The 72,089-nt window shown below is 39.9% G+C and overlaps 1 protein-coding gene across 1 annotated transcript; it reads right to left on the minus strand.

Moving 5' to 3' along the window:
* Positions 1–16,578: 16,578 nt before the first annotated feature.
* Positions 16,579–17,555, minus strand: LOC127232065 (oocyte-expressed protein homolog). The gene is made up of 3 exons (XM_051198009.1): positions 17,309–17,555; positions 16,980–17,162; positions 16,579–16,676 (listed from the first exon to the last, which is right to left on the minus strand). Exons 1-3 carry the CDS (start codon positions 17,553–17,555, stop codon positions 16,579–16,581), a joined length of 528 nt encoding a protein of 175 aa, XP_051053966.1.
* Between the last annotated feature and the right edge of the window lie 54,534 nt (positions 17,556–72,089).

The following is a 72,089-nucleotide window of genomic DNA, read 5'->3' on the forward strand; positions in this document are numbered from 1 at the left end:
CCTGGACTGCTTCTGTGGAAGATGCTAAAGCACCCCAGGTGTAGGTATGGTTCCTTGCTCATTTGCAGTGAAAAGAAGTTCAGTATCAGCTGCTATCGCCTCCCATGGTAAGGGCTATTGGAAATATCCTACAGTAGTTATGGGCCCTGACCTGATTCTCCAGGGAGAGAAACATGGAAGGGATGTGGGGACAGAGAAGCAATCCCAAGGAAATAATACTTCAAAGGTAACATTTTTGTTTCCAGAAATATACCACACCACTGAGCCAAACTTTCACTAAATACTAGCAGCATGGCCTCTAAAAAGGAATAAAAGCAATTCTTATTTCATTTTCAGCTTGTGAAACTTCAGCGTAAACACCTTGGCATTGCCCATGCTGGGGTAGAACATTTTCCCCACCAAAAAAATGGTCTGAGAATGTGATTTACCATATAGGAGACCTCCATCAATCCTCTTCACCACAAAGAAAAAACTCAATGCTCTGATAGAAAATGACTCACATTACATTAATACTGACTCTTTTTCACCTTGTCACTTAACAAGTACGTAATTCAGATTCTTCTACACTATTCCCTTGCTGGCATGCTCTCCAAAGACAGGGTAGGTGTGAAAGATGCTGTGGTGACAGTTGCTGAAAGCTCTTACTCTGTGGTGTCCCCCCCCTCCCCCACTCTTAGAATCTTCCCTTCACTCCATGGACCAGACACTGCCTTCCATTACAGAATGATGTTTTTTTCTCACCTTTCCTCCTATTATGCACATTTTTCTAGAAAGTATGTCTTGCAGCATATGAACCTAGTGTCACCATAGCCCACACTCACTAATTAGAGAAAAACTCTGCCAGCTAGTCAATAGGGACAGTGCTTGCCTAGAAGAATTATAATGGCAGTGTTTAGTCCGCGGCACTGCATACAGAACTTATAACCCATTCATTTCTTAATGAAGGTATTTAACAAGTATATTATGTCTTATATCATTATATATTCACATTACATGGCACATAATTTAAAGAAAAAATATAAGCCATTTGTGAATTATCTAATGTATCTAAATTGAGAAATTATATAGAGGAAAAAGTAAACTCAGTTACATTTAGTCTTCCAAACTTAATGAAAGTAGTGGAATACAGTGATTTCTTTATAATCATGATCACCTTACTTGACACTGATGTATATAATAACATGTGGTATAAATACACTGTGCTTATTATAAAAATGAAAGAAAAATTCAATTTGTAACAAACCAACTTGTGGTTAGGTAATTAAAGGGGGCAGATACTGTGGACTAGTTTATAAATATTTTTATTTATACAAAGATACTACATGCATCAGTGGTTTGTTTTAGGAAAGAAACATGTTTCTGTTGTTATATTTTGAGATTGGAAATTTTCTCAGAAAACATATGTTAAATAATTCTGAAAATGATAGGTGGCAAATTTAAAGGGACAGAACAAGTATATCTGATTTTCTTATTTCCTTTCTTTGAAAGGCGAAAGGTTTTTTGACAATATGGAAGTACCTGAGAGGTATTAACTATTAATCTTACCTGTAGAGGGGGTGGACAGACTTCTTGAGTATTGATTTTAGCAGTGTAGGTGGTGTTACTGCACTGTGATAAATTATAAAAAGCAATATTTTAACAATCATATAAAACATTTACCAAATGCCTGAATTAATTTTTTCTTTCCTAACACATTACATTAGTGATTTCCAGGTACTTTTCAGTTTGTCCTTCAGTCGGTTGATTATGTTTGGTGACATTTTCCTTACAACATTATTTCTTATGGAAGAAAGGGAAGAATTTAGTCCACAAATATTAGCCCAACAAAAACATACACAGAAGCACACAGAGAGAACAAGGATAATACACACACCCCCCCTGCCCCACACACACACTCACCACACCTCACACACACACACACACACACACACACACACACAATACAGAAGACTATAGTTCCTCCCTAGCCATTTTTGTATGGTTGCAAAACATGAAGGTCTATATTAAAGGTTCAATGAAACTAGTATCCAGGTTCCAGTTGTGATGTTTCCTTAGAGCACCACAGCGTCTCTGTCATGATATTTGGTGGGTTTCTCACTGAATGTGATGTTATCTTTTAAAAACTTCCTTTGTGGACCAGAGAATAGATTCCTGTTTAGTAGCATCCTTTAAGATACCATAGGTTTGGGTACTTCAAAGCTATTCCTTAGCAGCCCATTCATGAGTGAATCTTGAAGCCACAATCTGCCTGATTCTATTCCAAACAATGATTTCTATGAACTTAACAAGGTGAAAGCATGAGTAAGCAACAGTAAAACTCAGTGCAGAATTCTAAGTTGAAGTAATGTGATTTCTTTAAGGTATGTTTTTGAATATTTGTAGCATATGGGAATTTTGAATCTACACTTTGGATATTAGCTGTGATTATTTTTGCATCTTTGAACTTGGAGCAAATAAGCTATTTACTAATGTGTATCAAATGTGTTATTGATGCATAGTCACACACAAGATTGCAGAGTTGTCCTCTATTATGGAAGTGATCAATCAAAATGAGCACAGAACTGTGAAAGTCACTATGGCTGACACAAAGCTCTGCATGCGGAGAAGGTGTCAAAGGAGGAAAGTAGGTTGTTGGTTTTTGTAATACTGTCTGACGACTCAGAATGATCCCTAATTCTGTAGGCTCTCAGAAGCATAGATGCAATGAAGGTCTATCTCACAAGGTGATTTCACAAGGTTTTGGAAAGCTGAGGAATGTCAGATGGACATCAATGTTGGGTAACATCAAGAGGCTCATTTTCTAAAACAGAGTAGACACTGTGGAAATGATGGCTGAGTAGAAACGTCATGTCCATATGCCCTAAACAGAACAACTTTTCAGTTTAAAATATATGTAGATAATACTGTAAGACAAAGCAAATATTAAATATATAAAAGAGTGGCTATCTGAGAGTCCACTTAAGAATTAGTTTGTTCTCTTTGAATTTCCATAGATTTAACATATTGTCAAACCTTACCTGCCAAAAGCAGTTGGGTCAGTACTGCGATGTCCTTATAAAAACATAAGCAAAATGCATTTTATTACAATTCTATAGATATACCATATAAAAATATGTAAAGAGATATTTTGTTCCATTTCTTTGAGACCAATTTACAGACTATTCTAGAGTAAATATTCACTTGTAGGGAATTTCTTCATGCAGAATTCATCCATGTTTTATATATTTCATATTAAAGGAAGACATAAACTTACCAAGCATAATTCCTAAAAATAAACACCCATACACTATTGTGATTATTTTAAATGAATTCTGTCAGACCGATGGAGAACAGCATCATTCCTAGAATAAGTGTCCCCAACTGATTGTGTCAGAAAACAGCTTCATGTGTTTTTCCTTTGATTTGTTGATAATGATATTTGAAAAAAAATTCTAGATTGTATGTGGCAGCACACAATTTTAATCTGGATCCCTATGATTTTCAAAATAGGTAGAACTATGTAACAGTGAGACTGTATCTCAAAACCAAGCCAAAGAAACAGCAGAGCCCAAATGGAAATGCATCCATGAGTATATACCAGTTTTTGTTGTTCATGAAAACAGAGGACATTGTTCAGATTTTTAGGAGAAGTTGCTCAGTATATGAGGCAAAATCCTACCACTGGGTCTAAAGGTACAGCTACTGTCCTTTGTATGAAACCAAGCAGCATGACAAAGAAGAGGGACAGAGAACTTTACTAAACAGCTCAAATTAGGACACCAAGTTTGCTTTCCTTGTCCCCATTGAGGGAAGAAGATCTTTAGATCCAGCTGTCTTCCCAGCCTTAGGTGTATATTAAAGGATGCTCATGAAACCATCTCTCATCATTCATGAGTAGAAAAATTGGAAAGATCCCCTTGGTAGTAATGCCCCCCCAGCACTACCTCAGGTGAAAAAGCAGCAGAGAAGCAGCCATGACACTGGAGAAGCAAGTTCCATGTGTCAGCTTCTGACATGGAATTATTGTACATGTTTACATACATAAGCTATGAACTCACTCCATCCTTCACTGCAGACATGCACTGTGTGCTTAGAAATGGAACAATAACTTTAGGTCCTGTTTAAAATAAGAGAAATTTAGTGCGCCTTCTTAGCATTCCCCATGACTCAGGAAGGACATCTGCACCACCTACTTGTAGGCTAGATTTATGGCTCAGTAGGGAAGGCTATGCTGAACATGTAGGATGCCTCAGGCAGTCCTCACCACCACAAATGCCAGGAACCACAAAATTAATAATGATGTGGTGGAAGAAAAGGTGCCTGCATTGCAACAGTAGCGATTCTCTTCACCTCACCACTTGAGGGACAGAGGTCATTTGGATTCACTCCCTAGTATGGTTTCCAATGTCATTAGCTATGAAAGACTATGTGAAAAATAATTCCACCCTTTTAAAATGGGAAATTACCAATGGAAACAGTTATAGAGTGTGCCAAATCTCTCTAATTGAGAAATCACTGAGCAATTGAAAAGGACACATGATTTTATTTACATTGTTAGGAAGAAATTAAGAAATGGAAGTGATTGGGTACGGTAGTTTTGTTTGAGACATAAATACCTTTGAGAGTCACTGAACTGTGAAAAATACATGCAGTACAAAATACAAGTCATTTGTCATAAAACTAAAGGAAAACCATATTTCTAACAATGCGACTATGGTGGATATGTGCTGCTTTAATTTTTCTCATTTATTCAAAGACAGTTGAGATATCTGCATGAAGTTCAAATAAGCAATGTTTTGACAATATATTGTCACAGTTAAATGTGCTTTGAATTCATTTCTGAATCAGTTTTCACTTTCCAGAATATTAGTACACCATAACTGTGTTTATAGCTGATATCCTTAACTCCTTTTGAGGAGCTAAAATCTTCAGTATTTCATATTTTCTTTAGGGAAGGTAAAACCAGTTAGAACAATGCACTATAAAATTCTTACCATTGTTGAGTCTTTCATGCTCTTTTTCTCTCTGTTCTAGGTCTTCTGTAGATGTTCCTATACTGTGACATTTATTTAAAGTAATTATTTTAATATGCATATAAAACAGCATGATTTCTAAATTCTTTTTTTGGAGTTCCTAATATATTTTAAATTAGATATTTAGAAATATTGTTTAAAACAGGATCTCCCTATGTAGCCCACCTGGCTTTAGACCCATCATTGGAACATGTTGGCCTTGAAATCACAGAGGTCTCTTGGCCTCCTGCCTCCCAAATTCTAGGATTAAAGGTTGGCCAAAGAGGCCTAGTCAAATATCTCTGAATTCAATCTTCAGTAGTTGGTTAGTATTATTGACTGCTGTCCTTTCCATCTTTTCTCATAGAGAAGAATCAGACATAATTTACCTTTTGATTATAACAGTCCTCTGCCGCCACACACACAAGAGAGCAGTGGTTTTTTTTTAACACAGGTGTTGTTTTGATGGCTCCAGAGCCTCTTTATTTTTGTGCTCAGGGAGTTAGTGCTCTTGTTCCACTCATGTGCTGACGTGACCATAAGGCTCCACAGCCATATACCTGGCATGATTCTTTGGAGGCATTTCATTGATTGCTATACTCTCTACATAAGGGGTGTTCAGTATGTCATGAAGTATTTTTTTTTTTTTTTGCTTGTATGTGTCCCTCTGCATGCATTCTTGAAAGCCATGACATTTGTGGTTCTTTCAAGATGGCTTCAATAGTTCATTTATGGTGAATGCTGAAACCTTAACCTAGTTGTTTCATTGTTCAGTTAGTTTTGTGTGTCATGCTGAGACCACCCCTGCTGACAATCTCCAGGAAATTGTAGGGATCCTTCAACTTTGACCATTATCTTCACTGTCTTTTCACAAATAATGATCCCCAGTCTTATTAAATCAGTGATGTAATGTTACTTTTTTTTTTTTGCTAAGCATCTGTTATACTACCAGGCTATGGCCCATACTCTATAAATTAAATTTTTATTAAATATAATATACATAGCATACATGTTCCATAATTGTATTATTATTACTATTTTATGTGTCGATCCCAGTTCCCTCTCCCTCCCTCTCTGCCTCCCTGCCTTCCTCTTACCCTCTTCTCCCCCCCACATGCATCCTGACTACCCTCCCCTCCCATCTAATGTTACTTTTTAATCTCCGTATTTAATGTGTGTTCCTGTTCACATGTGTATGTGTATCCTTGACTGCCAGTCCTTTTCTCCTTGGTTGTGAGGCAGATTCTCTTGTTGTTAACAACTGTATAAGCATGCTACCTAAGGTCTAAGTTTCCAGGCAGTCTGGTGGATCCTTAGGATTAAAGATGCACACTAGCATAGCAGGCCTTTTCTGAGTTCTGAGGAATTGAACTCTGAATTCTTTGCTTTATGTGTTAAGTATTTAATATCTGGGCCAGGTCCCCAATCTTGAAGTCTATGCTATATACAATGTCAAAGACACAAACATTTCCCTTGCATGCTTTAAAAGTGATAGTTGTACAATTTCTGTTTATCTTGTACTAAATGAGACATAAATACCTTAAATGGCCTTCATTAGTGAGAAATACAGTTAGGCCAACTAAGAGGATCAGAGGTCTAATTGAAAGTGTTCTGTACTTAGTAGCCTCAGCTCCATGATTAATAGCAATATGCTCATAATAACTACATTAATTTAGCTTCAAAGTCTACTTCTAAAACTTGTGGGTTCTAGGGTCCAAGAGATGGCTCAGCAGGTACACTTACTTGTCACACTAGTCTAGAATTTGAGTACCTGGAACTCAAGAAACAGCCAGACACTGCAATGTGTCTATAACCCCATTACTTTTATAGTGAATGGGAGGTTGAGATAGGAAAATTTGAAAGAGGCTCCCCAATGTGCTAGTCTGGAGAAGTGTACAAGTGCCAAAGAAAAGTAGAAACTTTGCTTTAAAACGTTGGAAGACAATATATATCATCACACACTGTTGTCATGAGACGTGGGTAGGAATATCAGAGTATACATGTCCTCTGACAGGAAAGCAAGTCCATGCAGATTAGCAATGGTAAAACTATGATCAGAATATATGGAATTTACAAAAGTTATTTTTAATAAAATTAAAGTGTACACACACAGAAACACACACACACACACAATTATTTCTTGTAAAAAAAAAAAGATTTTACTTTTTAGATCATCTGACTATAAACTGACATAATGGGCAAAAAGAAAAAAATACTTTCCATTTTAATGCTGAACTCATCGTGAACACCAAATGTCCTACTTAGAACTGTTACTACTGTGATGAAACGCCATGATCAAAATCAACTTGGGAATGAAAAGATTAATTTGGCATGTATGTACACATTATAGTCCCTCAGTGAAGGAAGTCAGCAAAAACTCTATCTGTTGACCATAGTATATTACAGAAACATATAAAAAACAGAATGAAAAATATACTTCACTAAAATTATTATAAATTTCACTATCAAAAATAAACTTAACAGTTTTCAAAGTAAACATGATTAATGCAAATTTGCTTTAAATGGAAAATCAGCAATAAAATCAGTTTGCGAATGGCAAACTGTTGTTTTTAAATGGGAAGCTCAGCCCTGGTACACACTGTTCTTTTGTTTTGGTTGGAACAATCCCTTTTCCTGCTCACACTCCCTGTGTGCTGGGCTCTCTCAATATGTGCTTCTGAGTTGAACCAGTCTTCCTCCTATCATGTTAGTAGCCCTTCTTAAGCAAATGTCACGCTCAGAAACAGCACTAAGATTGTAACAAAGAAGAAACAGTACCTCTTTGACTTAACCTCCGAATGTATATTAGCACCGTTCTGAATTAAAAATTCTGCCATCTCGTGTTGGTTTTCATATAATGCAAGCTTGTATGGTGTCAAGCCATACTGCAAAGAAAAAAAGAATTATTTTATAATTCTCAAATTTCTTTCTCAAAAGAAAAATTATCACAGGTTTTGTCAGCAACAGGATAGGTTTTCCTTCTCTCCTTGCTACAGTTTCACACACACATAGCCTCCCCCTTCCCTTTGACACACCTTTCCCCTGTTAAACATCGCCTATGAATACCAATCCTCTCCAGAGCTCTCCACAAACAATCCCTGGTTCCAAGCTTCTTAGCTCCATAGAGATGGGCCTCCATTGCCCCAAGCCTAAAACATGGAGTGTAGGTTTGCTGTGTCTCTGTTGAATGACAGAGCTCAAGTGGCATCTCTGGAGAGTTTCTCAATCTGTTTTTCAAAACTTTCTTCCCTATACCAAGAATTATTATCTCCCAAACTTAACATTTCCTATTGTAGTGGTCCAAGGATCTGTTGGAGAAAGCCCCCAGACTCAAATAGTATGTGCACACAAAGAACCTTTATTCTGCAGAAATGGACAGTGTGCAGGGGTCAATCAGTCATCTAAAATAGTGATGAGGATCCGGATAAGGCACACAGGCCTTCCTAAAGAGACTTGGGGAATTCTAAGCATCTTTGATTTAATTGGACAGTCAGGCAGGGAACAGGTATATTGGGCACATGTTGATGGGACAAAGCTAGCAACAGTTTCCTCCATTGTGTTCAATAGGAGCCAGATACTGCATCTCTGGGTATCCCAGCCTTATTAAGGACAGGTTGAGAACTGCTTTGAGTATTGGATAAACTTGACTCAGGGCCTTCATGGACTCAAGCTTATGCCATTTATTACAATGGAGTTGTTCCTTGTTTAAGATGGTGTCACATTTTGGACCTTTCACTATGTACCTAGAAAGTTTGGAACAGTTAAATAAAAACTATCCTCCTCAATGATCAAATTTGCAAATTTGCCTGAGTGCCTGTGACCTTTCTCGTTTTCCACTCTAGCCTCGCCTCTGAGAGACAAATCACATCACTATCTTATTTACAACAGATTTCTGTTCGTTCTACAGACATTTTCCTTACAATTAATTCATTTTTTTGTTTCTGTGTAGGTGAAGTGTGTATGGGCATGAATCCGTCATTTGCTTAATTTTAAAATGAAACCCAATTCTGAAACAAAATATGCAGTGACGTGTTCCTTTAAACTACCTACAAAACTATGAATAGTATTACGCGGAGAAAATGTTTTACACTGACAGATTTAGTGAGACCACTTGAGATTTGGAATGTGGAAAGTGGATCTGATTGTTATCGCTGGAAATACAATGGGAATGAAGTTGACTGATCTTTACCTCTGTTTTGCCTTCAATATCTACATTGTATTCAAGCAGTTTGCTGACAATTGTTGTGTTACCCCTGCAAACAGCATGGTGCAGGGCTGTATTCCCACTGAGATCATTCACATGGGGATCAGCTCCCTGTGTCAGTAATATAGAAACACACTCCACATTGTCTCTCTGGGTAGCCTGTGGGTATAGTATAAAAAAAAAAAACATGTTCAATTCAAGAAAGTCAGGATCAACATTCTTACAATTGCATTGAATAGTTCACCTTAGATCAGACAAAATGATTAGGTTATACATACTGTCCTACTCTTTTTGAGACTGGGTCTTCTTAAGAAACCCAAGCTTGCCTAAATTCATATCACCATCAAACTTTGAAAATGGTAGAAGTTCAGGGTTATGCCACTACACCTAGACATTAAACAATTTCACCAGCAGTGGTTGGTTGTTGTTGTAGTGGATTAGGTTGTTCACTTGTTTTGATAACTTGACTCAGACTGAAGATACCTGGAAAATTGGATTCTCACTTGAATAATTGGCTCTATCAAACTGGACTCTGGGGAGGTCTGTGGAGCCTTCTCTTATTTGAGTTGACATGGGAGGGTACAGCTTCCTGGAGGTGCTGGCATGACTCGGCAGGCAAGTGGTCCAGAGTAGCATAGAAAATCCATGGAAAAGCAGCACCATGGTCTTGAGTTCTTGCCTCTGGTTCCTGATTTGAGCGCCTGCCTTGGTTTCCTTTCATGATGGACTGTTATGTGGAATTATAGGGCAAATAATCATTCTATTTCCTGAGTAGGTTTTGGTCAATATTTGACCACAGCCACAAAAACCAAACAAGGACCAGATCTAATCCATTTCATACCCGAACTGTTGACAGATACCTACCTTAATCAAGGGGGTACAGCCTTCATCATCACGGATGTTAATATTGGCTCTGTATGATAACAACAATCTTACGACATCTGGGTGATTGTGGGCACAGGCATAATGTAGGGACGTTCTGCAAATTAAGAGAACAATTTAGGAAATCATGGATTACTGTGCAAAGGCACATTTAAGTATAATTCTAGATAGCAAAGTTCTCTTGCTTCTGATGTAAGAGAAGTAACTTTAATTTTCTCAACTCAAGGGTTCATTTGCTCTGCTGGAGATATAGTGCATGGCTGCACAATTCAAAGCAGGTGCTCTGCCACAAGCTTCTTCCTTCCTCAGAACAGCCTGTCTAGAGAACAGAAGACCACCAGATAGATTGAACTCAGCTTCGATTGAAACCTATTCTAATCGCTGTTAATAGTTACTACCCAGGCTTCCTGTGAGCTCCATAATCAATTTCCCCATCCATAGAATGGGGATTCAACACTAGCTATCTTGCACACTGCTACTGTGATGCCTCAATTTGCATCTTAAAGAGCCTGTACACATGTTTCCATCACGTGAGAGTTCAGTGCTTGGTGGCTACAACAATCATTTGTCTTCCTGTTGATAACAAGCACACCAATTCTACCTACTGTTTGGATGCAAAATTGTTTTAGTAAAATCAGTATACAATATTTTAAAACTATACTCTCTAAGCTGGCCTTGAATTTGGTAATCCTCCCAGTATGTAGGATTACAAGCCAGTGCATCTGGCCTACCTTACACTTTACTTCACATTTTAGCATCACTGACATCTCTGCCATTTTATAATTCATGATATTTTATGACTACAATTCACAACATTTTTCAACTTTACTCAGATAAAAAATAAAAGGTTAACATGTAGTCCATTGTGCCTTTCATCAAATGAAAAATGACCCAATTCACAAACAAATGGCAATTCTTTAGGTCACTTGTATCTGTGTAAATTTTAGCCCTTAAGGTGAGGAAAGGTAAGCAGATGTAGAATAGCAATAACAAACAACAAATATCTAAATCCTCACTCATCAATAATTTGAAATTTTTTCAATTTTCAATTCCAAGAAGTAATGTTTGTATATTTTCTGCCCACAGGGACACAGCCTAGTCCTCAGTCAACAGACAGAGTGTACATTGTAATACAGACCCCAAATAGTAGCAAAGCAGACCATATTGCTTAGTCATATACTTCTCAATGTGTCCATGACCTCGTAGCATAATTGAACAAATCTCTGTATAGGTCAATAACCCATGGCATCTTAACTTTCTTGATTTTCAAAGAGAATTGACAGAATAAAATACCAGGGATTTAATGAGCATGGTTCCTTTTATTCAACATTAAATTTATAGAATGCAAGGAATGTTGACTGGAGAGACAAACAGAAAGGTTTTCAGAATGTGAGGATCTGGAGTAATAGTAGAATGTGTTCTGCTGTACAGTAGACAGCTCAGTCACATGTGGGGAATGAAAGTAGTGATAGAATGGATAAGCATAGTTGGAAAATTCAATGATGTCAAAGAATGTATTTGTTAAGCAAAGAATATATTGAAAGAAATTTACTGTTTTATTATTTCAGGAATCTCTAAATTAGAAGAATAAGTAATCCTCCCGAACTACAGAAATGACCAAGAAGCTTGTGGGTTATGGAAAATGTACTGTTGGCTGTCATTGTTTTCTCTTTATAACCTAGTGTGAAATCAGAAATGAGTGAGAAGAAAGGGGCTGGGGTCATAGGTAAAGCTCAGTTGCTTATAGACTTGGCCTGAATGCTGGGAACCTGAGTTCAGAGTACCCAGCACCTTAAAAGAGTTCTGCTGGGGAGGTGGATACAGGAGGATCCCCAAAGCTTGCTTGCCTGCAAGTCTAGATGATATAAGTACACCCCAAAACAAAAAATCAAACACAGTGAGAATTTCTTTGTGAGAATCTGTCTCAAAACCTGAGGTTAGGGACCACATGACGGTTCTACATGTGGAGGAACCTGCCCGAAGAGCAAATAACCTGAGATCAACCCCCCAGAACACACAATGTGGCAGAACACAACTGTCAATTCTAATTCTCTTTTGACCTTCACACATACCTGCACATGTGTGTGGCACATTGCACACATATATGACTTTGTAAAGGAGATGCAAAGCAACTGAAGAAAAGAATGTCAATCGCTAGCCTTCACATATGTTGCAATGCACACACAGCATGTATTCAAGGAGGACAGGGGCAAAGTCATAGTTACAGTGGAAATTTTCCTTATAGAAATTCCAAATAGAAATATAAGGTTTCTTTGAGACATTCTTTTGTGCCTTAACATTGACATAGTATATGAAAACATATTTCATGCCTTGGATATAACAGCCGGGCTATGTCTAACCCTGAGGTCTAACCCTAACCCGAACCCTGGGTCTAACCCTAATGCTAACCTTAAACCAAATCCTAACCCTAACACTGGGATCGAACCCTGAGTCTAACCCTCCTGGGCCTAAACCTAACCTAACCCCAATGCTAACCGTAATATTGAGGTCTATTCCTGGGTGTAACCTTAACTCTAACCCTAAAGCCAAGATGGCTTGGCATTTAGTATCTCTAGTTTTTCTTGTAAGAGACCAGGGTTTGATTTCCTGTACCCACGTGGCAGATCACAACTATCCATAGCTCCAGTTCCAGAAGATCCAACATCCTCTTCTGATGCTTGTGGTACATTCAAAATACATGCAGGCAAAACACTCACATACATGAATCTCAAAAATTGTAAGTATACACACAAAAAATATGTCTATAGTTTTATTAGCTAAATCACTTTAAAGCACCCAATAATGTGCCCTGAGAGACAATTGAAAAGTTGTAAACTAACTGAAATTCTTTGTTTTGCTGTTGTTGAAGAAGGCCAATGAGCTGCCACTCCAAGGTTGCTGCTGCCTGATGCCTAGGAGCTGAAAACAGGCACAAAATTTTCCACAGCTCCATGAAAGAAGAGCCTTAAGCATGACCTCTGCACTCCCTTAGACTGCAACCCTGAAAGGTGTGTTTCTCCCTGGTTGGCACTGAGTGTCCACAACAGTTCCTGCCCCACCTGCCCCTCACCCCTCCTCAGGCCCCATTACCTGTCCCTCCTGTCATATTCATTCACATGGCATCCATGGAAGTTGATGAATCTCTCCACTGAAGCCACATCACCCACGCTGGCCGCCCTTTGCAGTTGCCCCACAGGGTCGTACCCGATTAAGTAGAGGGGAAATGCCTGCCTTTTATTAGACAGGCATCCACGCCTCAGGCACGCTGGCAGCAGGCGGGTGTACCAGCGAGCCCGCTTAGGAGCTTCATAAGTATATGCATCGTAATCGAAATCCTCCTGCATGTTGATCCTCAGGACCCTCCCTGCCTTCCCTGCTCTCCCTGCCTTCTACTTTAGCCACCTGAAGCCTCCCAAACCACACACTAAATATTTGAAACTCGGTTTAGTCTCCCCACTGAGCCACAAGGGCGTCTCTTTAGGACAGGTCCTTGGTTCAGTGTGAGCTGAACTCTGTTTCTTCCTCAGCAACACAGTTGCCGTGGCCTTGTGACATGGTGTGAGCGAACAATGAGGCTCAACCGCTGTCTAACGTGCCTGGGATCTGTGCATGTCCATGTCTGACTCCAGTGTCGAGAGCCCACCATGCTTAGCACACGTTCAAAGCAATGTTAATTGGAATTTTAGAGTACACCTACCTTCATGAACTCAAAAACAGAACACAGAGGGGAGTTTGGAGATGGTTCTGGCCCTTACAGTCAGGAAGCCCTAGGAAAAGCTTCTTAAGCCTGGCTTGATGGTGTTAGGAAAACATTCGTCCTCAGTGAGTGAACCCAGACCCAAAGAGACAAATATTGTGTGTTTTCTCTTAGGAGGTTGCTAGTTCAAACATTCTGATATGAAACCATCAATTGGAATAAGTAGTGAGATATTCACTTTGTCTTCTTCCTTGGCACTGACCACGCCCATGGGGGTGGAGCCATGAGCGGAAGTAACTGGGAGAACTAGGTCTGAGGAGGAGTCCTGGAAGGCTCTCTTGCTGGCAAGAAAGGGAGGGGAGAGCATCCGTGGAACTTGCTGGTGTTCGCCTGTCTAGGTTGTAAGTTATTTCTCCCTGAATAAACATCTATTCTGCCTATTATTTTTTTTATCCTTAGGTTTTATCCACAGAGGTTTGGTACCTAATAAGGGGGACCAGGATGGAGGTGAGTATCTCTCAAGGTAGCAGAAATAGTCTATAATGTTATGAAGATATAAAGGAAATCTATGTTTATATATATGTGTGTGTGTGTGTGTGTGTGTGAAGTAAATGTATTTTTTAAATAATGATGTGTATTGAAATGTAAAATACTTATGTAACAAGTTCACTCTTTTAAAGTATGCAATCCATTAGGGAGCTTTTAGTATGTTCTTAACATTATGGAACCATTACCCTATTTATTTTTAAAATACTTTTGTTATTTGAGTAGAAATCTTTGATTCCTTAGTAAGCAGATGTAGAATAGCAATAACAACCAACAAAAATCTAAATCCTCACTCAACAATAAGTTGAATTTTATTCATTTCTCAATTCCAAGAAGTAATGTTTTTATATTTGCTGCCCACAGGGACACAGCCTAGTCCTCAGTCAACAGACAGAGTGTACATTGTAATACAGACCCCAAATAGTAGCAAAGCAGACTATATTGCTTAGTCTTATACTTCTCAATGTGTCCATGACCTCGTAGCATAATTGAACAAATCTCTGTATAGGTCAATAACCCATGGCATCTTAACTCTCTTGATTTTCAAAGAGATTTGAGGGAAAAAATACCATGGATTCAATGAGCATGGTTCCTTTTATTCAACATTAAATTTATAGAATGCAAGGAATGTTGACTGGAGAGACAAACAGAAAGGTTTTCAGAATGTGAGGATCTGGAGTAATAGTAGAATGTGTTCTGCTGTACAGTAGACAGCTCAGTCACATGTGGGGAATGAAAGTAGTGATAGAATGGATAAGCATAGTTGGAAAATTCAATGATGTCAAAGAATGTATTTGTTAGGCAAAGAATATATTGAAAGAAATTTACTGTTTTATTATTTCAGGAATCTCTAAATTAGAAGAATACGTAATCCTCCCGAACTACAGAAATGACCAAGAAGCTTGTGGGTTATGGAAAATGTACTGTTGGCTGTCATTGTTTTCTCTTTATAACCTAGTGTGAAATCAGAAATGAGTGAGAAGAAAGGGGCTGGGGTCATAGGTAAAGCTCAGTTGCTTATAGACTTGGCCTGAATGCTGGGAACCTGAGTTCAGAGTACCCAGCACCTTGAAAGAGTTCTGCTGGGGAGGTGGATACAGGAGGATCCCCAAAGCTTGCTTGCCTGCAAGTCTAGATGATATAAGTACACCCCAAAACAAAAAATCAAACACAGTGAGAATTTCTTTGTGAGAATCTGTCTCAAAACCTGCCCTTCTCTGAACAGAACTGAGGAGTGCATGCCAAGGGGGCAGGGAGAGGGAGGGACTTGGAGGCCAGGCAGGAGAGAAAATAGTCAGCAGGTTGTTAAAAAAACAACCAGGGAAAAAGTACAAAGGGGCCTGAAGCAGTGGTGGCAGAGGCCTTTAATCCCAGCACTCTGGAGACAGAGGCAGGCAGATCGGTGAGGCCAGCCTGGTCTATAGTCAGAGTTCCAGGACAGCCAGGACTGTTCACAGAGAATACTGTCTTGTGTGTGTGTGTGTGTGTGTGTGTGTGTGTGTGTGTGTGTGTGTGTGTGGCGGGGGGTGGGGGGCAGGCTTGAGGACTGAAGAGATAGCTCAGTTGTTAAGAGCACTCAGATGACCTGGGTTCAATTCCTAGCACCCACATGGCAGCTCACACCTGCGTATTACTCTGACACTCTCACACAGACATACCTACAGGTAAAATACCACTGCACATAATAAAAATGAAGTTTAAAAAATGTACAAAGGGGTGGCCAGACATGGAAGAACTTGGGAGGCAGAAGCAGACAGATCCGAGTTCAAGGCCAGCCTTGTCCAATAGCGAGTCAAGTCAGCCAGGTCTACACTCAATAACAACAAAGTACAAAGGAGTGAAGAGCTGACCTTGTAATGACGTCCTTTCCCCTAACTACTGTGGTATCTAAGGTAAAATAATTGCTTGAACACAGGAGTTAGGAGCCAGCCTGGGAAACATTACTCCCATGTCAAATACTTAAAGAACCACCTTTTAAGCTAACCGTGTCATCCTCGAGGGTCTGACTGAAGTTGTGTATTAGAATCTGTATCCATACCTCACTCAAATCAACTGATGGCTGATGCTTTCAAGTTTACTTTATTGTATATGATGAAAATAACAGACAAAAAGAATTCATTTTTGTACTGGAATAGTTCTACAAACTTATTTGCAAAGGAAAACAAACGTATCCACAGAGGCAGGAAAGAAAATGAGTTTAGAGACTCTTAAAAAGCTGTGTTCCTCTTCACCTGCAGGGGCTAAAGCCAGGCTGCCTGTCACTCAGCAAGTGCCTCCTGAACCGGCTCAGGCAGGTTGTTGTTTGAGTCGGAGGGAAGGGTCTTCAAGAATTCCTCAAGTTGTTTCAACTTCGTAGCTGAAAGAGGGTCAACACGAACAGTCAAGAGGGGAAATGGTATCTGCTCCCCCTGATTGGGAAGAGGCCTGGTTTTAAAGGGCCCTGGACTTAGAATCTGGGAAGAGTGGTGCCTAAGGTTGAGCTGGGGGTGGTGGGTCTGGGTGTGTCCAAGCCTGTGCTTTCATTCTCAAGGGTCTCCTCCCAAAGGGGTCCCCAGGGACACAGGGTTGCCTGGTGTTTGGAAACTGCAATAAGTTGTGAGAAAGTTTCTGGAAGCTGAGAATCGTCCCGTGGCTTCAAAGGGTCTTCAAAGGCCCTTACCTCTTTGGACATTGTGTTCTTTGTGCCAAACTGCCAGGTTTAAGAGAATGTTTTTCAATCGATTCTTTACGAAGGGTCGTCCACATATGGTGATTTCAGCTAGGTTCCCAGAGTCGACTGTGTCCACTCTCACCAAAGCCTGGCTTATCCACTCTATCTCTGAGATTAAAGCTTGGTTTGGACCTAAATCGGTAAAAGAGAGAGTCTAAGCAGTAAGAAGAATGTTTTCAGGTGGTAAGGGGAGGGCTCTGATGGACTTAATGGACAGATTGGGCTGGTGAATGAGGTACAGAGGGAGCTAACCCAGACCCCTGTGAAGAGAGGCTCACCAAAGATTATTTCTGCCAGCCAGGCCTCCATGTACAGCACGAGAGGATCACTGAGTTCCTGCACTGGAAACCACCATGGCCGCACGCGAATCCGCGGGGACATAGGGGGGACGCTGAGCAGCTTCTGTGAAGGACGGTCCCGCGTTGGACTTTTCCACTTGGTGTGATCTTCAGTAGTATGGGGTTCCATACTGGAACTCAAAGACTGCAAGCTCAGGATGCTGGGTGCCTGGAGTTCCAGCTGCATTTTTCAATGTGAGGTCTGGCCACACCCCTTGTGTGCCATGCCCCCAGCCAGAGCGAGTAACACAAAGAGGTGGGCTGGTGTGACTCTGTGTGTGTGTGTGTGTGTGTGTGTGTGTGTGTGTGTGTGTGTGTGTGTGTGTGTGACTGATTGCTAGAGGGACCCTCTCTGTCCTGAGCTCCACTCTGCTTCTGTCAGCAGTGCTGACAGGTCTACCTGACCACTGGAAACTTGGGGTCCCTATCGGGCATGAAGTAGAGATGTCATCGAAGCTCCCACAGCTCCATTCATTCCCTTGAGCTATTCTCCTGAGATGCTCCCAACTGAGCCTACTTCACAAACACACCAAGCCCATATCACCCATGCCTTTTCTCTGTGTTTTCAGACTCCAACAGGTAGCTGGAGCTAGCTACTGTGTTGTTTGTGGGCATCAGTTTTGTGACGATTGTGAGAAAAAGAAGAATCCTAGTCATCCTCAGCCAGATGGCACTTAACTTGTGATTTCCTTTTGTCTTGGAGGCAGATTTTTTTTGGAATCTTAGTTTCCCAAGTATTTATTACTGCATTTTACTCGCTGAGCCCATGTCAGCCTCCAAAGATTTAACATGCTACTGTTTAACAGTGCTGCTGAGTCAGGTGTGCCACTGTTTTACCTCTGCTTTCCCTGGTTTGATTGTGATTAAGAGGCAGGTGGAGGCCATTTTCCCTGTAATCTAAAGTATGCTCTTTGTACCCATCCCAAACTGAGCAAAACTACAACCAAGACCTCTCCAGCAGTTTCATTTTCCCGGTCATCCCTGGAAGGAACCAGTCTGAATGCATATTTCAGTTCAGGCAGCGGATTATATGAGAGATATATCATTCTATTTTCTCTAAATTTTACTCGTTCTGAGATAGGGTTTCTCTGTGTAGTCCAGCTGTCCTGGAACTTGCTCTCTAGACCAGTCTGGCCTCCAACTTAAGAGATCTGCCTGCCTCTGCCTCCTGAGTGCTAGGATTAAAGGCATACACCACCACACCTGGCTATTAATTGATATTTATTTTATTTTTTGTACAAACACTTAGCAGAGTGCAGAGAAGGTCACATGGTTTAGACCACAGCCTAAAAAACCCATGATAGTCAGATAGTTTCATAACCTTTGTGTTATGAAACTGAAGGGACTATGTCCTTTCAGGAGCCACATTGTGGCTACTTACAGCCATGATACTTTCTCTGAATGCTAGGGATATCAATTATACTCATCTTAGGAGGACCCCATGTCCCTCTAGAGCTACCATTAAATGTTTTTTGTTTGGTTGTTTGGTTATCCAAAGAGCAGTCATCATTTCAAAACAGAAAAGTGGAAAATGTTTCTCTGTGTACCTCTGGTTGCCCGGAACTCATTCTGTAGACATGGCTGGCTGGAACTCACAGAGATCTACCTGCCTCTGCCTCCCAAGCACTAGGATTAAATGCATGTACCACCACACCCAACCTGATTTTGTATTTACATTGAACAATGACTATATAATGCATGTATAAGATGACTGATAAAAATTGTACAGAGATATAATGATATTTACAGGTCTGCTAACTCCTAATTGTCTTGGTCATGTATTGTAGAATACTATTTTAAGGTGTGTTACATTTGTTTATGCTGTGGAATATCATTTGTTTTAATGATGCAATGATGTGTTGCATTTGTTTAACTCAGTGAAGCTGTGTTATGTTGCCTGTTTAACACACCTGAATGGTTTAATAAAGAACTGAACAGCCAGTAGTTAGTTAGTCTGGAGAACGGATAGGTGGGGCTGTCAGAGAGAATAAATAGGATGAAAAAAGAGGAGAGGAAGACTCCAGGGAACAGCCATGAAGCTACCTAGGAAGCCATGGAGAAAGGAGTAAAGAAAAGATATACAGAAAAATAATAATAATAAAAAAACCCCTAAGCGCACAGAGACAGCTGACCTAAGCTAGTGGTAGCTCATGGCCTGACAGCTGGGAACCTGCTTGTGACCAAATTAGAGACCCTGTGAATGTGGATAAGAGTTGTGGGACTTGATCTGTTGGCGTGTGTGTGAGTGTGTGTGTGTGTGTGTGTGTGTGTGTGTGCTGCCAAAGGCACCAGGACCTATCCCAGGGGCATGAACTGGCTTGTTGGAGCCCATTCCTTGTGGTGGGATACCTTGTTCAACCAGGGTAGAAGGGCTTGGTCCTGCCTCAACTTGGTATTCCCCAAGGAAGGCCTTACCCCTTTTGAGGAGTGGATGGGGAGGGGTAAGGAGAAGGGGAGGTGGGGATGGTGGAAGGGGTAGGAAGGGGGAACTGGGGTTGGTATGTAAAACGAAAATTAAAAAAAAAAGATGAAAGCCCAGAGCCAAAAGTAGAGGGGCTAATTTAAGAAAAGTTGGCTAAGCCAGGCATTGGTGGCACACACCTTTAATCCCAGCACTCAGGAAGCAGAGGCAGGTGGATCTCTGTGAGTTCGAGTTTTAGGCCAGCCTTTTCTACAGAGCTAGTTCCAGGACAGGCTGCAAAGCAATACAGTGAAACCCTGTATTGAAAAACCAAAAGAAAAAGAAAAAGTTGGCTAGAAACCAACTAAGCTAAGGCAGGGCATTCATAAGAAAGAATTAGCATCAGTGTATGTGTTTATTTGGAAGCTGGATGGCAGCCCCCCGCCAAATAAAAGTGACAAAACAGTAAAAGCAACCACTGGGTGTCAGTGATGCACACCTTTAATTCCAGCAGGTCTCTGTGAGTTGGAGGCCAGCCTGGTCTACATCGCAAGTTCCAGGACAGGCTCTGAAGATACACAGAGAAACCCTGTCTCAAAAACTAAAACAAAAATAAAAAAAAAAAAAAAAAAAAAAAAACAGTGAGAAAGCAAGAGAGAGAAAGAGAGCGAAAGAGAGAGAGAGAGAGAGAGAGAGAGAGTTATTATTGCATGCATTTTTATCCTTTACCACACAAAATTTCCCAAAGGGAAAGGCATTAATATTGAGAAGCTTTAAAAAGTAAAAAGGTGCAGGAGAAGTTGGTCTGCAATGTTGAAAAGTTTCAACTTTGTCAAGTGCCAATAGTCACAATGTGGTCCATACCAGTGGCCACTTGTATTTTCCACTCTTCACTAATTTACTATTGTGCACAGCGCAGGATGAGTGGATCCACATAGGTACATCTCATGCCCGATATTAGACCCATTTCCTCAGTAAAGCATAAATACAGGGTCCGGCTGTGTGAGTCAGTGAAGATGATACAGTGAAGACAAGAGAGGAGCAGAAGGAGTGTTCATTTTACAGGGTTTCAAAGTGAGCCCAGTGTTATTTACCATGTACAAGAACAGACCACAAGATACACAACAAAACCCACTCAAGAATTTTATTAGTAAAGAGTAGGGAATGGGGTGTGCACAAGCCTGTCTGGAAAACTTGGAGAGACAGGTGGTGGTCCGGGCATGTCTGCTTTTCAAGGCCGCTTGGGACATGCATATGGGGGCTTACACAGCCACACCGTACACACGTTACTTGGCCCCACTTCTCACACACATGAGGCCCTGGGATGACTATGCATTTTGCCAGAATGCTGATGGTGCATGTGCAGCCAACCACTGAAATGCTAACACCTAGGATGACGGGGCATTTTGCCTGAATGCTGATGGCCACGTGGGTGGCCATGGAACCCCGGAAATGACAATACTGGGGAGGGGGTGGGATTCTGCCATTTAACTATAATTCGCATTTTAGCTATATTTATGTATTCACTTATTTATTGAGACAGCCTTCATATATAATCTTGGCTGTCCTGGAGCTCACTATGTAGAACAGGCTCGGCTTGGATTAACATAGATCCACTTGCCTCTGCCTCTGGCATGCTGGGATCAAAGGTGTGCACCATCACACTCAGACCCAATTTAGATTTTTTTGTGGAGGAGTTACATTTTATTTTTATGCGTATGGTATCCTGCCTGTTTGTATATCTGTGGAGGACATTCGTGCCTGTTGCCTTCAGAGAGCAGAAGAGGTACTGTATCTCTTGGAACTGGAGTTATAAATGGTTGTTAGCCACTGTGTGGGTACTGGGGAATTGAACTTGGGACCTCTGGAACAGCAGACAGTCCTATTAACAGCTGAGCCATCCCTCTAGTCTCAGGTCTTCTTTTAAATTGCATTCACACATGCGTGTGTGTGCAAAAAATTACAGATGACTATAGAGGGCAGAAGAGGCACCGGATCCCCTGGAAAGGCAGGTAGGAGCAGTTGTTAGCTCCCCGATGTAGGTGTGGGATCTAAACTACTCTGGAAGAGCAGGAAGCATTCTTAGCCACGGAGCCATCTCCCCCGCCCCATAAGCTTCACTTCAGTGTCTACCCAGTCGAACGTGGATTCTTTCAAACTGCTTTAGGTTCCTGTTACATAGTAAGCCAAAACTTACATTCATTTCCCTTCAGATCATCACTCTTTCTTTTCTTTCTCTTCTTTCCCATGTTTTACCAGCAATGCAATCATGCTTGTACACCAAACTACATGAATTAACTCTCACCGTATAGACTAGCTCTGTATAACTTTGTTCATATCCAACCAGAAGCCCAGGGTAACTGACAAATGGTATTTTGAGCTGACAATTTTGTTCCCCTAGAGTCACCTCAGGAGGAGGAGGAGGTGACAGACTCAGGGGAGCAGCATCCAATGACAATGATGATAAAAGTAAGATGCCCGTTGCTCTTATAAGATAGGTTATTTTCATGATTCCAGTGTTTTAGGGGATAACACATTTGAATAGTAAAAGTCTTCATGCGCACCATATGCTGTTTATTTACAAAGAAGGGGGCATGGAATGCTACCAACCCATGCCTGATTCAAGAAAGTACAAAAAATGCCAGTGCTGGGGTGCACAGTGCATTAGGGAGGTTTTTCTTCTGTATTGCACTGGGTAATTTTCATTCAAAAGCGGACATTATCTACTGAATGTTTGTCTTCTTATGTAAGTGTCACCTCACCAATGATCTTTTTTTAATTTATTTTTTTATTTTTATTTCACATATCGATCAAAATTCCCTCTCCCTTCTTCCCTATTCCCCTCTCCTCCACCCTCCCATGCCCCCTGACTACCCTCCCCTCCACCCCCTCTCCACATGTAGGGTGCTGCCTTCCAGGAGGGGGTCATCTAAATCTGTCAAGTCATTTGGAGAAGGGACTAGAACTTCTCCCCTGTCTCTAGGTTAAGGGAGTATCCCTCCATGGGGGATGTGCCCCCAAAGTCCTTTTGTGCACTTGGAACACATCCTACTTTCACTGTTCAAAGTCCCTTAGACTGCTCAGGCCTTCTAGCTGAGACCCATGTTCAGGGGATCTGAGTCATTTCCATGCTGGATTCCCAGCTATCAGTCTGAGAGCCCATTAGCTCCTCCTTGTCCAGGTCAGCTATCTCTATGTGTTTCTGCACCCTGGTCTGGTCCTCCCTCTCTGCATTTGGATTATAGTTCAGCTCAGTGTTGAGTAATGGGTGTTTGCTTCTGTTTTCATTAGCTATTAGATGAGGGCTCCATGATGGTGGATAAGTTAGTCATCGATCTCATTATCAGGGAAGGACGTTTATGGTAGCCTTTCCCCTATTGCTCAAATTGGTACTTGGGGTCAGACTTGTAGGTCTCTAGACATTTCTCTAGGTTCAGTTTTCTCTTCAAACCTATAATGGCTCCCTCTTTCATGCTCTCTCTCTCTCTCTCTCTCTCTCTCTCTCTCTCTCTCTCTCTCTCTCTCCTCTTCTCTCATCTATTTCTCCCCTGACTCAATCTTCCTAGTCCCTCATGCTTTCCTCTCCTCCCCTTCTCTTTCTTCTAGTTCCCTCTCCACTCACTGCCTCCCCTCCCCATATGCCCTGGGGATCTTGTAAGCATCTTCAACAAATGGTGCTGCCACAACTGGATGATGGTGCATAGAAGACTGCAGATAGACCCATGTCTATCAACATGCACAAAACTCAAGTCTAAATGGATCAAAGACCTCAATATAAATCCAGCCACTCTGAACCTCTTAGAAGAGAAAGTGGGAGGTAGCCTTGAACAAATTGGTACAGGGGACCACTTCCTGAACATAACTCCAGCAGCATAGACACTGAGATCGACAATTAATAAATGGGACCTCCTCAAACTGAGAAGCTTCTGTAAGGCAAAGAACAAAATTGACAAGACCAAATGGCAGCTCACAGACTGGGAGCTCTTCACCAATCCTACATCTGAAAGAGGACTGATCTCTAAAATATACAAAAAAACTCAAGAAACTAGTCAACAAAACACCAGATAACCCTATTAAAAAATGGGGTACAGAACTGAATAGAGAACTCTCAATATAGGAAATCAAAAAAAGCTGAAAGACACTTAAGAAAGTGGTCAACATCTTTACCTATCAGGGAAATGCAAATCAAAACAACTCTGAGATACCATCTTACTCCTGTCAGAATAGCTAAAATTAGAAACACCAATGACAACTTATGCTGGAGATGAAGTGGAGAAAGGGGAACACTTCTATACTCCTTTACTCATACAGCCATTTTGGAGATCAGTATAGCGGTTCCTCAGGAAAATGGGAATCAGTCTACCACAGAACCCGGCAATTCCCCTTCTAGGCTCAATGATCCTTATACTCAAATGATCCACATCCATGCAACAAAAGCATGTTTGTAACAGCATTATTTGTAATAGCAAGAATCTGGAAGCAACCTAGGTGCCCCTAAACTGAAGAATGGATAAAGAAGATATGACACATTTACACAATGGAATACTACTCTGTGGAAAAAACAAAACAAAACAAAAAAAAATATGGAATCTTGAAATTCGCAGGCAAGTGGATGGAACTTGAAGAAACCATCCTAACTGAGGTAACCCAGTCACAAAAAGAGGAACATAGTATGTACTCGCTCATATATGGATTTTAGACCTAGAGCAAAGAATCAGCAGCCTATAATTCACACCTCTAGAGAAACTAAGATACAAGGAAGATTCTAAGAGATTCATATAAGGTTCCTCTCAGAAGGGGAAAAGGACAGCAATGATCTTATAGGGACTTCTATCCTTTAGGGAGTTTTAGCATGTTCTCCTCAAGTCAATGTAACAGAAGCTTCTCATGTTCAATATGATAGTATCGAGGAGCAGGGAACATTGAGAAATCAATCTCAGTGAAGATACTTGGGATATGGCAGCATCCCCTTAGAAGGGATTAATCTGGGGCTGGAGAGATGGTTCAGTGGTTAAGAGCATTGCCTGTTCTATCCAAGGTCCTGAGTTCAATTCCCAGCAACCACATGGTGGTTTACAACCATCTGTAATGAGATCTAGTGCCCTCTTCTGGCATGCATGTATACATGTAGGCAGAACACTGTACATAATAAATAAATCTTTGGGGGGGGGGGTTGAGACCGGGTTTCAATAAATAAATCTTAAACAAAAGAGAAGGGATTAATTTTCCAAGAGCAGGTTGTATGAAAATCCTCTGCCATGTTATGATATAAGTTATGTAACACTCACTGTAAGCCTGATAGATATGGTTGTCTGACCTGGCCATTGGATCAGAGAACATGTAGAACATAGATAATTTACCAAACACCTAGGGCTAGGTCTTTTGGGATAGCAAGACATAATACACTAATACTGAGTCTTTGACTTGACAAACATTTTTGTTTTTTAAGACAGGGTTTCACTATATGGTCTTGGCTTGAAACTTATTGTGTAGCCTAGGCTGGCCTCTTAACTCAGAGAGATGCCCCTGACTTAGCCTCACAAGTAGTGAGATTAAAACTATGCACCACGACACTTAGAAGCTTAGCCAGTCTTGCCCATCTGAGTGAGTGACCAAAGCAGAAGCCTATGCAAACAAACTAAATATGAGCTGGACCTCAAGTTGTTTCCTTTTCTCCAAATTGAAAGGTCCAATCAGGAAAAAGGAGATGTAGTATATATTCTGGAATTGCTTTCTAAAAACACTGATTATATAAACTTGTGTAAATACTAGTTATCATGATCTGGTTGTCTTATTATAATCTAAGCCCCTGCTGGGAATGAAGACTAGGATTTTTTAAAAAGCTAATTTTCTAAGTAGTTAATTATGCTCATCAGCCTACAGCTCCTGCACAGAGCTTCAATATCCTAAGCTGGTTCAGGATTTTATGTTTTGGGGTGTGTCTATATATCTGTATTTCTTCCAGTTAGATATCCTAGTGACGTAACCCAATGGCCAATAACAAATTTCTTTTCCTTCTTCCCTCCCTTTCTCCCTTCCTCTCTCCCTCTTTCCCTCCCTCCCTCTCTGTATAGTTCTGGCTGTCCTGGATCTTGCTTTGTATATCAGGCTGGCTCCAGCTCAAAGATCCTCCTGCCTCTGCCTTTTGCCTACTGGGATTAAAGGCATGTACTATCATCATCAGACAATGACAAATTTCTTTTTTTCATTATTAATTCATTATTTTTTATTTAATTTTATATACCAAAGTCCAATTAAATGAAAACAAACATTTATACACAATATTTGAGAATTTGGGCGTCGTTCTTTCCAAACTACTTCCTGCTGGTAAGGGGCGCTGTCTTGGGGGATTCGAAGAAGATTCAGATATCCTAACTGTAGTCTTTAGGGCTGTTTTGTCCAGCTGTTTTGAATGTAGGATCAGCTTGTACTCTGTTTCAGGCGGTCTGGCGTGATCAAACCACATTAATCTGGATGGAATCCACATCTTTTCATTTTCTGTGGAAACAAAAATAGAAATCCTTTTCCCCAGTAACTTGTTCTTCAAGTTAACTTTTGGAGTCAAAGCATTTTTTTTTTTAATTTATTATTTTACATGTCGATCCCAGTTCCCTCTGCCTCCCTCCCTCCCTCCCTCCCCCTCCAGCCCTCCTCCCTCCTTCCCTCCCTTTTACCCTCTCTGCCCTCTCACATGCACTCTAAACACCCTCCCCTCCCATCCCCCCACCACAATTCCATATGTAGGGGAATGCCATCCAGTTTGGGTCATGTAGATGTGACAGGTCCTGTGAAGTAGGGACTAGGGCTTCTCTCCTGTCTCTAGAATAAGGCAGTTATCCCTCCATGGGGGGGTATGTTTGCAAAGTCCTTTTGTGCACCAGGGATACATCCGGGCTCCACTGTCTGAGGTCTCTTAGACTGCTCAGACCTTCTGGCTGAGACCCATATTCAGGGGGGCCTGAGTCAGTCCCCTGCTGGCTTCCCAGCTATTAATCTAGTGGCCTTAGCTCCTCCTTGTTCAGGTAAGCTGTCTCTATGTGCTTCTACCGCATGGTCTTGTCCTCTCCATCTGTTTCTGGGTTCTAGTTCGACTCAGTGTTTATGTATGGGTGTTTGCTCCTATTTTCAACAGGCATTAGTTGAGGGCTCCATGGAGAAGTTAGTTGTTGATCTCACTCTCCGGGGAAGGGCATTTATGATAGCCGTTCCATGGAAGCTGAGATTGTTAGTTGGGAGCAGTCTTGTAGTTCTCTCGACCTTTCTTTGTGTTCAACTTTATCTTCAACCCAATATTGGCTCCCTCTTTTATGTTCTCTCTCTCTCTCTCTCTCTCTCTCTCTCTCTCTCTCTCTCTCTCTCTCTCTCTCTCTCTCTCTCTCTCTCTTCCTATCTTCCATTCCTAACCAGGCTCAATCCTCCTGGTCGCACATGCCTTCCTCTCCTCCCCCACATTTTCTCCTACTTCTCTCTCCATTCGCTGTCCTCCCCCACTTCACCTGAGCTCTGGGGGACTTGTCCCTTCCCAGTTCTGTGAGAGACTTTACATGAATCTCTTAGAATACACCTTGTATCCTAGTTCCTCTGGTGATGTGAATTATAGGCTGGTGATCATTTGATCTACTTCTAAAATCCATATATGAGTGAGTACATACTGTGTTCCTCTTTTTTGTGACTGGGTTACCTCATTCAGGATGATTTCTTCAAGTGCCATCCACTTGCCTGCGAATTTCAAGATATCATTATTTTTTTTCTGCAGAGTAGTATTCCATTGAGTAGATGTGCCACATCTTCATTAACCATTCTTCAATTGAGGGGCATCTAGGTTGCTTCCAGGTTCTTGCTATTACAAATAGTGCTGCTATGAACATAGTTGAACAGATGTCTTTGTTGCATGGATGTGAATCCTTTGGGTATATGCCTAAGAGGGGGGATTGCCGGGTCTGTGGTAAACTAATTCCCATTTTCCTGAGGAACCGCCATACTGATCTCCAAAATGGCTGTATGAGTTTGCACTCCCACCAGCAGTGGAGGAGTGTTCCACTTTCTCCACATCCTCTCCAAAATAAGTCATCACTGGTGTTTCTAATTTTAGCCATTCTGGCAGGGGTAAGATGGTATCTCAAAGTTGTTTTGATTTGCATTTCCCTGATAGCTAAGGAGGTGGAGCATTTTCTTAAGTGTCTTTCAGCCTTTTTGATTTCCTCCATTGAGAATTCTTTCTTCAGTTCTGTACCCCATTTTTAATAGGGTTATTTGGTGTTTTGTTGACTAGTTTCCCAATTCTTTGTGTATTTTGGAGATCAGCCCTTTGTCAGATATAGGATTAGGCCCTTACTGCCACAGTCCATGTGATGTATCAAGTGGAAACTGAATCCTTCATTTTCCTGAACTCCATTCTGAATTATAAAACTGCTTGAAAGGAGTCATGAGAGCAAATGTTTATCAGGACAATTGTCCGTTTCATTCTGTTTTCCTGCCACGAAGCTGCCCTGACTTTCTCTGTTGTGACTGTATTCTCAGTGTCTGCAGTATTGAGACATCTTTGCTGGAAGCGTGCCAAGTCCCAAGAGGACACCAGGGAAACTTTAGCAAAAAAGAGAAATCAAAAGTATACAAAACACCTATAGGCACCGTGCAAATCCAATGGTAAGGGTAAATTATGAGCAGCAGTTATAGATTATACTCTATGCTATGTGCATAGAGTATTCACATGGAACTATGTGCACATGGAACTATGGAGAGGTGTAGAAAAATTTTAAATTATTTTTGGCTCCCAATTCACAGTACACCAGTAGAAATTTAATGCCAGAATTTTACGATGAATTTAAAAGTAAAAATGTCTTGAATAAATGCTTCCTGTGTTATTATATATGCTTTGTTTAATTTCCAGAAGCCTAGAGTCCCTAAGATGTACTGCAGAGAGCAAAACTGGTGGCAGTCTATTTTCTCATGTGCAACAATATCACTCCATAAAACACAGTGATTTGTGTATTGCTGGACCATGGTTTGTGAGCAGGTAAACTTGAGAAATTGTTTCAGAGACTACATTGGATGAATTGTAATTCAAATCAGTTCTGGCTTTAGCTCATCATCTATTGGACATAAAGTGATCATTGTGAAAGATAAGGTACTGCTGACAGTTTGATGATAATTGTCAAGTGCTCAGTTCCTCCTTCCTTTCATGCTCCTCACTCCATCTCTCATTTTCCTGAGGAAACTCCATCAGTTACACAATCAAGGCTTTAGAGCACAGCCACACACAGCAGCCTGAGGCGTGAGCTAAGCAAGCACTGCTTTCTGAGATTATTGTGAGTCATGGCATCCATGATTCTCTCTTGCTCTGTGTCTTCCCAGGTACCCAGGAAAGCCATATTGTAAAAGAAATTTTTATTAGAGAGGAAGAGATTGTAGCCTATGAATAGGTGTGATCACCTTTCACTCTCTGAAGTAGAAATCCTGCTCTCTCTCTCTCTCTTTGCTATTTCTGGCTGTGTTTGACTATGTAAACATGACAACATTCATTATACATACGTGAGTCTGTTTTCTTGAACGGTGAAAGAATAAACCTGATGGGAGATGTCATTCTGTGAATATGTTTCTCTTATTTGTTAATAAAGCACTTTTGGCCAATAGGAAAGCAAGATAGGCGGGACTAGGAGACAAGGAGGAGAGAGGAAGTAGTAGGGAGGACTCAAGATGGAGAGATTGGAGGAAGCAGAACCGCCGGCCCCCATTCTCTGGTAAGATGAGACCACGTGGAAATACTTAGATTAATAAAAATGGGTTAATACTTTAAACAGAGGTAGCCGATAAGAAACAAGTAATTGGCCAACAGCGTTGTATCAAATAAATAGTCTCTGTATGTTAATTGATTCTGGCACTGTGGTGGTCAAGCAGGAAAAACCTTACTCGTAACACAGACCCTTAACAACTGGCACCTTAAGCACAAGGACATTTGCAAAGGGCTACACAGTATATGGTAGGCCTGCTCCTCCTTATAAACAACATCTCTTTCTAGGATTCAGCATTGTATATTTGTACAGCACTAAAAGTGTTAGAGATACATCTCACGAAAAGATCATGGGTTTTCCAGTGAAGTATCCTATCCTTGTTTCCTGAGCCCCTTCCATTGCCAGGGTTTCTTCTATCCAATGTTGAGGAAGAGAAACCAAATCATATCACTAACTTTGGTAACACAGTCCTTCTAATGTCTCTATTTCTGTAATTGCAGGAGCCCTGGGAAGAATATCAAAGTTGTGAGTATGCAAGAATTCCTTGTTGGGAAATATGTAGATACTAGGTGTGGCACCTTTATTCAATCTGAGAAAGGGACACTTACTTGTATGTTCCTAGAGGGGAAAGAATAGTCAATGTGTTAAAAAAACAAACAAAATTGATTCTCTAGGTAAAGTTGTATCGCAAAGTTCTCCAGTTGCTGGCAGGAATTACACTCACCTTGGGTTTATGAATGGTGTCCCCATATCAAAAGTAGTGTGAATATTGCCATGTCTACTTCCTCTGCAAACAGTGTGCTGGGCTGGGGCTCCTAGCTCACCAAAATATATGTAGAAGATCCTGTCAGCTTGACATGTATGAATGAAGTCAGATCTCAAATTCAGCATCTTCAGAAAAAGTGATACACAAAAACCCCTGCTGCACCTGAAATAACAGGATGTGCAGAACCAAGGTCCAAGAACAGACAGACAAACTGCTGAACACTGCTACACCGTTGTCTTCTAATGCTGACCAATCTATACCTGGCTACCCTGAGAACACATGTGTTACCATATATTGGCTTGAATTGTCTATTTTACCCATAGAATTTGAATATCAAATTGGAAACTCTTTAAATTGTGGCATCACACTGTGAGCAGTGTGTACACTGAGATGATTTGGAAATGAGAAGGTGCTGGCAATTTATATTTGTTTCAATATGTAGGGAGAATGGCAGAATGTCTTCCTGCAACAGGGTGTGGTTTGGGACATTTTGGCTCAATTATTTGTTTTGAGTAACACGTAGGCAGGCTGGCCTTCATCAAGGCCTGAGAATGGCCTTGACTCTGGCTCAACTGACTCCACCATCCAAGAGCAGGAATTACAGGCATGGATTCAGCTTGATGATTTTGTATTACTTTAAAGGCCTTTCACTGCAAGGCTACGGCTTTTATGGCCCATCTTCTTCCTCTTGCTCTCCTTTGCCATCTTTCATCTCTTCAGAGGTGTGGCACAACAGCCCAGTCCCACATCTTCATCCATTTACATCCGCATCAAGAAGCTCTCCCTGGAATTTAGATGTAGTAGTACCTGGCTTTAATCACTTGGGTGGCAGAAGTGGGCAGATCTCTGAGTTTGAGATGAGCGTGGTTTATAGAGCAAGTTCCTGGACAGGCAGGGCTGTCTCACAAAACAAACAAACAAAAGAAGGCTGCTTATTGGGTCATAAGCACAAGTTTCTACCATACTGACAGTTCCTCTGCTTCCTCCTAGATTTCTCAGGTGGCATTTCCTTGAAAGAATCTTCTAGTGTTAGTGTCTTTCTATGTCTTCTCAAGAAATATAGCTCTATTTTCGGCCAGAGTTTTAGTCTTTGAAAGGCAATTTCCTTGGTGAGTGAAAGTGAGTGGGAAACGACTACTGATGCATCCATGGCTGCTACTAAAATTCACAGCACCAAACCCACTATAAGCAAATCAGAGAAATATTTTTCTCAGTAATGCTTTTCTTTCTAATTCTGAAGATTGTGTCCTTATTAGTGTAAATGGCAGAGGTGCTTCCTCCATCCACTGGTATTCTCTGTGACAGCTTTGAGTGTGTATGTGACCAAAAAGTGAGATACAGTTCTGTTTGGTTTTCTTAAATCATCAAGACAAAGACCAGTGCTGTGATCAATGTGGCCTGATCCTCACAGTGTTTTCTTTAACTTTGCAGAAGAATGACAACCGGGGCCATTGTTAAGTATCTTCTCTTTCAGTCACGAGACCCTGACTCAGGATTCCTGTGTGGAAGGAGGATGGGAGATTCTGAGAGGAAAGGACTCTGCTTCAGAGGCTTAGCAGGAATTCTATGACCCAAGAAAAGCCGAGGTTGATTTTGGGTGAGCTTCAGCTAGTGTAGTTAGGAAGAGGTATGCCAGTTTCTTCTGACTTTCTTCTAGGCATCGCCCAAGTTGGTGATTGGGAAGTTACTAGCATAAAGACGAATGAGGAAGTTCCAGGTATGTAGAACATCCCCACTGTAGACATTGGCAGAGGATGCCAGGTACACTCAGGCCACACCCTCTACACTCTCCAGCCATTCTTCTCCTGATTACCTCTTACCCACCTGCTTCTCCACCCTGCCCCTTCTGCTCCTTGCTCTCTGTTGTCTCTGTGTCGTCTATGGAGGGAGGGGTTAGAGACCGTTCCCCCTGCTGCCTTGTTCCTGTTCCTGAATCATGGGTCAGGCTGTCCACAGAAGTTTACCTAATATGATTTCCCAGTCTCAATCCTGAGTGTTCTAGGGCTCTGTGTGTGCAGCAATTTTATGTACCGTCATGTGAGTTATCACCTTTCCCATGAAACACAGCCCCACTATCACAAAGCTTAGCACACAGACACAACACCAAGGATAATGACAATCAGTACAATTCTTACACTCAATGGACCCAGAAAATGGATACTTCAGCCTCCATAGGTTATGTGATTCAGTCCTTTTACTTGGGACACAGAGGTAAAAGGCTGCTGCTGACAAGCAGCTGAGAGGCAAGGAGAGATGAGCAGAGAGGAACCAAGTGATGTCCCCTCCCTGCAGTGAGACACAACATAGAAAGAACAAGCAACAACAATTAAATACCACTGAGAAAGCTTCCCAAACCTTGATGACAGCAAGGAGGAAGTGGGAAGGAGTCACTTACCTGTATAGTTAGCTTGGTCATGTCAAGAACCAGCCAACACTGTGACATATTTGAACCAGAATAACGTGACTCTCCCCCACTCTACCCCAGTTCTGAGTTCTATGCATGCGGCCCCTGATATAGAGCCATAGAGCATATGTGAAGAGAGCTGTAAGAAAAGGTGAGTGGAGATAGTGCCTTCCTTCCTACACAAGCTCATTTTACAGCGGTGAAACACCATGACCAAGGCAAATTATAGAAGAGTTTATTGAAGGCTCACCCATGTAGAGAGAGAGAGAGAGAGAGAGAGAGAGAGAGAGAGAGAGAGAGAGAGAGAGAGAGAGAGAGAGTCCATGTCCCATGACAGAAGCATGGCAGCAGGCAGGCAGACACCACACTACAACAGTAGCTGAGAACTCATATCTTGACCAGAAAATAGGAAGCAGAGAGAGCTAACTTGGAATGGACCAAGTCTTTTGGAACCCCAAAGCCTGCCCCAGTGATATACCTCCTCAAATAATGCCACACCCCCTAATCTTTTTCAAACAGTTCCACAAATGGAGACTGTTATGAGCACTTTCCGGCCAGCCTGTTCCACAGACCCTGCACAAATTTTGAAACTGTTAGCTATTGGCTAGGTTTCTTATTGGATAGCTCTGTCTTAAATATTAACTCATTTCTATCAATCTAAGTATTTCCACGTGGTCTTGGCTTACTGGGAATGCAGACCTGCATCTCCTTTGCCTGCAGAGAAGAGAGCGATATCCCGTTTGTCCCTGCTTATATTCTGATTGTGCCCAACTACTTCACTTCCTGCCTGTCTGTAGAAACCTCCAGACCTCTACGGTTAGCTAGTTGTAGTAACTGCCATGCTATGTCACTTCTCTGAGATCTTTCTTTAGCCTTCCTCATTTGTGCTCCTTAGGACTACTCATCTGTGAGGCCTCATCCACACTCATGGCCCTAGGACCAGTGACTCCCCAAGAGGGTCTAGTCCCAGTAGATGTATCAAGAAGAATTAAGTGGCTACATTGGCTTCAGCCCAGCACATAGCATGGTGAGTACTCTGTTTCTGGAAGGTTCCAGTCCCATCTTCACCTCTATGATGATTAGGAGTTCTTGTCATCATCTGTGACCCTAGTATCAGAGCTTTTATGGGAGGCTCCAGCCTCACCCTGTGCTCCAGCAGAGACTAAGTAACTACCAAAGCTCCTGCTTGGCCAAAAGTCTCAGGGAGGGCTTCACACACTGAGGTTAGATCATAGTCCCACAGTCTGTCCCACCAATGAGGTCAGCATGTCCAGGAAGCTTTCTTCCTGCCCAACGTACAGGCAAAGACTGCATACAATAATTAAAAACATAGAAAAAGAAACTTGATAGAAAGTACATATGTCAATACAATGAAGGCTATGTGTGACAGACCTATAGCCAACATTATATTCTATTGAGAAAACTCTTGAAAACCCCCACTGAAATCAGGAAAAGGCAAGTGTCCACTCATATTCAGTACAGTGTTGGAAGTTTTAGACCACTACCATGAAATACATGGGATGCATGTGGGATAAATGGGATGCAAGTGGGAAAGGATTCACAGTATCTTATTTTCCTTTTTAAAATGCATTTTATTTATGTTCTCTTTGTGGGCACACACACACACACACACGCACAAACACACACAAGTCTGGGTGGGTATGTGGAGGTCAGGGACAGACAAGTTTCACAAGTTAGTTCTCTATTCATCATACCATGTGGGTTCATGCTTGAAGTCAAGTCAGCCGGCTAGGGAGGTGGCAATCACCAGCTCAATGGCCTAAAACTTGACTTTTTTTTTAAAACAAGACCCAATAAAAGTGTGGTTTGGGGAACAATTCTAATATTCATCGTGTGAGAGACTGCAAGCACAATAAATTAAAAGGCACATGTTAAACCAAGCTTTCCTTTATACAAAGTATTAAAATACAGTCACATTTCTAAAATGAAACCATAGGAATACAGTTATAGCCGTGAATAAGCTAGGTCAACAGCTATAGATAGAAACATCAATGGAACAAATACGTGAATGAAGACACTCCTGAATTTCCACTCTTCACCGGGCATCAAAACCCACCAATCCTTTAGTTCTTTTCTTGTACATTATTCTGTATCTACCTTCTCTGCATCTGATTAAATTCCGGGACTTTATTTCATTTTCAGTGTGACACTCTCCACAAATATATATCATCAGTTGCTACTTTGGTGGTTGAATATCTTTCTGCATGTCCATTGTGTCTCGGTGCACGCAAAACCTTCCTCCCACAATATCTTATTCTCATATGATATTAGTCTATACATAAAGATACCTCTAAAGACCACCAGAAAGCAGTTAGTAAATTGTCAGGATACAAAATTATCATGCAAGAATCTGTAACCTGGACTAGTGAGATGTCTCAGTCTGTAAACATGGGTGCAGTTCAAACCATGAAACTTGAATTTTATCCATGGAAGTCAAATAAAACTGCAAGAGCCAGCTCTACTCACTTTTGGTATAAACCCAACGGATTCTTGCTCATCCATGTCCATTGCTGCTCTATTCATAATAGGGAAGATGTGGGATCACCCTAGATGTCCTTCAGCAGAGGAATGAATCATCAGAACATGTTGTATTTTTCCATGAATAATTTCCATGAAGAAAGAGAGAATTACAAATCACAGGCACATTGGTAGATTATAACATTATAGTAAGCGAGGTTACCCAAGCTCAGAAAGCTGATCATGCATGTTCTCACTCACCAGCAGATCTTAGCTTATAATCTGTGTGTGCATAAGTTATGTGAGAGTGAGAGACGAGAGATGGCAGGCTCAAGAGAAGGAACCAAACACAAGAAGAGGACGTTTTAAGGTAAAGCAGGGAGGGTCATAGAACCCGTGTGATAGGAAAGTAAAATGGGGGTGCTGGGGGTGAGGATAGCTATTCAAGGATAGGGCCCACATGTGAAAGAGGAGTGGGAGGATAACACAGGACATTTAGATAATGTCTGTCATAGGTAAGTTCCATGAAAAATAACAGACTTCTTTCATTGAGTTTTTTCTGTTCATGAGACAGCCTTGGAAATGCAAACGTGTTATACTGCCCTTGCCTCAGCCTTCCAAGTGCTGGGAATGTAGCTTTGCATAGATTTTTGTATTTATAGTAGCTCTGGAGGAACACATGGGCCAGTCATTGTGTAATTGGAAGGTAAACATACCTTTCCAAATAACTTCCCAAAGCTGTTACCCCAAAAGGACTTTTGTCACTAACCATGATATTGCACACCTGTAATCCCAGCACCGGGGAGGCTTAGGCAGGAGGAGTGATGAAATTCAAGGTCAGCCTAAACTGCAGATTAGATTAGCCAGGGCTACATAGCAGGGTTCTGTCTCAACAGCTAAGAGAGGTTGAGGGTGAGAGCAGTCAAGATAAGCATATACATGAAATTGCCAAAGAACAAATTTAATAAAAGATAAAAAATCTAAATGTATCCTCTTTAAATGTAAAGTGAAAGGACAATCTATAATCAGAAGAATGTATTTGATTGTCTAACAATAGGGAGATACTAAATGTATGAAAGTTAAGGTTATGCAACTCAAAACTAACACTTGAATCTCAGAAATGGGCCTAGCAATGTTTGAAGCAATGTATTTTTCTTGGGAGCAATTTTTGTGTGTGGGGAGTAAGATAGGGTTTTGTTTCTCTATGTGTAGCTCTGGCTGTCATGGAACTTGCTCTATAAACTAGACTGGCCTCCAACCCACAGACCCACAGAGATCCTCTGCCTCCCTGGTGCTGGGATTAAAGTTGGGCATCACCACCGCCCAGGCAGGAGGGATGTATTTATTTCTATGTTATTTTTATCTGTTTTCCACCTGTATGCAGTGAACACACTGATGTCTTAACCCTAAATCTGCTTGCCCTTATTCAGAGAAAGCAGCAGGCTTTCCTTGAACAGCAACTGTAGCTCAAGGCTGTGCAGTTCCTTTCCTCCTAAATATTCACAGAATTTACAGCAATGTGGTGCAGCAGAACTTCCTGTCCTCAGCATCACACCCACCTGGGCCCCAAGCACTACTTTTCTCCACGTCAGTCCCTGTACCCTGAAGGAAGGACTCACACTCACCTTACAAGAGGATTTGTCCTTGCTGTTGACTCTACCAGAGAGCCACAACTTCAGATTCTTTTTGGTTTGGTTTCTTGAGACAGGGTTTCTCTGTATAACAGTCCCGGCTGTCCTAGAACAAGATTTGTAGACCAGGATGGCCTCACACTCACAGGGGTCTGCCTGTCTCTGTCTCCTGGGTGTGGGGATTAAAGGCCTTGAACATGCCATCCTCCTGCTTCAGCTACCTCAATAGCTGAGACTTGTGGGAGTTTTGCAAGGATTAAATGAGAAGCTTGACAAGCCTCATGTACCCAAGAAAAGAATGTGGCAGTTCCTCTGTTCCAGGTGGTAAGAAGGGGGTGTGTGTGTGTGTGTGTGTGTGTGTGTGTGTGTGTGTGTGTGTGAGAGAGAGAGAGAGAGAGAGAGAGAGAGAGAGAGAGAGAATCAGAGGGTGCTCTGCTGCCCTCTGTGGGTAGGCACCACCTTGTCAGATGCCAGTGCAATACAGTCAACCCCACTGGGCTTCCAAGTCCAGTTCTTCTCTCCACTACAGCAACAGAGGAATAGTCAGCTCTTGCTATGGCTCAGAAGCCAGTCTGATGAAAATGGGATTCAAGTATGCAACTAAGCTGCCTATAAGCCTTGTCATCCTTGGGAGCCTTCCAGAGAAGCTGGTCTTTGAGCATCTCTGAAAGAAAGAAGCCAAAGGTAGGTGAGGCAGGAGATGAAAAGGAAACACTGGTGTGTGTGTGTGTGTGTGTGTGTGTGTGTGTGTGTGTGTGTGTGTGTGTTTCACTTCCACCTTCCATGCAGAGGCTGGAATCGCTACAGTTGACCCCTCTGGGAACTTCAGAGTAAAGTAGAAGTGGGTGCAAACTTTCCACCTGAAAAAGGAAAACTCCTTTGAAGGCTTGGTAGGTTAAATTGAGTATCTCACCCCCTTTTTAGTCTTCATCCTTTCCACTGTCTGGAGGGAGAAAGTAGAAGGCAGATCCCAAAAGCCTTTAGTCTGAAATATTCTGTTTGCTTAGAGAAAGCCCTCCCAAATCATGGATTGAATTGGTTCTAGGTGAGTCTTGTTCCCTACCCCCACCCCGCATGTGCCTCCAGAAAAAGGTTTAGTGGCACAAATCTGGGAGGAAAAGTACATTTGCTCTGTTTTGTGAAGAGTACAGAAAATCAGGAAGCACGCTGTCACCTGAAATTACTGTTTATTTCCTTGGTTTTCTTTCTCTCCTTTCTTCCCCTTTACTCCCTACTGGTAATCTTCAAGATTCACTATTTACTCAGCAGCTGAGCAGTGCATCGGTTACAGTGGGAGACACTGGACCAAGAGGTCATTGCTTGAAATCCAGTTTACAAAAGAGCTCAGGATCTTGGTGGGCAAGTCTGGCCTTCTCAAAGGAGGTAGCAAATATACTTTCTGCTTCTAGTTTCTGGAAGGCATCGTTACCCAAATACCAATACCAGATAAAGGTATTGCAAGAAAAAGGCTAAACAAAACCTCTCATGAGCACCCATGCATAACACATTATTAGTGTTAGCACATCAAACCCACCAAAGTCATTTCCAAAGGCTGCTAATCACCCACTTCAGATTAAGATCAGATAGTGTTGCTCTATTCCTTGGGTCTCCTTGCTCTTGGGTGTCCACATTTCATTCTGTGCTGTTTGAATTCATTTAGACCATGACATGTTTTGTGATTAGCTTATTTTAGTTTGGTATTGTTCAATGTTTTTGTGTAGGAATGGAGAGATGGCTCAAAGGTTAAGAGCATTGACTGCTCTGCCAGACAGAGGTCCTGAGTTCAATTGACAGTAATCACAAGAGAGCTCACAACCATCTGTAATGGGATCTGGTGCCAGAATGTTGTAAACAGAATAAACAATGTTTTTGTATAATTTCAAGGTGCTTATAGAGCTTCATTCACATTCCCCAGAGATGATTGTATCAAGAGATACTGTTGCTTATCTGGGTATGATGACAGTCATTTAATCCCAGCACTTGAGCCCCTGAACCAAGAGGATTAATGCTAGCTTCAGGGAACCTAATTGTTAATTATCTGTCATTTATTTCACCCAGGATGGACCCAATCCTACACATTTCCCTCAGTCCCTACAAGCACAGTGCTAAGATTCTAAGTTCCCTCTCTTTGATGGATGGTTGACCTGAGATCTGTTCAATTTGAGAATCCCAATCCCAGCAAGGACATTGTGGTTTAGCCCAGCCTTGCAAGGCCAGGTGTGCTTCAGCCTTGCTTCTATTCTTTTACTTAAAGTATGGGGAATTGTTTTTATTGAATTTGACCACATCCACTGATGAACATAAGCAGAAGGACAGTGGAAAGCGTATCACACTTGAGATTCTCACGGAGGACATCCCACAAGCTGGAATACTGTATGTACACAAAAGACCAATATTTTATTGCGTGCAACTGACTGAGGGAGTGAAAGGGCAAGGGAAGGGAAACAGGAGGAAATTTAAAGATAAAGTTGAAAACTGAGAACAGGATGACATCGAAGAAGGAGACTGAACATTTATGTAGTACTACCAGAAAAATATTTTCATGCATACAAATTTGTCTTTGCCTATATAAACCAGTTCCAGTTACTATCAAGCAGGACTGATCCATATTAGCTAAAGTACACCATGCTTAACAAGGTTTTGCATGGTGACTCAAACTGACAGAAGTGTAGCAATAAAAGACCCTTGCAGATATTTCTCATTGTAATTACAAGTTTATATCACTTGTCATAGCTTCCATAGGTACCAATTATATGTTCCTTCCATCTTTTAAATGATATTTACTTTTTAATTTATGTGAGCATAGTTATTTGCATATATAGAAGTGTAAAAACAAGAATGGCATGTACTCCGTTACTAATCTCTTAATACTCGTGTGTGTGTCTGTGCACGTGCATGTGTGTGTGATATGTTAAGTGCATAGTGGCTTTCTTATCTTACTTGCTTATTCATTTTTCAAGCATAAGAAAATATATTTTATAAATAAGTTTCATCTGCAAACTTAAAAATAACATTTGATTGTGTGTTGGGAAATTTTTTGTGTGCCTGTACATTTGTGTGTGAAGTGTGTGAGCAGTGTTAAAAATCAACACAGGTGTTCACATATGATAGACGGTCACCCATCTATAGAGGTATACCTCTATTATGCAATTCAATTTCCCACTCAAATTCCATTTGCCATCCATTACACCAGCACTATTGTATTTCCAAAGAAGAGTCCACTGGTGGGTCAGGTTTTACACTCATCTGTTCTGCAAGATTCAGTAATATGGAAGTCATTGTTTCTCTGAGACCATCAGTAGCTATTGAGTTGAGAGGTATGGTTACTATAAAAAGTGGTCTGTTCTTGATTTTTGTATACAAATACATTGAATTGAGGTTGTAAAATTTTAAAGTGTGATGATGTAACTATTATATTCATGGTGAACAAAATATGGAAAACACTCTATGCACTTACTTCAATACAATCTCTCTAAACTAGACAACATAGCAATAAAGGAGACAAATGGGAAAATTAAAGTGTATCCTGTCCAAACCTGAGTTTGTAACAGAAAGCTGGGAAAGCCAGGGTGAGCAGACAATCCTGAAGAAAAACACTTTCCTACCTGCTTGATTTCAATTGTGGCAAATTCTTTTATGCTTATCATTTGTGTGTGTGTGTATATGTGTGTGTGTAGAAAATAACCTGTGGCAAATTCTTTTATGCTTATCATTTATGTGTGTGTGTGTGTGTGTGTGTGTGTAGAAAATCACCTTGTTCTCTTATGAAGTCAATTTTATTTAGATATGGTTGCACCAGTGGCCTGTCTTGCCAGGATAGTCATTATTGTGGATTACAGAGTCCACAGATTGATTAGACTGAAGATTCCTATTGTCTTCCAGTAGCATGTATCCAAAACCCAAGTATTATTAGAATTAGTCAATAAGCACACACACACACAGAGGCTCTCATTAGGCACCACCAGTCCTTGGGGGACTTTGTACAGATAAGGTGTGTTGTCGGACTGGAAGTCATATAATTAATGAAAAAGGAAATGCATGTAAACAGCCACACTTTAACTCTATGGGTGTTAAGGTCAGGATGGCAGTTTGAAGGGTTATTTCTACTTAAGTTTGAGCAGGAGCCTCAGAAGGCTGGTGTGGCTTTGTGAATTCACTAAAATTCAATGATGCCTGTACTGTTCAAAGGAACCTCCAGTTCCCCAAACTCTAAGGGCAGGCCCAGATATCCTGAAATGGGCTAAACCTGGAATTTTGTAGGATTTCGGTTGGTAGACAAAAGGAAACTTTCCTCAGAACCTTGTGGACTTGTTCCAGTCTTCCCAAATTTGTCAGTTCGCTTATCAGTGGCAGGAGGGAAAATGGCTACTGTGGTGCATGTTACTCTAATAAGGCCTTCGGGACCCTTCAGTATCACAGGTTCCTGTTGCAGTTTTCACAGTCTGTCTTCCCACCTCCCCTACCCTAAACTCTCTCATTCATAAGCATCCCTCCTGCAGCTTCTCTCTCTAAACCTCTCTCTTGTCTCCTTCTGTCTCTATTTTCCTCCCCCCTAATCTGTCTCTTCCTCTGACTCTCTGATCTGTACCTGCTTCTATCATAGTCAGGTCCTTTTGGCTGACTATATTCATGAAACATCTCCTTTTGCTCTGGACATTCCTGGTGCCTAGATCTTTTCTAATCTGAGAGCAATACTAAAATATTTCCTCTTCAACATATCACTAAGAGGTCATGTTGTCAGTTTGTACAATAGCAAGAAACAGCTTAAAATAATACATAGCACACTTTAATGGGAACACATTACAAACTTATGTACAGAATTCAATATAGACTGTGTCATCTTTTAAATATTTAACTTTAAATTTATAAATTGAATAAAATCTTCTTGACAGTTTTGTCAGTTGAGTTGAGTTGGTCCAGTTAAGGTCATGTTGTCAGTTTGTACAATAGCAAGAAACAGCTTAAAATAATACATAGCACACTTTAATAGGAACATATCACAAACTTATGTACAGAATTCAATATATACTGTGTCATCTTTTAGATAAATATTTAACTTTAAATTTATAAATTGAATAAAATCTTCTTGACAGTTTTGTCAGTTGAGTTGAGTTGGTCCAGTTAAGTACTTCTTTTAAAGAACTAATCATCTTCAGCTGCAACTGAAAAGGAAAGCAAGAGTTATGAGTAGTATCATTGATAATATTATTGATAACATTGTATGCATCAGCAATAGCAGTGTCAGCATCAGTAGATTATGAAGTGTCATCAATATTCTTGTGTTAGCAAAAGTATGAGAATATAGAGTCTTGTTTGTGTTATTTTGGGATGTTACTGCTTTGGAAGGGTTTGTTTCCAAGTTGATGATATCCACAGTATATGAATAGAGAAAAAAAGAAACTAATCTTAACAGTCATATTTCTCTGCTTAGCAACTCATAACACACAGGGGTCACATTAGGAGTGAAATAATCTCATCCTCCAGAATAGGACACAACGGTGGACCTACCAACTTTACTTGGTCAGTTTCCTTGAAATAAATTGACTTGTTATTTTCATGTGATGTATTTCAATATGACCAGAAAAATAAAGCATTTTGTTGTCTGGTTCTAGGTAATGCCTAAATACTTCTATTTAAGGCATGAAATTTATTAATAACACATCGAGTGGCAAAGTGAATTAGATTTCTAGTACAAATATCTTCATCTATTCTAAACCACTGCTGGGTCCAACTGACCTTGTTCAGCTTTTTCATTACTGGGTCCTCCTTGGAAATCTTCGTTGACTTTATTGTAATATCCACATCAGAAGTGAGAAGAAGAATTTCAGAAACCACATCAAGGATATTATGAGGAGCAGTGAAATGATTGTTAACAGAAGAGTACCACACTTCGTGTGGGTATTACGTGTATAGTGGGTGTAGTCAGCTAGATTTTCAGCATCCAAAATTATGTCAGCATCCTGTATAGCATCCAGAGCATCACCTGGGACATGAACATGAACAGATGATTCCTCATCAGTAGGAGAATCTAACCCTTGTACTCCACTCTAAGACAAACTTTAAGAACTGGTCAGCCCTTTGAAAAGGGTTCATGATGTCATTAATGCGGTTACCAGGAGTGATTTCAGGGGGCAGTATGTGGTCTTCCCCTTGAAAGCCCAGTATAAGTACCTAAAGGAAGCTGGAGAACACGGGCAGTGTCACAAGCAGCGCCCAAGTCCTGTTTTTTAGGTGCCACAATTTCAACACTATCACCACTGCCTGAAGAAGATGTTGGCACGATGTGGGCAGTAGGCTGGGGCACAGCAATATCATGATCATCAGCAATTTTTGGAAAATGTTCTGCCTTCTTCTTTTCAACCTTTAAGGAGATTTTAAGATGTTAGTTTTCATTACAAATTTCATTGTTTTTATCCATTTTAAAACTTATCGGTTAATGATGAGGTATAAATGGAGTTCTTGATTCGTCTAAATAATAACTAGAGTCAGATTCAGAGGGAAATGCTGAGAGATAGAGAAGAAGCCACCACCATACCGTACCTCCTTCACATCTCAGCAGACAAGAGAACAAGTTGTTGTTTCTCCCTGCTCTCTCATGTTTCTGCCCACTGCCTCACTTCCTGGCTGTCTATACAGACCTCCATACATCTACGGTTAGGTAGTCTCAAGCTCCACTGTCTGGCTTTCAGACAGGCTTTGTTTGTCCAAGTAAGATATCACATTGGTGTTCTGATTTACAGTCCCCAAATGTTTGTTTGCTCAGTCATACTTTATAACAGGCACTGATATCCTGTAACCTCTGCTTCCTTTACCTTTGATGAAAAGTCCCAGAGTGTTGAGTAGTCTTAAAAAGAGACCTGCTCATTTTTATGTCTTCTTTTCTTCTGCTTTTCCTATCTGACTTTGCCAATTTCTATAATGTGAAGATGTAAAAAGGAAAGGACAAAACGTGTCCTCTCTTGTCTCTACGACCAGGATTTTACACTTCTCAGTATTGAGAGAATGTGAAAATGAGGGGGGTTTTGGAATAAAAGGAACCTCTCTAGTCTGCACAGCCTTTCACAATTGTTCATTAGGTTCCTGAGATAACAGAGCCATGAGGGTGACCTTTGAAATGCATGAATACAGTGTGCCGTTACACACAGCAGAGGTGAACAGAGGAGAAGAAATAAGGATTCTGGGAAATGCCTCCCAAGGTGTCACTCCTTAACTATGACTGTTGCTAGACATGGAGGTTGGTTATAATGCCCTGATCTTCCCTGTGGTGGCTTGAATGAGAACTGCCTGATGGGAGATGTCATTCTGTAAAAATGTTTCTCATACTGTTTAATGAATAAAGCATTGTTGGCCAATAGGAAAGCAAGATAGGAGGGACAAGGAGACAAGGAGGAAAGAGGAAGTAGTAAGGAGAGTCAAGATGGAGAGTCTGGAGAGAATAGAACCTCCAGCTGCCTCTCGCTGGTAAGACCATGTGGAAATACATAGAAATGGGTTAATATTTAAGACAGAGCTAGCCTATAAGAAACAAGTAATATGGTGGCCAGCAGCATAATATCAAATACAGAGTCTCTGTGTGTTAATTGGGGCTGGCGGTGGGACAATACCAGCAGCGGGAGGAATAACCATACCCCTTACAACTGCCCCCATGGGCTTACGTGCTTGAGTGCTTAGTTTTTGTTGGTGGAACTATTTGGAGGAGAATTAGGATTTATGGCCGCATTGATGAAGTTGTGTCACTGGAGGTGAGCCTTGTTGTTTCAGAGCCTGATGCCGTTTTCAGTGAGCTCTCTTGTTTCTTGTGTGCATCAGTGGTAGATCTAGGCTGGTGCTCCAGGAAAAAGCCAGCCTGCCTGAACCATGCTAGTGATGAAACTGTATGTATCTCAGTGGAACCATAACCCCACTCCAAAAGAATCCTTCCTTTTAGGAGTTTTCTTGGGCATGGTGGATTACTACTTCAATGAAAGTTATATAACCATCATGTAATTACAGAATGAGTGACATGAACAAAGCCTAAAGGACTGACTCATTTCCAGAGTGGAAGGGGTGTTATGCAGTGAATTATGCCCAAAACAGGGGAACATTTCCATAATATTAGCATGAGTGTTCCCAGGAGTGAGGGTACGAAGGAAGTGAAGGACGTGTTCCAGGCTCTTCTCTTCACTGACAATATTTGCAATGCTGCCGGCATGGGAACAGAGAGACATTATTCCCCCTCATAAGCAAATATTACTTTTCAAATGAGAAGGAATTACCATTAGGGATGTTTTCTTTTCAGGCCTCTCAGGTCTTGTTTCTCGTTTAGTACCCATGTTCACTTCAGATTTCCAAGTGGGCTGGCCCTTCTCCTTTGTTCTGTCCATCTTGTCAAGAGGTGAAGTTTGTTTCAGTGTTTTCTGCAATGGAAATGTAAAGGATTGACTTTCCTGATTTGATTCTGAAATTAACTTTTTTGTGCACAATTTCAAAATTCCTTCAGTCTTTAGCAGTCACAGAGGATTGAAACATGAAGAGTAGAAACTATTACTTAAAAGTGAAATATCTTCTAATAAGCTTATCAATTTAAAAATTACTATGGTATCATCTAAAAGTAAAAATATTCATGCCAACTAGATTAAGAGAAAACCATGAGCTGAGAAATGTGGCCTTGCCCTGTGGCTCAGAATAAATTGAATCTTCTATTTTTGAATTTTCTGAAACTTATATGAGAAGGTTATTAATTTCAATTATTTCCTCTCATCAGTGTCTCTCTTATATGGTTGGGAGGCAAAATGCATATCATTTTCCATTTACAAACAGACTCTCATTTAATTACTAGTGTGGTAGAAACTTATTTGTATACTGATTCATATTCAAGTCATTAATATCCAAGCAATGATTCACATAAACCATTATTGTAGAACTGTAGATTAGAAACAAACTGTTTTCCTAAACTCCAAGGAGCTGCAATGTAATCACTTTCATGTGAGTACACACATGACGAATTACACACTCCAATATTTTAAGTGTTTGAATGTGACACTATAATATACACTTATTATATTATTTAAGATAAAGAACAATATCCAGATGTTAAAGTGTTACTGAACAGTATTTTTGTCTTCATTTATAGACTGTTGGCTATTTGGGTAAAGCATACTGTGTAACTAGAGGAAAGGATTTCTATGTAGTCCTAGTGGAATCAAATCGAAAATAATCTGTAATCACTACATAATGAAAATTTTGGTGAATGTGTTGCAAATGGCCAAATTTCCAAAATCTCCTGCTAGTGTCAATTCAGAAGCCAAGACATACTGGAGTGATGCTGTCATGTGTGATTCAGAAATGGGAGTGTCCAAGTGAAGATAAACTTCCTGAATTTATGTGGAAGGTAAAGAAAGCCACCCTGGTGACTCCAGAATCACTGAAATAACTGGACCCATTAAAATGTATCCAGGTTTATCACCACAGTCATGTTTTAAAGTTACTCTAACATGTATTTGCTTCTGCAAACCAAACATCTTCTATGTGAGGAGTGCACTCAATCTTCTACTCACTATGTTTCCAGTCTATTCCTTATTGGGCCACTACTACCTGCAAGGACCTACTGCTCACTTGGAATTAATAGAAAGGACCATTCATACCTACAAAATGTTTTTTTTTCCTGACCAAGTTTCCATATAAAACTGTGAATTTCAAAATGGATCATTTTACCTTAACAGAGGGACTCTCCTTGTCCTCTTTTATAGATCCAGGAGGAGTGTTTTGTTTTTCATATGGGCTTTAGAATAAAAACATGTAACAATGGTTAGGTTTGGTTCTTTGGGGAACCCTAAAAAGATTTGTTACCTGTGTAGTAAATTACATTTCACACTTATGTAATTCAATATTGACCTGTGTTTTAAAGATTTTTGCTGCTTTCATGCGTTCCCCCTAATGCGTTCACATTAGGTGAAGACTCACTCATAGTTGTATTTAAAAATAAAAAGTAAAACATTCAGTGACTTGGAAGATGGCTTATTCAAGTAGAGTGCTTGCTCCCCACACACAACAGCCTGACTTTGAATCCTCGGCATCCACAAAAAAAGCCCAGCAGAGACACATGCATTTGTCGCTGTTGAACATGGGTGATCATTACAGGGGATCACTTGAGCTTTTTAGCTGCCAGATCAGCTCCAGGTTCAGTCAGAAAATTTATGTCAAATACATAAGTTTGATATTGATAGGAAATGACAATACCCTCATCTTGTATTCATGCCTTCAGACAGACACACGCAGAGCATGCAACACACACACACACACACACACACACACACACGCACATGCACACACACACAGAAGGAAAACACTAGTTCCTCCTCAGCCATTTTTTAAGGCTGCAGTAACTGATGGTTTAAATTCATGTGCTCAATAATATTAGTGCCTTGATTTCACTGGTCATTTACTTTTGTTCCCTTAGAGCACAAATCCCCTTATCTGTCATGATATTTTGTGGGTTTCTCACTGAATGTGATATTATCTCCTCAGAGCTTGGTTAGTGGAACAGAGACTAGATTTCTGTGTACAAGATACCATGGTCTTGGATATGTTTAAGCTCTTCTTTGTAGCTCATTCACAAGTGAATCTCGAAACTACAATCTGCCTGCTTCTATTCCAAACAATCATGTCTAGGAACTCAACAAGATAAAAACATGAGTAAACAACAATAAAACTTGGAGACAATTTGAAGATTTTACTTTTGAACTGTATAAAGTTCCAAGTTGAAAGCAACATTCTTTTATCAAGGTGTGTCTGAAAATTTGTAGCTACTGCAAATTATGAATCCACACTTTGGATATTAGCTATGATTATTTTTAGATTTTTGAACTGGGAGTAAATAAACTATTTACTAATGTGTATCCAATGTATTATTGATACATAGTCTCACACAAGACTACAGAGTTGTTCCCTAGTATGGAAGTGATCAATCAAAATGGGCACAGAACTGTGAAAGTCGCTACCGCTGACACAAAGCCTCTGCATGTGGAGACGGTATCAAAGGAGGAAAGTAGGTTGTTGGTTTTGTAATACTGTCTGATGACTCAGAATGATCCCTTATTCTGTAGGCTCTCAGAAGCATAGATGCAATGAAGGTCTATCTCACAAGGTGATTTCACAAAGTTTTGGAAAGCTGTAGAGTGTCAGATGGACATCAGTGTGTGCGAATGTCAAGAGGCTCATTTTCTAAAACAGAGTTGACACTGTGTAAATGGTGCTTGAGTAGAAACGTCATGTCCATATGACCTAAACAGAAGAACTTTTCATTTTAAAAAATATAGATATTACTGTGGGGAATGTAAGACAAAGCAAAACTTAAATATATAAAAGGCTGTCTATCTGAGAGTCCACCCAAGAATTACTTTGTTCTCTTTTAATTTCCCTAGTATGAATGTATTATGTTAACTTACCTGGAAAAAGGCTTTGTGTCAGGGCAAAAGTATACTTCTAAAAATGAAAGCAAAATGTGTTTTATTACAACTTTAGTGAAACATAACATATGAAATGATTAGACCTGTCGTTAGTATCATCTTTTAGACCAATCTAGATACACAACTAAAAAAGAACCAATATCTAGCATGAACATTGATGTAAAAATACTCAATAAATACTGGCAAACAGAATCCAAGAACCCATCTGAGAAATCATCCACCATGTCCAATTTGGCTTTATCCATGGATTGCAGGGAGGGTTCAACATACTAAAATCTATCAATCTGATCTAACATATAAACAAACTGGAAAAAAAAAACACATGATCATCTCATTAGATTTTGAAAAAACTTTTGACAAAATTCAACACACTTTCATGAGGTCTTAGAGATATCAAGGTTAACAGCAACATACCTAAACATAATAAAATCAATATACAGTAAACCAACAGACAACATCAAACTGAATGGAGAGAAATTTAAGACAATTGCTCCAAAATGAGGAACAAGACAAGGCTACCAACTCTCTTCATATCTCTTCAACATTGTACTTGAAGTTTAAGCTAAAGCAAAAAGACAACAAAAGTATATACAGGAGATACAAATTGGAAAGGAAAATATCAAAATGTCACTATTTGCAGATGATATGACAGTTTATATAAGTGACCAAAAAAGCTCTATCAGAGAAACTAGCATACATGGAGGATTCCCCTCACAGAAGGGGAAATGGACAAGATCTGCTGAGCATATTGGGAGTGGGAGGGTGCAGTGAGTGGAGAGGGGGCTAGGAGAAAGAGAAAGGGAAGAGAGGAAAGTTTGTGGGAGCAGGAAGATTGAGTCAGGGGATTAATAGACAACAGAAGAAAGAGACAGACTCACGCACACACACACACACACACACACACACACACACACACACACACAGAGAGAGAGAGAGAGAGAGAGAGAGAGAGAGAGAGAGAGAGAGAGGCTTAAACAAGGGAGCCATTATAGGTTTTAAAGAAAGCTGAATCTAGAGAAATGTCCAGAGACCTAATTCTGGCCATAACTAAAAATTTGAGCAACAGTTGAAAGGCTTCCATAAATGCCCTTCCCTGATAATGAGATTGACGACTGACTTATCCACCATCATATAGCCCACATGGAGTAACCAATGGAAACAGAAGCAGACACCCACAATTGAACACTGAGCTGAATTGGGATGCAGATGCAGAGAGGGAAGACAAGAAAAGTCTACAAAAACAGATAGAGACAGCTGAGCTGAAAAAGAGGAGCTAATTTTCCCCCAGATTGATAGCTAGGAATCCAGCATTGGACTGACTCAGACCCCCTGAACATGGGTCTCAACTAGAAGCCTGGGCAGTCTAAGGGACCTTTGATCCTAGAACCAGGATGTATCTCCCAGGTGCATAAAAGGACTTTGGGAGCACATTCCCCATAGAGTTTACTCCTTTAACCTAGAGGCAGGAGGGAGGGCCTAGTAACTACTCCAAATGACTTGACAGCTTTAGATGACCCCTGCTGGAAGGCTTCACCCTAAATGTAGAATGGGTGGTGTTGGGATGGGAGGGTGGCTGGGGGCATAAGAGGGAGGGAGAGAGGGAAAGAGGGAGGGAATGAGGGAGGAAGGGAGAGTGAACTGGGATCCATATGTAAAATAAAAATGAAAATAAAAAAGTTATGGAGAATGCTCACATTTATAAATTAGAAACCTTAAAGAAATCCAGAAATGAAGTGAAGGGTCCTGTAGTTTCCTTTGTGATATACTTACACTTTTGTGGCACTCAACTGTGTAACAGCATGCAGTACAAAATAGAAGACTTTTATCTCTAACCTCAAGAAAAATCCATATTTCTCACAATGCAATTTGCTACAATGAGACTATGGCAGATATATGCTGCATTAAGAAGTTTTTTCATTTATTCAAAGGCAGATGATTCCTCATCAGTAGGAGAATCTAACCCTTGTGCTCCACTCTAAGACAAGCTTTAAGAACTGGTCAGCCCTTTGAAAAGGGTTCATGATGTCATTAATGCGGTTACCAGGAGTGATTTCAGGGGCAGTATGTGGTCTTCCCCTTGAAAGCCCAGTATAAGTACCTAAACAAAGCTGGAGAACACGGGCAGTGTCACAAGATGCACCCAAGTCCTGTTTTTTAGGTGCCACAATTTCAACACTATCACCAGTGCCGGAAGAAGATATTGGCACGATGTGGGCAGTAGGCTGGGGCACAGCAATATCATGATCATCAGCAATTTTTGGAAAATGTTCTGCCTTCTTCTTTTCAACCTTTAAGGAGATTTTAAGATGTTAGTTTTCATTACAAATTTCATTGTTTTTATCCATTTTAAAACTTATCGGTTAATGATGGGGTATAAATGGAGTTCTTGATTCGTCTAAATAATAACTAGAGTCAGATTCAGAGGGAAATGCTGAGAGATAGAGAAGAAGCCACCACCACACCGTACCTCCTTCACATCTCAGCAGACAAGAGAACAAGTTGTTGTTTCTCCCTGCTCTCTCATGTTTCTGCCCACTGCCTCACTTCCTGGCTGTCTATACAGACCTCCATACATCTATGGTTAGGTAGTCTCAAGCTCCACTGTCTGGCTTTCAGACAGGCTTTGTTAGTCCAAGTAAGATATCACATTGGTGTTCTGATTTACAGTCCCCAAATGTTTGTTTGCTCAGTCATACTTTATAACAGGCACTGATAACCTGTAACCTCTGCTTCCTTTATGTTTGATGAAAAGTCCCAGAGTGTTGAGTAGTCTTAAAAAGAGACCTGCTCATTTTTATGTCTTCTTTTCTTCTGCTTTTCCTATCTGACTTTGCCAATTTCTATAATGTGAAGATGTAAAAAGGAAAGGACAAAACGTGTCCTCTCTTGTCTCTACGACCAGGATTTTAAACTTCTCAGTATTGAGAGAATGTGAAAATGAGGGGGTTTTGGAATAAAAGGAACCTCTCTCGTCTGCACAGCCTTTCACAATTGTTCATTAGGTTCCTGAGATAACAGAGCCATGAGGGTGACCTTTGAAATGCATGAATACAGTGTGCCGTTACACACAGCAGAGGTGAAAAGTGGAGATGAAACAAGGTTTCTGGGAAATGCCTCCCAAGGTGTCACTCCTTAACCATGACTGTTGCTAGACATGGAGGTTGGTTATAATGCCCTGATCTTCCCTGTGGTGGCTTGAATGAGAACTGCCTGATGGGAGATGTCATTCTGTAAAAATGTTTCTCATACTGGTTAATGAATAAAGCATTGTTGGCCAATAGGAAAGCAAGATAGGAGGGACTAGGAGACAAGGAGGAAAGAGGAAGTAGTAAGGAGAGTCAAGATGGAGAGTCTGGAGAGAATAGAACCTCCAGCTGCCTCTAGCTGGTAAGACCATGTGGAAATACATAGAAATGGCTTAATATTTAAGACAGAGCTAGCCTATAAGAAACAAGCAACTGGCCAGCAGCATAATATCAAATACAGTGTCTCTGTGTGTTAATTGGGGCTGGCGGTGGGACAAGACCAGCAGCGGGAGGAACAACTGTACCCCTTACAACTGCCCCCATGGGCTTATGTGCTTGAGTGCTTAGTTTTTGTTGGTGGAACTATTTGGAGGAGAATTAGGATTTATGGCCTCATTGATGAAGTTGTGTCACTGGAGGTGGGCCTTGTTGTTTCAGAGCCTGATGTCGTTTTCAGTGAGCTCTCTTGTTTCTTGTGTGCATCAGTGGTAGATCTAGGCTGGTGCTCCAGGAAAAAGCCAGCCTGCCTGAACCATGCTAGTGATGAAACTGTATGTATCTCAGTGGAACCATAACCCCACTCCAAAAGAATCCTTCCTTTTAGGAGTTTTCTTGGGCATGGTGGATTACTACTTCAATGAAAGTTATATAACCATCATGTAATTACAGAATGAGTGACATGAACAAAGCCTAAAGGACTGACTCATTTCCAGAGTGGAAGGGGTGTTATGCAGTGAATTATGCCCAAAACAGGGGAACATTTCCATAATATTAGCATGAGTGTTCCCAGGAGTGAGGGTACGAAGGAAGTGAAGGACGTGTTCCAGGCTCTTCTCTTCACTGACAATATTTGCAATGCTGCCGGCATGGGAACAGAGAGACATTATTCCCCTCATAAGCAAATATTACTTTTCAAATGAGAAGGAATTACCATTAGGGATGTTTTCTTTTCAGGCCTCTCAGGTCTTGTTTCTCGTTTAGTACCCATGTTCACTTCAGATTTCCAAGTGGGCTGGCCCTTCTCCTTTGTTCTGTCCATCTTGTCAAGAGGTGAAGTTTGTTTCAGTGTTTTCTGCAATGGAAATGTAAAGGATTGACTTTCCTGATTTGATTCTGAAATTAACTTTTTTGTGCACAATTTCAAAATTCCTTCAGTCTTTAGCAGTCACAGAGGATTGAAACATGAAGAGTAGAAACTATTACTTAAAAGTGAAATATCTTCTAATAAGCTTATCAATTTAAAAATTACTATGGTATCATCTATAAGTAAAAATATTCATGCCAACTAGATTAAGAGAAAACCATGAGCTGAGAAATGTGGCCTTGCCCTGTGGCTCAGAATAAGTTGAATCTTCTATTTTTGAATTTTCTGAAACGTATATGAGAAGGTTATTAATTTCAATTATTTCCTCTCATCAGTGTCTCTCTTATATGGTTGGGAGGCAAAATGCATATCATTTTCCATTTACAAACAGACTCTCATTTAATTACTAGTGTGGTAGAAACTTATTTGTACACTGATTCACATTCAAGTCATTAATATCCAAGCAATGATTCACATAAACCATTATTGTAGAACTCTAGATTAGAAACAAACAGTTTTCCTAAACTCCAAGGAGCTCACAGCAATGTAATCACTTTCATGTGAGTACACACATGACGAATTACACACTCCAATATTTTAAGTGTTTGAATGTGACACTATAATATACACTTATTATATTACTTAAAATAAAGAACAATATCCAGATGTTAAAGTGTTACTGAACAGTATTTTTGTCTTCATTTATAGACTGTTGGCTATTTGGGTAAAGCATACTGTGTAACTAGAGGAAAGGATTTCTATGTAGTCCTAGTGGAATCAAATCGAAAATAATCTGTAATCACTACATAATGAAAATTTTGGTGAATGTGTTGCAAATGGCCAAATTTCCAAAATCTCCTGCTAGTGTCAATTCAGAAGCCAAGACATACTGGAGTGATGCTGTCAAGTGTGATTCAGAAATGGGAGTGTCCAAGTGAAGATAAACTTCCTGAATTTATGTGGAAGGTAAAGAAAGCCACCCTTGTGACTCCAGAATCACTGAAATAACTGGACCTATTAAAATGTATCCAGGTTTATCACCACAGTCATGTTTTAATGTTACTCTAACATGTATTTGTTTCTGCAAACCAAACATCTTCTATGTGAGGAGTGCACTCAATCTTCTACTCACTATGTTTCCAGTCTATTCCTTATTGGGCTACTACCACCTGCAAGGACCTACTGCTCGCTTGGAATTAATAGAAAGGACCGTTCATACCTACAAAATGTTTTTTTTTTTCTGACCAAGTTTCTATATAAAACTGTGAATTTCAAAATGGATCATATTACCTTAACAGAGGGACTCTCCTTGTCCTCTTTTATAGATCCAGGAGGAGTGTTTTGTTTTTCATATGGGCTTTAGAATAAAAACATGTAACAATGGTTAGGTTTGGTTCTTTGGGGAACCCTAAAAAGATTTGTTACCTGTGTAGTAAATTACATTTCACACTTTTGTAATTCAATATTGACCTGTGTTTAAAGATTTTTGCTGCTTTCATGCGTTCCCCCTAATGCGTTCACATTAGGTGAAGACTCACTCATAGTTGTATTTAAAAATAAAAAGTAAATCATTCAGTGACTTGGAAGATGGCTTAGTCAAGTAGAGTGCTTGCTCCCCCACACACAACAGCCTGACTTTGAATCCTCGGCATCCACATAAAAAGCCCAGCAGTGACACATGCATTTTTCTCTGTTGAACTTGGGTGATCAGGACAGGGGATCACTTGAGCTTTTTAGCTGCCAGATCAGCTCCAGGTTCAGTCAGAGAATTTATGTCAAGTATATAAGTTAGATATTGATAGGAAATGACAATACCCTCATCTTGTATTCATGCCTTCAGACAGACACACAAAGCTTGCAACACACGCACACACACACACACACACACACACACACACGCACACACCCACGCACGCACATGCACACACACACAGAAGGAAAACACTAGTTCCTCCTCAGCCATTTTTTAAGGCTGCAGTAACTGATGGTTTAAATTCATGTGCTCAATAATATTAGTGCCTTGATTTCACTGGTCATTTACTTTTGTTCCCTTAGAGCACAAATCCCCTTATCTGTCAAGATATTTTGTGGGTTTCTCACTGAATGTGATATTATCTCCTCAGAGATTGGTTAGTGGAACAGAGACTAGATTCCTGTGTACAAGATACCATGGTCTTGGATATGTTTAAGCTCTTCTTTGTAGCCCATTCACAAGTGAATCTTGAAACTACAATCTGCCTGCTTCTATTCCAAACAATCATGTCTAGGAACTCAACAAGATAAAAATATGAGTAAACAACAACAAAACTTGGAGACAATTTTAAGAGTTTACTTTTGAACTGTATAAAGTTCCAAGTTGAAAGCAACATTCTTTTATCAAGGTGTGTCTGAAAATATGTAGCTACTGCAAATTATGAATCCACACTTTGGATATTAGCTATGATTATTTTTAGATTTTTGAACTGGGAGTAAATAAACTATTTACTAATGTGTATCCAATGTATTATTGATACATAGTCTCACACAAGACTACAGAGTTGTTCCCTAGTATGGAAGTGATCAATTAAAATGGGCACAGAACTGTGAAAGTCGCTACCGCTGACACAAAGCCTCTGCATGTGGAGAAGGTATCAAAGGAGGAAAGTAGGTTGTTGGTTTTGTAATACTGTCTGATGACTCAGAATGATCCCTTATTCTGTAGGCTCTCAGAAGCATAGATGCAATGAAGGTTTATCTCACAAGGTGTATTCACAAAGTTTTGGAAAGCTTTGGAGTGTCAGATGGACATCAGTGTGTGGGAATGTCAAGAGGCTCATTTTCTAAAACAGAGTTGACACTGTGTAAATGGTGCTTGAGTAGAAACGTCATGTCCATATGACCTAAACAGAAGAACTTTTCATTTTAAAAAATATAGATATTACTGTGGGGAATGTAAGACAAAGCAAAACTTAAATATATAAAAGGCTGTCTATCTGAGAGTCCACCCAAGAATTACTTTGTTCTCTTTTAATTTCCCTAGTATGAATGTATTATGTTAACTTACCTGGAAAAAGGCTTTGTGTCAGGGCAAAAGTATACTTCTAAAAATGAAAGCAAAATGTGTTTTATTACAACTTTAGTGAAACATAACATATGAAATGATTAGACCTGTCGTTAGTATCATCTTTTAGACCAATCTAGAGACACAACTAAAAAAGAACCAATATCCCGCATGAACATTGATGTAAAAATACTCAATGAAATACTGGCAAACTGAATCCAGGAACCCATCTGAGAAATCATCCACCATGTCCAATTTGGCTTTATCCCTGGATTGCAGGGAAGGTTCAACATACTAAAATCTATCAATCTGATCTAACATTTAAACAAACTGGAAAAAAAAAACACATGATCATCTCATTAGATTTTGAAAAAACTTTTGACAAAATTCAACACACTTTCATGAGGTCTTAGAGATATCAAGGTTAACAGCAACATACCTAAACATAATAAAATCAATATACAGTAAACCAACAGACAACATCAAACTGAATGGAGAGAAATTTAAGACAATTGCTCCAAAATGAGGAACAAGACAAGGCTACCAACTCTCTTCATATCTCTTCAACATTGTACTTGAAGTTTAAACTAAAGCAAAAAGACAACAAAAGTATATACAGGAGATACAAATTGGAAAGGAAAATATCAAAATGTCACTATTTGCAGATGATATGACAGTTTATATCAGTGACCCAAAAAGCTCTACCAGAGAAACTAGGTTACAGGGAGGATTCCCCTCACAGAAGGGGAAAGGGACAAGATCTGCTGAGCATATTGGAAGTGGGAGGGTGCAGTGAGTGGAGAGGGGGCTAGGAGAAAGAGAAAGGGAAGAGAGGAAAGCTTGTGGGAGCAGGAAGATTGAGTCAGGGGATTAATAGACAACAGAAGAAAGAGACAGACTCACGCACACACACACACACACACACACACACACACACACAGAGAGAGAGAGAGAGAGAGAGAGAGAGAGAGAGAGAGCTTAAACAAGGGAGCCATTATAGGTTTTAAAGAAAGCTGAATCTAGAGAAATGTCCAGAGACCTAATTCTGGCCATAACTAACAATTTGAGCAACAGTTGAAAGGCTTCCATAAATGCCCTTCCCTGATAATGAGATTGACGACTGACTTATCCACCATCATATAGCCCACATGGAGTAACTGATGGAAATAGAAGCAGACACCCACAATTGAACTCTGAGCTGAATTGGGATGCAGATGCAGAGAGGGAAGACAAGAAAAGTCTACAAAAACAGATAGAGACAGCTGAGCTGAAAAAGAGGAGCTAATTTTCCCCCAGATTGATAGCTAGGAATCCAGCATTGGACTGACTCAGACCCCCTGAACATGGGTCTCAACTAGAAGCCTGGGCAGTCTAAGGGACCTTTGATCCTAGAACCAGGATGTATATCCCAGGTGCATAAAAGGACTTTGGGAGCACGTTCCGCCTTGGAGGGATACTCCTTTAACCTAGAGGCAGGAGGGAGGGCCTAGTAACTACTCCAAATGACTTGACAGCTTTAGATGACCCCTCCTGGAAGGCATCACCCTAAATGTAGAATGGGTGGTGTTGGGATGGGAGGGTGGCTGGGGGCATAAGAGGGAGGGAGAGAGGGAAAGAGGGAGGGAATGAGGGAGGAAGGGAGAGTGAACTGGGATCCATATGTAAAATAAAAATGAAAATAAAAAAGTTATGGAGAATGCTCACATTTTTAAAATTAGAAACCTTAAAGAAATCCAGAAATGAAGTGATTGTGTCCTGTAGTTTCCTTTGTGATATACTTACACTTTTGTGGCACTCAACTGTGTAACAGCATGCAGTACAAAATAGAAGACTTTTATCTCTAACCTCAAGAAAAATCCATATTTCTCACAATGCAATTTGCTACAATGAGACTATGGCAGATATGTGCTGCATTAAGAAGTTTTCTCATTTATTGAAAGGCAGTTCAGATATCAACATTAACATGAAATATGTCATGTTTGACAATATATGTTCACAAGTAAATGTGCTTAGGAATAATTTTTGAATTAATTGTTACTTTCTAGAGTATTAGAAAATAACATAACTGCATTTATACTTGGTTTCCTTAACTCATTTTCGAAGCTAAAATGTTTAACTTCTCTGTTTTCTTTTGGGGAAGGCACGACCAGATAGAGTATTTCAGTATAAATTTCTTACCATTGTTGAATCTTACATGCTTCTTATTCCTCTGTTTTTGCCTTTTTGAAGATAACCTTACACTGTGACATATATTTGAAAGTGATTATTTTAATATTCATATAAAGCAGCATCTTTTCTAAACAATTTATTTTGGAGTACCTAACATATGTAAAATTAGATATTTACAAATATTGTTTGAACATAGGATCACTATGTGGCCTACCTGGCTTTATATCTACTCCATGGAACATATTGTCTTTGAAATCACAGAGGTCTCTTGACCACCTGCCTCCCAAGTTCTGGGATTATAGGCATGGGCAAACAAACCTAGTCAAATACCTCTGAATTCATTCTTCAGTTGTTGATTAGGACTAAGGACTGCTGCTTATCCAACTTTTCTCATGGAGAAGATACAGACATAATTTAGATGAACAGACGTGATTAAAACAACACACACACACACACACACACACACACACACAGACAGACACACGAGCTGTTGTTGTACTTATGTTTTGTTCTGATGGATCTAGTAGTTTTCTATTTTTGTGCTTATGGAGTTAGTTCTCCCATTCTATTCATGTCCCGAGTGTCCCACAGCCATATCTCTGGCATGAATCTTCAGATGCATTTCAGTGAGTGCAATACTGTATTTTAAGAGGGATGTTTAGTATGTCATGAAAGTTTTTCTATTTTGCTTCTAAGAATCACTCTGCCTGAATACTCAGAAGCTCTGGCATTTGTGGTACCTTCAAGATAGTTTTAATATTTTATTCATAATGAAATGCTAAAACCACTGTCTGGTAGTTCCTTTTTCCATGAAGCATTTCTTTATAGTGCTGAGTCTTATAGGGCACTGTAGAGCATCATTGTTTCCTCGGCTCCATTTCATCTAACTAAAGCTAAGAGCTCCAAACTTCAGGACTTCTGGTAGGTAAGCAGTGGACTAACCACTTTCTCTTCCTACCTTCCTCCTACGTTGGCTTTCTCCAGAGGGGTGGAACTCATGGTGGGGGCGCTAATAACCTGCTGTACAAAAGCATGTCTATAAGCCCAATCTGAGGTGATCTTCACAAAGCTTGGAAGAGTCTTCAACATTGCCAAAACCCACATTCTTCCCAGGAGAAAATTTGCCCCAAGCATATAAGTGAATAGGATTAAATAATGCTTTTGTATATATGTACATGGCAAGTTATACAATATATGTATATATGTCATTTCAGGTACATACATGCCATGTGCAGGTGTGGTGACTGCAGTACAGATTTGAGGGTTGACCCTAGCCTTCAACCTTAGGTTTTTGTGGCTGGATTTCAGATTCATGAATGCTCTCCAACAAACTTCAGGGGGTTCACCGTCTCCACCTCCAATCTCACCATTAGCTCCCCAGGATTATAGATGCACAGGGGATCATCAGGCCTCATGTGGATTCTGGACACAACCTCCCATTCTCACATATGAACAGGAAGCACTTTATCCACTGAATCATCTCCTTAGCTATGGATTATTAACAGCATTTCACACTGTCTCAGAAATATAATCAGTCAGTTCAATATTGTGTGCTCTACAAATAATTATTCAGCCATGATTAACAGATACATAAAGAAGTTGGAGTTGTATTACACAGAGGAAATCATGGTGCCAGTTTCTGTACTTTATATTCTGTACATAACTCACTGTATTTTAAAATTTAAATACTCTTACCAGAGTGAGCTCTTGTGTTTCATTCTTCCACTAGCTACAAAATAGAAAGCAAAATGTGTTATACATTATGGGATATTCACATTGTCTCCTTCTGTGGCACTGACCACGCCCATTGGGGGGTGGAGCCAGGGGCGGAAGTGACCTGTGGAAAGAGGTCTGAGGAGGATACCAGGGAATGCTCTCTTGCTATCAGGAGGCAGAGTGGAGAGCATCTGGTGGAACTTGCTGGTGTTCATCTGTCTAGGTTGTAAGTTATTTCTCCCTGAATAAACATGTATTCGGCCTATTTGTTTATCCTGATCCTTATTTAACCGCAATAATAAGCCTCTTTAGAAAATATGAGCATTTTAATGCCTAGGCTAATATCTTGTAACTACGTATACACTGGCAGAAATTCTGGACAGCCTTTAAAGTGAGTATTTATTTACAGACAATAAATACATGGATAATTCTTAATTTTCAGTTTGTTGTGTGTTTCAAATACAGAGAGAAATTTATTAATATTTACAAGTTACAATAAACTGGTGTGCAAAACACCTATATTCTTGAGCACTGTATGACAGAGAAACTGGCATCTTGAATAGAATTACTATCACAGACGAAAGTGTTAAAGTGAAGCACATCATTCCTGTTACTGGTTTTGTCTCAGGACTAGTGGTTCTGGGAGAAATGCAAGAGAGTGTACTCATCTTGTACAGAAGTACAAAGAGCTTCTCCAAGAATTGAGGTGACCTTGTTCCATTGAGGATGAAAATTCCAAACACAGAAAGCTAACTCAGTCTATGGTGACTGCCCTTTGTAGTATAGCAACACATAGGTAACACAAGCAGGCCAAGGACAAAGACCTTAGCAAAGAATTTCCAGCTTCTGGTGTGGCAAAGCTCCAGAGAGATCAGTATGTATACTCTCCTGGACTGCTTCTGTGGAAGATGCTAAAGCACCCCAGGTGTAGGTATGCTTCCTTGCTCATTTGCAGTGAAAAGAAGTTCAGTATCAGCTGCTATCGCCTCCCATGGTAAGGGCTATTGGAAATATCCTACAGTAGTTATGGGCCCTGACCTGATTCTCCAGGGAGAGAAACATGGAAGGGATGTGGGGACAGAGAAGCAATCCCAAGGAAATAATACTTCAAAGGTAACATTTTTGTTTCCAGAAATATACCACACCACTGAGCCAAACTTTCACTAAATACTAGCAGCATGGCCTCTAAAAAGGAATAAAAGCAATTCTTATTTCATTTTCAGCTTGTGAAACTTCAGCGTAAACACCTTGGCATTGCCCATGCTGGGGTAGAACATTTTCCCCACTAAAAAAATGGTCTGAGAATGTGATTTAGCATGTAGGAGACCTCCATCAATCCTCTTCACCACAAAGAAAAAACTCAATGCTCTGATAGAAAATGACTCACATTACATTAATACTGACTCTTTTTCACCTTGTCACTTAACAAGTACGTAATTCAGATTCTTCTACACTATTCCCTTGCTGGCATGCTCTCCAAAGACAGGGTAGGTGTGAAAGATGCTGTGGTGACAGTTGCTGAAAGCTCTTACTCTGTGGTGTCCCCTCCCCCCACTCTTAGAATCTTCCCTACACTCCATGGACCAGACACTGCCTTCCATTACAGAATGATGTTTCTTCTCACCTTTCCTCCTATTATGCACATTTTTCTAGAAAGTATGTCTTGCAGCATATGAACCTAGTGTCACCATAGCCCACACTCACTAATTAGAGAAAAACTCTGCCAGCTAGTCAGTAGGGACAGTGCTTGCCTAGAAGAATTATAATGGCAGTGTTTAATCCGCGGCACTGCATACAGAACTCATAACCCATTCATTTCTTAATGAAGGTATTTAACAAGTATATTATGTCTTATATCATTATATATTCACATTACATGGCACATAATTTAAAGAAAAAATATAAGCCATTTGTGAATTATCTAATGTATCTAAATTGAGAAATTATATAGAGGAAAATGTAAACTCAGTTACATTTAGTCTTCCAAACTTAATGAAAGTAGTGGAATACAGTGATTTCTTTATAATCATGATCACCTTACTTGACACTGATGTATATAATAACATGTGGTATAAATACACTGTGCTTATTATAAAAATGAAAGAAAAATTCAATTTGTAACAAACCAACTTGTGGTTAGGTAATTAAAGGGGGCAGATACTGTGGACTAGGTTATAAATATTTTTATTTATACAAAGATACTACATGCATCAGTGGTTTGTTTTAGGAAAGAGACATGTTTCTGTTGTTATATTTTGAGATTGGAAATTTTCTCAGAAAACATATGTTAAATAATTCTGAAAATGATAGGTGGCAAATTTAAAGGGACAGAACAAGTATATCTGATTTTCTTATTTCCTTTCTTTGAAAGGCAAAAGCTTTTTTGACAATATGGAAGTACCTGAGTGGTATTAACTATTAATCTTACCTGTAGAGGGGTGGACAGACTTCTTGAGTATTGATTTTAGCAGTGTAGGTGGTGTTACTGCACTGTGATAAATTATAAAAAGCAATATTTTAACAATCATATAAAACATTTATCAAATGCCTGAATTAATTTTTTCTTTCCTAACACATTACATTAGTGATTTCCAGGTACTTTTCAGTTTGTCCTTCAGTCGGTTGATTATGTTTGGTGACATTTTCCTTACAACATTATTTCTTATGGAAGAAAGGGAAGAATTTAGTCCACAAATATTAGCCCAACAAAAACATACACAGAAGCACACAGAGAGAACAAGGATAACACACACACGCACACACACACATGCACACACACACACACACGCACACACACACTCACACATGCACACACACACACACACACACACACACACAATACAGAAGACTATAGTTCCTCCCTAGCCATTTTTGTATGGTTGCAAAACATGAAGGTCTATATTAAAGGTTCAATGAAACTAGTATCCAGGTTCCAGTTGTGATGTTTCCTTAGAGCACCACAGCGTCTCTGTCATGATATTTGGTGGGTTTCTCACTGAATGTGATGTTATCTTTTAAAAACTTCCTTTGTGGACCAGAGAATAGATTCCTGTTTAGTAGCATCCTTTAAGATACCATAGGTTTGGGTACTTCAAAGCTATTCCTTAGCAGCCCATTCATGAGTGAATCTTGAAGCCACAATCTGCCTGATTCTATTCCAAACAATGATTTCTATGAACTTAACAAGGTGAAAGCATGAGTAAGCAACAGTAAAACTCCGTGCAGAATTCTAAGTTGAAATAATGTGATTTCTTTAAGGTATGCTTTTGAATATTTGTAGCATATGGGAATTTTGAATCTACACTTTGGATATTAGCTGTGATTATTTTTGCATCTTTGAACTTGGAGCAAATAAGCTATTTACTAATGTGTATCAAATGTGTTATTGATGCATAGTCACACACAAGATTGCAGAGTTGTCCTCTATTATGGAAGTGATCAATCAAAATGAGCACAGAACTGTGAAAGTCGCTATGGCTGACACAAAGCTCTGCATGCGGAGAAGGTGTCAAAGGAGGAAAGTAGGTTGTTGGTTTTTGTAATACTGTCTGACGACTCAGAATGATCCCTAATTCTGTAGGCTCTCAGAAGCATAGATGCAATGAAGGTCTATCTCACAAGGTGATTTCACAAGGTTTTGGAAAGCTGAGGAATGTCAGATGGACATCAATGTTGGGTAACATCAAGAGGCTCATTTTCTAAAACAGAGTAGACACTGTGGAAATGATGGCTGAGTAGAAATGTCATGTCCATATGCCCTAAACAGAACAACTTTTCAGTTTAAAATATATGTAGATAATACTGTAAGACAAAGCAAATATTAAATATATAAAAGAGTGGCTATCTGAGAGTCCACTTAAGAATTAGTTTGTTCTCTTTGAATTTCCATAGATTTAACATATTGTCAAACCTTACCTGCCAAAAGCAGTTGGGTCAGTACTGCGATGTCCTTATAAAAACATAAGCAAAATGCATTTTATTACAATTCTATAGATATACCATATAAAAATATGTAAAGAGATATTTTGTTCCATTTCTTTGAGACCAATTTACAGACTATTCTAGAGTAAATATTCACTTGTAGGGAATTTCTTCATGCAGAATTCATCCATGTTTTATATATTTCATATTAAAGGAAGACATAAACTTACCAAGCATAATTCCTAAAAATAAACACCCATACACTATTGTGATTATTTTAAATGAATTCTGTCAGACCGATGGAGAACAGCATCATTCCTAGAATAAGTGTCCCCAACTGATTGTGTCAGAAAACAGCTTCATGTGTTTTTCCTTTGATTTGTTGATAATGATATTTGAAAAAAAATTCTAGATTGTATGTGGCAGCACACAATTTTAATCTGGATCCCTATGATTTTCAAAATAGGTAGAACTATGTAACAGTGAGACTGTATCTCAAAACCAAGCCAAAGAAACAGCAGAGCCCAAATGGAAATGCATCCATGAGTATATACCAGTTTTTGTTGTTCATGAAAACAGAGGACATTGTTCAGATTTTTAGGAGAAGTTGCTCAGTATATGAGGCAAAATCCTACCACTGGGTCTAAAGGTACAGCTACTGTCCTTTGTATGAAACCAAGCAGCATGACAAAGAAGAGGGACAGAGAACTTTACTAAACAGCTCAAATTAGGACACCAAGTTTGCTTTCCTTGTCCCCATTGAGGGAAGAAGATCTTTAGATCCAGCTGTCTTCCCAGCCTTAGGTGTATATTAAAGGATGCTCATGAAACCATCTCTCATCATTCATGAGTAGAAAAATTGGAAAGATCCCCTTGGTAGTAATGCCCCCCCAGCACTACCTCAGGTGAAAAAGCAGCAGAGAAGCAGCCATGACACTGGAGAAGCAAGTTCCATGTGTCAGCTTCTGACATGGAATTATTGTACATGTTTACATACATAAGCTATGAACTCACTCCATCCTTCACTGCAGACATGCACTGTGTGCTTAGAAATGGAACAATAACTTTAGGTCCTGTTTAAAATAAGAGAAATTTAGTGCGCCTTCTTAGCATTCCCCATGACTCAGGAAGGACATCTGCACCACCTACTTGTAGGCTAGATTTATGGCTCAGTAGGGAAGGCTATGCTGAACATGTAGGATGCCTCAGGCAGTCCTCACCACCACAAATGCCAGGAACCACAAAATTAATAATGATGTGGTGGAAGAAAAGGTGCCTGCATTGCAACAGTAGCGATTCTCTTCACCTCACCACTTGAGGGACAGAGGTCATTTGGATTCACTCCCTAGTATGGTTTCCAATGTCATTAGCTATGAAAGACTATGTGAAAAATAATTCCACCCTTTTAAAATGGGAAATTACCAATGGAAACAGTTATAGAGTGTGCCAAATCTCTCTAATTGAGAAATCACTGAGCAATTGAAAAGGACACATGATTTTATTTACATTGTTAGGAAGAAATTAAGAAATGGAAGTGATTGGGTACGGTAGTTTTGTTTGAGACATAAATACCTTTGAGAGTCACTGAACTGTGAAAAATACATGCAGTACAAAATACAAGTCATTTGTCATAAAACTAAAGGAAAACCATATTTCTAACAATGCGACTATGGTGGATATGTGCTGCTTTAATTTTTCTCATTTATTCAAAGACAGTTGAGATATCTGCATGAAGTTCAAATAAGCAATGTTTTGACAATATATTGTCACAGTTAAATGTGCTTTGAATTCATTTCTGAATCAGTTTTCACTTTCCAGAATATTAGTACACCATAACTGTGTTTATAGCTGATATCCTTAACTCCTTTTGAGGAGCTAAAATCTTCAGTATTTCATATTTTCTTTAGGGAAGGTAAAACCAGTTAGAACAATGCACTATAAAATTCTTACCATTGTTGAGTCTTTCATGCTCTTTTTCTCTCTGTTCTAGGTCTTCTGTAGATGTTCCTATACTGTGACATTTATTTAAAGTAATTATTTTAATATGCATATAAAACAGCATGATTTCTAAATTCTTTTTTTGGAGTTCCTAATATATTTTAAATTAGATATTTAGAAATATTGTTTAAAACAGGATCTCCCTATGTAGCCCACCTGGCTTTAGACCCATCATTGGAACATGTTGGCCTTGAAATCACAGAGGTCTCTTGGCCTCCTGCCTCCCAAATTCTAGGATTAAAGGTTGGCCAAAGAGGCCTAGTCAAATATCTCTGAATTCAATCTTCAGTAGTTGGTTAGTATTATTGACTGCTGTCCTTTCCATCTTTTCTCATAGAGAAGAATCAGACATAATTTACCTTTTGATTATAACAGTCCTCTGCCGCCACACACACAAGAGAGCAGTGGTTTTTTTTTAACACAGGTGTTGTTTTGATGGCTCCAGAGCCTCTTTATTTTTGTGCTCAGGGAGTTAGTGCTCTTGTTCCACTCATGTGCTGACGTGACCATAAGGCTCCACAGCCATATACCTGGCATGATTCTTTGGAGGCATTTCATTGATTGCTATACTCTCTACATAAGGGGTGTTCAGTATGTCATGAAGTATTTTTTTTTTTTTTGCTTGTATGTGTCCCTCTGCATGCATTCTTGAAAGCCATGACATTTGTGGTTCTTTCAAGATGGCTTCAATAGTTCATTTATGGTGAATGCTGAAACCTTAACCTAGTTGTTTCATTGTTCAGTTAGTTTTGTGTGTCATGCTGAGACCACCCCTGCTGACAATCTCCAGGAAATTGTAGGGATCCTTCAACTTTGACCATTATCTTCACTGTCTTTTCACAAATAATGATCCCCAGTCTTATTAAATCAGTGATGTAATGTTACTTTTTTTTTTTTGCTAAGCATCTGTTATACTACCAGGCTATGGCCCATACTCTATAAATTAAATTTTTATTAAATATAATATACATAGCATACATGTTCCATAATTGTATTATTATTACTATTTTATGTGTTGATCCCAGTTCCCTCTCCCTCCCTCTCTGCCTCCCTGCCTTCCTCTTACCCTCTTCTCCCCCCCACATGCATCCTGACTACCCTCCCCTCCCATCTAATGTTACTTTTTAATCTCCGTATTTAATGTGTGTTCCTGTTCACATGTGTATGTGTATCCTTGACTGCCAGTCCTTTTCTCCTTGGTTGTGAGGCAGATTCTCTTGTTGTTAACAACTGTATAAGCATGCTACCTAAGGTCTAAGTTTCCAGGCAGTCTGGTGGATCCTTAGGATTAAAGATGCACACTAGCATAGCAGGCCTTTTCTGAGTTCTGAGGAATTGAACTCTGAATTCTTTGCTTTATGTGTTAAGTATTTAATATCTGGGCCAGGTCCCCAATCTTGAAGTCTATGCTATATACAATGTCAAAGACACAAACATTTCCCTTGCATGCTTTAAAAGTGATAGTTGTACAATTTCTGTTTATCTTGTACTAAATGAGACATAAATACCTTAAATGGCCTTCATTAGTGAGAAATACAGTTAGGCCAACTAAGAGGATCAGAGGTCTAATTGAAAGTGTTCTGTACTTAGTAGCCTCAGCTCCATGATTAATAGCAATATGCTCATAATAACTACATTAATTTAGCTTCAAAGTCTACTTCTAAAACTTGTGGGTTCTAGGGTCCAAGAGATGGCTCAGCAGGTACACTTACTTGTCACACTAGTCTAGAATTTGAGTACCTGGAACTCAAGAAACAGCCAGACACTGCAATGTGTCTATAACCCCATTACTTTTATAGTGAATGGGAGGTTGAGATAGGAAAATTTGAAAGAGGCTCCCCAATGTGCTAGTCTGGAGAAGTGTACAAGTGCCAAAGAAAAGTAGAAACTTTGCTTTAAAACGTTGGAAGACAATATATATCATCACACACTGTTGTCATGAGACGTGGGTAGGAATATCAGAGTATACATGTCCTCTGACAGGAAAGCAAGTCCATGCAGATTAGCAATGGTAAAACTATGATCAGAATATATGGAATTTACAAAAGTTATTTTTAATAAAATTAAAGTGTACACACACAGAAACACACACACACACACAATTATTTCTTGTAAAAAAAAAAAGATTTTACTTTTTAGATCATCTGACTATAAACTGACATAATGGGCAAAAAGAAAAAAATACTTTCCATTTTAATGCTGAACTCATCGTGAACACCAAATGTCCTACTTAGAACTGTTACTACTGTGATGAAACGCCATGATCAAAATCAACTTGGGAATGAAAAGATTAATTTGTCATGTATGTACACATTATAGTCCCTCAGTGAAGGAAGTCAGCAAAAACTCTATCTGTTGACCATAGTATATTACAGAAACATATAAAAAACAGAATGAAAAATATACTTCACTAAAATTATTATAAATTTCACTATCAAAAATAAACTTAACAGTTTTCAAAGTAAACATGATTAATGCAAATTTGCTTTAAATGGAAAATCAGCAATAAAATCAGTTTGCGAATGGCAAACTGTTGTTTTTAAATGGGAAGCTCAGCCCTGGTACACACTGTTCTTTTGTTTTGGTTGGAACAATCCCTTTTCCTGCTCACACTCCCTGTGTGCTGGGCTCTCTCAATATGTGCTTCTGAGTTGAACCAGTCTTCCTCCTATCATGTTAGTAGCCCTTCTTAAGCAAATGTCACGCTCAGAAACAGCACTAAGATTGTAACAAAGAAGAAACAGTACCTCTTTGACTTAACCTCCGAATGTATATTAGCACCGTTCTGAATTAAAAATTCTGCCATCTCGTGTTGGTTTTCATATAATGCAAGCTTGTATGGTGTCAAGCCATACTGCAAAGAAAAAAGAATTATTTTATAATTCTCAAATTTCTTTCTCAAAAGAAAAATTATCACAGGTTTTGTCAGCAACAGGATAGGTTTTCCTTCTCTCCTTGCTACAGTTTCACACACACATAGCCTCCCCCTTCCCTTTGACACACCTTTCCCCTGTTAAACATCGCCTATGAATACCAATCCTCTCCAGAGCTCTCCACAAACAATCCCTGGTTCCAAGCTTCTTAGCTCCATAGAGATGGGCCTCCATTGCCCCAAGCCTAAAACATGGAGTGTAGGTTTGCTGTGTCTCTGTTGAATGACAGAGCTCAAGTGGCATCTCTGGAGAGTTTCTCAATCTGTTTTTCAAAACTTTCTTCCCTATACCAAGAATTATTATCTCCCAAACTTAACATTTCCTATTGTAGTGGTCCAAGGATCTGTTGGAGAAAGCCCCCAGACTCAAATAGTATGTGCACACAAAGAACCTTTATTCTGCAGAAATGGACAGTGTGCAGGGGTCAATCAGTCATCTAAAATAGTGATGAGGATCCGGATAAGGCACACAGGCCTTCCTAAAGAGACTTGGGGAATTCTAAGCATCTTTGATTTAATTGGACAGTCAGGCAGGGAACAGGTATATTGGGCACATGTTGATGGGACAAAGCTAGCAACAGTTTCCTCCATTGTGTTCAATAGGAGCCAGATACTGCATCTCTGGGTATCCCAGCCTTATTAAGGACAGGTTGAGAACTGCTTTGAGTATTGGATAAACTTGACTCAGGGCCTTCATGGACTCAAGCTTATGCCATTTATTACAATGGAGTTGTTCCTTGTTTAAGATGGTGTCACATTTTGGACCTTTCACTATGTACCTAGAAAGTTTGGAACAGTTAAATAAAAACTATCCTCCTCAATGATCAAATTTGCAAATTTGCCTGAGTGCCTGTGACCTTTCTCGTTTTCCACTCTAGCCTCGCCTCTGAGAGACAAATCACATCACTATCTTATTTACAACAGATTTCTGTTCGTTCTACAGACATTTTCCTTACAATTAATTCATTTTTTTGTTTCTGTGTAGGTGAAGTGTGTATGGGCATGAATCCGTCATTTGCTTAATTTTAAAATGAAACCCAATTCTGAAACAAAATATGCAGTGACGTGTTCCTTTAAACTACCTACAAAACTATGAATAGTATTACGCGGAGAAAATGTTTTACACTGACAGATTTAGTGAGACCACTTGAGATTTGGAATGTGGAAAGTGGATCTGATTGTTATCGCTGGAAATACAATGGGAATGAAGTTGACTGATCTTTACCTCTGTTTTGCCTTCAATATCTACATTGTATTCAAGCAGTTTGCTGACAATTGTTGTGTTACCCCCTGCAAACAGCATGGTGCAGGGCTGTATTCCCACTGAGATCATTCACATGGGGATCAGCTCCCTGTGTCAGTAATATAGAAACACACTCCACATTGTCTCTCTGGGTAGCCTGTGGGTATAGTATAAAAAAAAAAACATGTTCAATTCAAGAAAGTCAGGATCAACATTCTTACAATTGCATTGAATAGTTCACCTTAGATCAGACAAAATGATTAGGTTATACATACTGTCCTACTCTTTTTGAGACTGGGTCTTCTTAAGAAACCCAAGCTTGCCTAAATTCATATCACCATCAAACTTTGAAAATGGTAGAAGTTCAGGGTTATGCCACTACACCTAGACATTAAACAATTTCACCAGCAGTGGTTGGTTGTTGTTGTAGTGGATTAGGTTGTTCACTTGTTTTGATAACTTGACTCAGACTGAAGATACCTGGAAAATTGGATTCTCACTTGAATAATTGGCTCTATCAAACTGGACTCTGGGGAGGTCTGTGGAGCCTTCTCTTATTTGAGTTGACATGGGAGGGTACAGCTTCCTGGAGGTGCTGGCATGACTCGGCAGGCAAGTGGTCCAGAGTAGCATAGAAAATCCATGGAAAAGCAGCACCATGGTCTTGAGTTCTTGCCTCTGGTTCCTGATTTGAGCGCCTGCCTTGGTTTCCTTTCATGATGGACTGTTATGTGGAATTATAGGGCAAATAATCATTCTATTTCCTGAGTAGGTTTTGGTCAATATTTGACCACAGCCACAAAAACCAAACAAGGACCAGATCTAATCCATTTCATACCCGAACTGTTGACAGATACCTACCTTAATCAAGGGGTACAGCCTTCATCATCACGGATGTTAATATTGGCTCTGTATGATAACAACAATCTTACGACATCTGGGTGATTGTGGGCACAGGCATAATGTAGGGACGTTCTGCAAATTAAGAGAACAATTTAGGAAATCATGGATTACTGTGCAAAGGCACATTTAAGTATAATTCTAGATAGCAAAGTTCTCTTGCTTCTGATGTAAGAGAAGTAACTTTAATTTTCTCAACTCAAGGGTTCATTTGCTCTGCTGGAGATATAGTGCATGGCTGCACAATTCAAAGCAGGTGCTCTGCCACAAGCTTCTTCCTTCCTCAGAACAGCCTGTCTAGAGAACAGAAGACCACCAGATAGATTGAACTCAGCTTCGATTGAAACCTATTCTAATCGCTGTTAATAGTTACTACCCAGGCTTCCTGTGAGCTCCATAATCAATTTCCCCATCCATAGAATGGGGATTCAACACTAGCTATCTTGCACACTGCTACTGTGATGCCTCAATTTGCATCTTAAAGAGCCTGTACACATGTTTCCATCACGTGAGAGTTCAGTGCTTGGTGGCTACAACAATCATTTGTCTTCCTGTTGATAACAAGCACACCAATTCTACCTACTGTTTGGATGCAAAATTGTTTTAGTAAAATCAGTATACAATATTTTAAAACTATACTCTCTAAGCTGGCCTTGAATTTGGTAATCCTCCCAGTATGTAGGATTACAAGCCAGTGCATCTGGCCTACCTTACACTTTACTTCACATTTTAGCATCACTGACATCTCTGCCATTTTATAATTCATGATATTTTATGACTACAATTCACAACATTTTTCAACTTTACTCAGATAAAAAATAAAAGGTTAACATGTAGTCCATTGTGCCTTTCATCAAATGAAAAATGACCCAATTCACAAACAAATGGCAATTCTTTAGGTCACTTGTATCTGTGTAAATTTTAGCCCTTAAGGTGAGGAAAGGTAAGCAGATGTAGAATAGCAATAACAAACAACAAATATCTAAATCCTCACTCATCAATAATTTGAAATTTTTTCAATTTTCAATTCCAAGAAGTAATGTTTGTATATTTTCTGCCCACAGGGACACAGCCTAGTCCTCAGTCAACAGACAGAGTGTACATTGTAATACAGACCCCAAATAGTAGCAAAGCAGACCATATTGCTTAGTCATATACTTCTCAATGTGTCCATGACCTCGTAGCATAATTGAACAAATCTCTGTATAGGTCAATAACCCATGGCATCTTAACTTTCTTGATTTTCAAAGAGAATTGACAGAATAAAATACCAGGGATTTAATGAGCATGGTTCCTTTTATTCAACATTAAATTTATAGAATGCAAGGAATGTTGACTGGAGAGACAAACAGAAAGGTTTTCAGAATGTGAGGATCTGGAGTAATAGTAGAATGTGTTCTGCTGTACAGTAGACAGCTCAGTCACATGTGGGGAATGAAAGTAGTGATAGAATGGATAAGCATAGTTGGAAAATTCAATGATGTCAAAGAATGTATTTGTTAAGCAAAGAATATATTGAAAGAAATTTACTGTTTTATTATTTCAGGAATCTCTAAATTAGAAGAATAAGTAATCCTCCCGAACTACAGAAATGACCAAGAAGCTTGTGGGTTAT

Source organism: Phodopus roborovskii, unplaced genomic scaffold (assembly GCF_943737965.1).
Source record: "Phodopus roborovskii unplaced genomic scaffold, PHOROB, whole genome shotgun sequence".
NCBI classification, from domain to species: Eukaryota; Metazoa; Chordata; class Mammalia; order Rodentia; family Cricetidae; genus Phodopus; species Phodopus roborovskii.

Coding starts and splice junctions, on each gene's coding strand:
- LOC127232065 (XM_051198009.1), bottom strand. CDS start 17,555: ATGCAGCTGGAACTCCAGGCACCCAGCATCCTGAGCTTGCAGTCTTTG. Junction 17,163..17,308: donor GCTGGCAGAAATAATCTTTG/GTGAGCCTCTCT, acceptor TTACCGATTTAG/GTCCAAACCAAGCTTTAATC. Junction 16,677..16,979: donor AGAACACAATGTCCAAAGAG/GTAAGGGCCTTT, acceptor ACCCTCTTTCAG/CTACGAAGTTGAAACAACTT.